This window comes from Diadema antillarum, unplaced genomic scaffold (genome assembly GCF_040938485.1).
Source record: "Diadema antillarum isolate AM-2024a unplaced genomic scaffold, OU_Dant_1.0 seq00000565_RagTag, whole genome shotgun sequence".
Taxonomy (NCBI): Eukaryota; Metazoa; Echinodermata; class Echinoidea; order Diadematoida; family Diadematidae; genus Diadema; species Diadema antillarum.
This window is the reverse complement of record NW_027271504.1, coordinates 743,168-804,115: the sequence shown is the minus strand read 5'-3', so window position 1 is coordinate 804,115 and position 60,948 is coordinate 743,168. Positions and strand designations below refer to the sequence as shown.

Sequence of the window (60,948 nt, the reverse complement as noted above, 5' to 3'; positions counted from 1 at the left end):
AAACTAACCTTTCCCTGTTGGGAATAAAATGAACAACCCATGTCATTCTCCAAGTTTGGAGCCCCTAGACATTACACTCGAGTATTTATTATGCACGGGTATGACGTAAGGAAAAGATTGATTTTTTTTTTCTAGTCATTGATTAACTGATTTCCCCTCATAGTCTGGATATTTCAAATCATAATCTGCAATCATATAGGGTCCTATAATATATTGTGCGTGTGTTTAGGAGTGGTATGTGGGACAGATCATTATACATAGTATGATATTCTCTTTTTGTTTTGGTTGTGAGATATATGATGATATCAAGTATTACCTTCAACTGGCCTAGTCCACACAAAAGGCTATGCATTTTCTGCATGTTTGCAGTAGAGTGTTCATCCAGATGTTTCCCTGTGATTACTCTGAGCGGCTTTGGCCTCCAGAAATTTATCTGGTTAGCCTGCCTACGAGGTGGCCTGCGTACTTTGCCTGCCTTGCTCGCTGCCATGCCTACCCATCATCTCGCTAATGGCAAGCCTGGAGGCAGGGCCCAGTTCCGACAGTCTGTCATTAGGGGGGAGCGCCGCATATTTCTGATGAGGCCCGTAATTACTTTCACGTATGTTAGTTTGTCGCCTTGCCCCTGGATGACCTCCCCCTTCCCCTACCTTCACGCAAGTTCAATCATCTTGTGCAGACAGCATCTTTGATTGCAGTGCTGTAGACATAAAGCCAGGGCTGTTTTCAAGTATAAGCACATCCCGAAACCATCAAAGTGTCAATGAAAAATAAAGTTAAAGCTTAGAATACTAGTATAGAGAGATCTGACATACAACTGTACATTTTATAAACATAAGAAGCCACTCTTATCTTCTGTCCGAATGGAGGAAATGCCTATAGATGCTTTGTATTGTTTTGTGCTACTCGTGATAACAAAATTCTCACTATCATGAACATTCTGTTGCTATGAAGACATCTTATTTGTAATAGCTTCTACATTGTCTTCAAATACTGCTATGTAGGTATTTGATAGTTTGCTTTGTGGAGTTTTCTGTTTTATATACAATTGAAATATGCTCTTTTGCATAGATTTTCTTTATTGATATCATGTTCTTTTTCGTCATCTTCGCTACATGCCAGGATTCTTGGAGTAAAATTGCTTCAAAATATGAAATAGTTTTAGTGATTGAAAAGTAAAATATGTATTGGTGACATAAATGTGTGTGCTGTGTGCACAATGTCTTGTCCTAGGTCCTCTTTTCAGAAGTTTAATGCACATTGTATTTCATTATACTGAAAATTCACGCTGAGGATGTACTGTCTTCATCATTTTTTCCTTGTCTCCCTCTTGTCTGATTTTCTACAGGCTCAAAAGCAGCTTAGAGAGCACACAGATCACCTCAAAGACCTGGGCACCATGTGGGTAAGCTATACTCCACTTCTGATGTGGCTCGCAATAATTGTATACCATCACTATTGAAAGAACACAAGTGCAGATTACAAGTCATAATGATAGTGTACACATAATCTCCATATCTAGGGTGTGTGCAAGCTACATGCTGTATATATATATATATATATATATATATATATATATATATATGCAATATGTTTTGCAGTGTTTGTAATGTTGACAAATAGACTGGTATTTGCCAGTTGGCAACTTGTGAAAATATGGACTTCCATGTTAAAAACAATGAGCTGTCTTTCTTCTCCAGGCTGGTTACTCTTGAAGCGGGAGAATATTTGTTCTATCACTAGCTTCAGTCTTTGATTACAAATTCAGGCAGTTGTGACATTGTCTTTCAAGTCACAATTAGCAAGCTATGGTACTCACAAATATGGTGGGTACAGCATTTCAAGAGTTAATTGGAAAGGTTCCCCTCATTTGAAGTAGATTTGTATTGAACCCCAGCAAAGGTTTCTCATTCAATGTATTTTAAGCGAGGGCTGTTTAAATAAAGAAGACGCTGTCGAAGTGTGTCTGCCAAAAGTCTGAACGGCTGAATTTATCACCCCGCTTTAGATACTATGCATGAATAGTGCGGATGAATCTGACGGACTTGTGGTAGTGTATGTGGGTGTTGCAAAGATGTAGAAATGGCCTTATACAGGAAAAGCTTGGTATGCAGACCGTGGAAAATGAGCCACTGATTGTATTCACGCTCACTGCCCTTCAGTTTCTGTATATGGTCACTGACTGTAAAGTGAAATAGCACAGGAAACAATGGAGAACCGAATGCGAGTGTTCTTCCCACATACTGTAGAGTGAGATTAAGGCACAGGTTAAAAAGGATGCCCACTGAACAAGGAGGTCACATATAATATACCAGGTAGTGCTCAGTTCCGAATCCTACTCCCAGGGTAGTACCAGTGAACTGCAGTGACATTCCATGAGATGTGTACACTGTTGTATGTGTGTATGTATGTTGTGTAAAGTCAAGTTCATTGATTTTTTTTTTCTTCTTGAGTAAACTTGAACATGTGTGTTATCTTTAAACATTGTACTTTGTGATTACAACTGTAAAAATGATGTCTGGTGAGGCAAAAATACAGTGCTGTTTATTTTTCCAGTAATAATATGCTGGGACCAAGCAAGTTCTTATTTTAAACGAGTGACTACATACTGTAGTGACATGACTGGCTTGAATTTTTCTGTGATTATATAGCAGTTCATGTAGACTTCTTGTTTAGAATTCATAAAAGCATTTTATGGCTCATTGCACTGATTCAGGTCAAAAGTTCAGTTGGTTTGCCAGACAGATGTTGCACACATTGTGTTTCCTCTTGTACAATTGTATACATTCTGTTTGTGTGGACTCCCCCCCCCCCCCCCCCCCCCGCTCCACATATCACTCGCTACTCAGATTGTCTTCATGTGCCAGAGGAATATACAAGTGTAGATGGAAATGTTATGTTGCCGTAAAATTTCTACACATGTACATGTACCTTTAGAAGTATTGCAAACTTTTACTATCAAAGTTATGCGAACCCATTATTTTCAACCTTTAACACAGTCTCTTTTATCCCTGACATTTGGCGACAGGACATTGAACCATGAATGCCTATTAGGGGAGTAACCTATGGCTATGCACACAATATATTCCATCAATAGTGTATATCATCACTCAGGAATGAGATCTCTGTTCAGATTATCATGGGGTTATCATGGAGATTTTAAGTAACTTTTCAAACAACTGTGTGTGTGCCATCAGACCACAACCTTCCTTTTAGTCAGTTGTGCTGCAAAGTGGGTGTTGCATTCTGAAACATGTTATCTTTTTTTTTTTTCATCTCTTTCTTTTTAATCTCTCCTCCCTCAATTCCAGGGTCACTTCCATGAGGGTTACGGCAAGTTGAACTCCGCCTACTGTGCCCTCCTCAACACAAAGTTGGAATTCCACAGAAAGGTGTGTATGTGTGTGTGTGTGTGTGTGTGTGTGTGTGTGTGTGTGTGTGTGTGTGTGTGTATGCGTCATGTGTTCTGATATTTCTTTTTTGTATGTGTGTGTGTTTCTTTTTTGTTTGCCAAACAAATAGTCAATTGACAATGAAGGGGTGTAATACAATCAGGCCAGGATGGGTTAGCTGATCAGAGGTCAGTCTTTTTTTCCCTTCAAATATTCTTTCCCTCTCTGCTAGTGGAAGTTTGTTTAGCCCAGAGGGGAACAATTACCACATGGGCCTATCTCTATTATTATGAACAACGTTTTTGGCCTTCAATTGTAATTGCTCAGGCCCCTATTGGCACAACCTTCGTTCTGTTTGTCCCAAAGCTGCTTTCTCTCTGACATCAATGTTCTCAGAGCCTCACCCATACATACCCATTAAACATACTATATTCTTGCAGCTACAAGTGTATGTAAACATCCTGTGTTGATTCATGCCGTGTATGCTTGTCTGTTATTACATGAAGGATGTAGCCATATATTTCAGTAGCTGTACATTTTGACATACCAGGTACATATAAAATGGGATGTGATATTGCATGCACTTATATTCCCAACAAATCATGAGTAATACGCAATTTCTAAGCCCACGTGCAGTTTCTTTTAGAAAATCTGAAGGCAGAGTTGAAGGTGATTTACATCAAGACTGATTGTGGTGTGTCTGGAATGCATGCATATTTATGAAGTCTGAATTTGGTACGATAGAGTGTAAATATAAATAACATTGAAAAATGTGGTTGTTACAGTATTTTCATGTGTAGGCCTACATGTAGATTTATATATTTTGTTGTTGTTGAACAGAAGTTTCTCCGTGAAGAAATCTATTGTTCATACAGGTAGCACATAGATGTGCAGTATAACAAGAACGGTAAATATTATGTGGTGCCGTAAATCATCTTATGAGTGTACTACAGTGTGTATTCGCTTTGTAGATTACAGTTGTATGACACACTTTATATTGTCCAATATCTCATGTTGCTTCGGTATTACACAAGCAGTATTTTTGGATCACCTGAAATCAGCAAAAAGTACACAGGCTTTAAAACTTTCTGTGTACAGTGTACACAAGAATATTGATAAAACAGGAATGGTTATCATAGAGAAGATCTCCTTTGTACATTGTACACTCCGTTTTTGTTGCCAGTTTGTCATGTACAAATATTGGTATATTTCATTCATGTAAATTGTAGAAAACATAGTGTGATAAGGATTTATAGTTTACAGTATACTTTTGAGGAATTACTTTTCATGTCATGTGATAACAAATAAGGGACAACTCTGCACATAATTTATGTTTTGTAGGTCTCTATATATCCTACTTTTCACAAACAGTGTGGGATGGATCGTATTATCCAATCTAGGGGAGTTTCAAATCCAGCCAAGTTTCTTGAGCCTCATATCACGCCCCTCCCCTTTGCCCAAATCAAACTGGGCTTCTTACATAAACAAAGCAATGCTTGGGGTAGTCAAGTCCGTCCGTCTGTTGTTGATTCTGTACAATGCCAGTCATTTAATCTGCTTATCCTGCCAAATATGTGGACAGACACTCCTCTAGGGAGTGTAGAAAGAAATTAAAGACAGATGACTTCACACATGCTCTGTGCACACTTTTCATGCAGCATACTTTCAAGACATAATATGATGTATGAAAGTCATGGGATGATTCAAACTCATTGAGTATTTCATTGTAAAACTTCTGAACGTACTAGAAAGAGACATCATATGTGGCTTTAATATTGCAGAGGTCCCACCACACATTCTTCATAAAAAGCAAGACAGAGTAGCAATGCATAGCCGTAGCTCTGTCCTGTCTGACACCGCCATCAGTCGTGTCTGTCCTGCAGATCTAGAGACTGATGCTAGCATTCATTCCCCATGTGTGTGTAATAAGGCTTCATATTACCATGGTAGTCTTGCGTTTGTATGTGTTTGAGTGTCATGTAAACATCGGTATAAGTACCGTTCAGTTTTCATCTGTCACTTTTCCCAGGAGAAACACTGCCAGTCATTACTCAAAGGAAAACATTTGATGTTTATCCAACTTTTTAATGATATTACCCATCTGTAGCAACAGTAGTGTAGTATGCGCAAATGCCATCCAGAAATTGCTACCCTCATGCTAGTGTGAGAATAGTGTAAAGAATTCCAGCTGAAGAAAGCTCTTGTGCAGTCACATATTTGTATGACAGACAGAGCTCTGTGTGCTACAGGAATAAACATGCACTTGAAAACTGTGGAAGTAGTCTTTAACAGCTGAGTTGTTAAAAATTGCAGCTCATTTAATAGAATAACATATTTATGTATCTACAGTGATGTCTTTCTTTTTTCTCTCTCTGACATCATTTTTCTTCACATAATGCAGAACCCTAACTTGCCGGGCAACCTTGTGCTTCAAGACCCTGAAAAGGAGCTGGAGAAAATTTGTGAGAATGACATCAACAACTAGTAAGTGACTCAGCTGGTTTGTGTGAGGTTGAAGTCACCTTATCAATTTGGGTAGTTTTCTGTAATTGGGAGGGGAAGGAGCAGACAGAGTATCAAATGAACTGCTTTGCTATCAGTGGCCTTCCGTATTTATTTCTCTTTTATTTTCCGTTTCTTTACTTTTTAATATAGTCCCCAAAAGTTTACCATGATATAAGACTTAATTTGTTACCAAATTTCATTGGCATTTAAATAAGCGCACTGTTCATTCAAAGAAGTAATGTGGTGGTTTCTTTGTGAATGAAAATTAATCCCAATAGAGTTGGTGGTGTAAGTACGACAATTATGTTTGAATATGCTCTGTGTGTTTAAAGAAATTATTTTTCTCTTTGTTTGTTAAATGAAATATTTCAATTCTTGTAATGTGCAAAATGATAACTTTTTTTTTTGTTTGCAATTTTACCGAGCATACAAAATTAAACCAGAAATTTCCTTTGTGAATTCAAGGACATACAAAGTTCTGTACATATGGGGAAAAGAGAAGGGTTGACCGTGACAGAAATGAAGGACTTCTTCTCTTTTTTCTTTCTTTCTGCGAGAAAGGAAAAAATAATTTAGTAGCTATGATTTTGAGATATACATCATAATATAATCTGTATTTTTTGCTTCTCATCCCTCACTTTCTCTGCTATTCTTGGCTCTCTCGCTCTATTTGCAGCTTCCAACTCTCTGTAGAAATATTCGACTATCTGGATGGCCTGATCACCTTGGAAACAGGAAGTAAGTGTCTGATGCCAAGTGCTATTTTTGCATACAGTTTTATATCGTGGCTGTCCTTGGGGTTATGATAGTGGGGTGTGACTCAGCATTATTGTAAAACTTCATGCAATGTAATGTGCTGGTTTATAGATGTAATTACATTTTAGGGTACTTTATTTCTCCTTCAGCAACCTAATAGGTCATTGGAGGTTGCCCCAAACCACTCCAAATTCTGTAGAACCACTTTAGGATTTCACACCCATATGGGAGATTGTTAGAACCAGTCAAGACTAATCAGATCCACTCCAGGTTCCTCAGAACCACTCCATATTTTATTCATCACAAAGAGCAGGGTGCTAACCCAGTGAAGTGGTCCCCCTACCCACTCACACAAGAAAGTGGGTGAACGATGCCGACCCTCGTGGTTCACCCCAGGTGACTGGCAACATTCAGCAAGCGGTATCAACCAGGTACATTGTGCCATCTGCTTGAATGAATGAATGAAACCCACTTGGGGTTTCCTCACAAGCACTCCAGGTTCTCAGACCCACCCAGGAGAGATCCTCAGAAGCACATATTTTATTGCTACTCAAGGGTTCCTAAGAACCATTTCAGGCCCTTCAAACCCATCCCCAAGTTCCTTGGATCCTCTCCCGGTTTCTCAGACATACTGTGGGTTTCTCAGACACACTGTTGGTTCCTAGGACCCATTCCAGGTTCCTTCTAAGTAAACTCTAGGTTTCTCAGACATACTGTAGGTTTCTCAGACACACTTTAGGTTCTTAGGACCCTACCAGGTTCCTTAGACCATCTGAAGGTTCCTCAGACATGCTGTATGTTTAGGTCCCTCAGGCCCACCAAAACTGCTCTTGGTTTTATGAACCCAACTCTAGGTTCTCTCTACCTCAGAACTACTCTTGGTATGCTCTGTTTCTGAAACCAACATGTTTTATGACTATTTTTCCTCAGTTTTCAGATCATTTGATCTGTCCAAGGCAATGTCAGGCACCTCGTCGGGCCAGTGCCGTCTCTCTCCCCTCATTCCAGTCATCCTTGATTCCAGTCAACTCTACGACTTCAGCGTCAGGCTACTCTACAAACTTCATGCTTGTAAGTTGGACTCTCATCTTCATTCCTCCTCCCTTAAACAGACCTGCATTTTGCTTGGAAAGGATCCTATTGACCTCTCTGTGTTTTTTTTTGTCTTTTTGTTTTCCCAAGATAAAATTGAATTTGCTAATTGTCATATTAGGAATCAGATATAGAAAGAGTGTATGGATATTTACTGCTGTATTTCAATTTGAAAATGGGAATCAGTACAGTCTCACTGTTACTTTCTCGTAAAACTTTCTTGCTTCTTATGACTTACTGTGTGAGAGAAACCAACTGACAGTGCAAGTATAAAGTGCACCAAGCAATGCCATGCCATGCTGTGCTTGGGATTCTCTTGAGTGTCTCTTTGTTTAATTTACTTTGAGTGGACATCATTTTTGTTCATAGAAGAAGCATGACTGTGTCTATGTTTGGTTTCTTTAAAACTAAAATCAGCAGCATTTGAAGTTGGCGGTTGAACATGATGGCCATCATATGATCTAGAACAGTTGTATTGAAAAGTTTATGGAGGGGGAATCTATTCTACATTGTACTTAAATGCAATTATAGACTGTATATTTCCTGGATCTTTTTCCCAGAACACTCTCATTGGCACACTATGAAGTTTATGCATACTTCCCAGAGCATGTGATGCTCCATATTTCTGTATTACTGGCTCAGTATGTACATTATTCTCTGTACAACGACTGAAGAGTCTAATACATAACTTTTGCATTTTATTTATATTGTGAATCAGTGATTCCATCTAGGTTTTATGATGACATGTTCCCTATGGGGAATTACAGAGAAGGAAATTTTCCGCAGAGTGAGTCTCAGTGTATGAAAGACAAGTAAACTTTGTATATTATGTTTTATAGAAAGTCATCATACATACTGTACACCACAAAATGTATCAAAACACAATATATTTCACTGTATTGTTCTAGTTTCCAGGGTTAGTCATACAAAGTTGTTGTGTGTGTTCTTTGTTCTTGTTATCTAACTCATGGAATGTAGGGCTACATGTATCTTCATTTAGCTGATTCATTATATTAAGTGATAACCAGTGCTTCTGTGTAAGAGATTAATCAATTGTTCACATCTGGAACTCTTGATGTGTGATGACCCCATTTCTACAAGAGATATGCAGTAGTTTCAGGATGTTCATGTTTAGTATATTTACATATCAAAGCATCTAGTGTTCTGAGTGTCATAACGGTGTTGTTACAAGCGGCATTCAGCTTTGTCACACTAGCCAATTGATTGTTGTTTTACTCATCTGTCACTACAGAGTGTATCTCCTTTCATTCAGATTATTTTTAAATGTAAAATTGTTCACACCCTGTGACAATATTATAGTTTGTTCTTTTGCACAGTCATGTTGAAACATACCTTACTCCATAAAATCCTAGTTTCTATGAACAATACTAGGATAGTCAATGTTGCAGCAAGTCAAGTTTAATATCTAAGTGGACTAGGATTCATCTTTCAAGAGGACTTTCTGTGGCACTGTCAATGGAGTAAGATATCCTGAACCTGAATATTCCACCGGTCCTTCCGATTTTGCAATATCTAAAGTGAAGTTGTTTTGGTGACTCAAAATCATATATCTTCCATTTGTAGAGCTCTTGTAAGACATATCAGAAAGTGAAGACTAATTATTTAGCGCATATTAACTTCTTATTAAAGGAAACCAAAACCCAAAGAGAAATGTGGATTGAGTGAAAGCAGCAACATTAGGAGAACACATCAGTGAAAGTTTGAGGAAAATCAGACAATCGATGCAAGAGTTATGAATTTTTAAAGTTTTGGTGTTGGAACTGCTGGATGAAGAGACTACTTCATAGAGTTTATGACATCATGTGTGGACAACAATTACAAAGAAAATATAAAGAAAATCTAAACATGCTTTCACTTTTCTAGCATAATGAAAGAGCACTTGACTAACCGCTTTCAGAAAGTAAGGGGAATAATTACTACCCTTAACTTATGTCAGTATCATGTTGATGGAATGTGTAATTTTCACGAAAAATTAATTTTTGTGGAATTCCCTTTATATTTCTTTATATTGTTGCCCACACCTGACATTATAACCTCTAGTAGTCTCTTCATCCAGCATTTCCAACACCAAAACTTTTAAAATTCGTATCGATTTTCCTCAAACGTTCACTGATGTGTTCTACTAATGCTGCTACTTTCACTCAATCCACATTTCTCTTTGGGTTTTGGTTTCCTCTAAACCTAAGGCTAATCACACATATTGACTCCACAACCTACATATAAATCATGGCAACTAGTTGTGGAACATCCCTGTGCCATTATACAGGATTGATAGAAGGTCAAATACTACTGTAGAAAAAAAATGCAAGTAAAACAACAAGTCTCACATGATTTGTTCTCAATCACATTTTACCCCATACAGCTTGGTTGTGATATTTGTTTGTTCTTGAAACAGCATAAAGCTCCTGTTTTTACCAAGTGCCTAATAGACTATTGAAGAAGCCACTCATGTGGTAGTAATGTACTAGCTACAAGTTCAGTGGTCCTTTTGTAGAGCAGAGAAAGAATGGCAATTTTCATATGTTTTCTCTCTTTTTCACTCCACTGTCCAGGCTTGCCATCAGACACTTTAGATGGTCATAGGTCACGGTTCCTGAAGCAGTTCCACGCTCTGAAGGAATTCTACTCCAGGTCCAGCAGCCTCATGTACTTCAGACGTCTCATTCAAGTGCCTACGCTCCCTGCAGTGAGTTATTCTCAAGGAGACTAATGTAGGGAAAATAGCAACTAAAAAGAAATAAAGTCCACTGTGATTTACAGTTGAGCAAACAAAATGAATTGCATATTGTCACAAACATCTGTTTTTGTCTCTCACAAGTGTTTACTCCTTTTGCCAGAGCTGATTCCACAGAGGGGTACAGAACAAACCAAAATCAACTTGAGCGATAGGAATAAAGAAACAACAACAAAAAGCACTTTAGCTGCTTATATGGACATAATGTGTTTTTTTTTTCCCCTGTCTCTCTCTACTGTGTAATATTCCATCATGAATTCATTCTCACTAACAAACCAGACCACCAATGGCAAAATATAAAACTATCTAACAAAACCACTTCAATTTGTGTCATATCCTGTCTTTTCTCTCAAGAGTAATATTTTTGTCTTTGGCTTTTTTTTTTACAGAAAACATGACAAAAATTGCTTAAATTGCTGATGTTGAAACTGTTGGGGTGCTTACAACTGCCTTTTCTTCTTGCACTTTGCTGTTCTTTTGGTGCAAACATAGTTATATTATGCTGTATTCCGTAGGTTTATTTATAAGCAGCCATATATCATGGACTAAATGGTGCAAATGAAATAACATTACCTAACAGATGCAGGGATCTGATACAGAAGTCGAAGAATGCAAGTATGCCATAGCTTATTTGAGTAAAACCTTGTCAGTCAACACTCAAAAAGGAAGAGAAAAAAAAAAATCCTCTCATCTGTCTCTTTTCCCCTCGATGTATACTAGGAGCCTCCAAACTTCTTTGTGATGGCGCTCAACCAAGACACATACATCAGTCCTGCAGTGATGCTAGCCATCAACGAATCCATGAATGATTCAAGTGGAGGGAGAGACAGTCCTCCGGTGAGTGTTGTCCATGTTTTGTCGTGAACCTCTGTGTCTGACTACATCCTTGAACTAGGAAAGCACTCTTGAGAGCGCAGTCCTCTGCCAAGCAGCTAATTTCCACCCATACACGCATGCTGAAAGTTGTTTAGTTTCCCAATATAGTAGCCTTCTGTTTATGTTATCTGTATCCAGCTTTGCGGCGCCTTGCTCGAGCAGAGTATAAGCTTTAGAGCATGTATGCACACCTCAAAATATGCACAGCTTGAACTACCAAGTTCATTGCCCCTATCTGCAAAAAGATGAAAAAATTTTTTCAAACATCTATCAAAATTCCCGGATCACTACCAAAATTCAATCATCCATTCCTTGTGTTATTATCAACGTTTCCCACAATTTTTATCCAAATCCAACCACAACTTTTTGAGTTATTTTGCACACAGACAAACGAACAAACAAACAAACCAATGCCAATGAAAATATAACTTCTTTCCTTGGTGAAGTAAATGGGTGTTGTTCTCTAACATGTTCCTCTAGACCAAACTTGATGCATGGAACATGACTGCCATGTCCCCCTAACTCTGCAGGATGTTCCCTCAAAAAATTAAATGATCTCTGATATCTTGACAAGAGTATGTGAAAGCTCCTCCAGATTTGGAAGTTACATTTGCTAATTGAGATGCATGCGACACACAAGTATTTCCATGACTGGTCTGTGGAATCTCGCTGCTTCTGCTATGCTAATATCAGCAGCCATGAACTGGGAAGAGCAGAACTTTGACCCAGTAGTTATCATATAGGCCGTATGTACATGTATATACTGCAAGCATAATATTTTGCAAATCAGGACTTGTAGGACACTGTCACAAAGTGATGTAATGTGAAGTAAGAATTGTCTCTCTTTTTTAACCCTTTGAGGGTGGACTGATTTTGCTTACAACACACATTTCCCATAGACACCTGCCCGAGTATACTCGGGACTCGTCCTCAATGGGTTAAGAATTAAAGGTACATGTAGTGACTTACAAGTTAGACATGATATTCATTAAATTCATGTCATAGGAAGCAGTGTTTTAGCATGATGCTAGTTGCACACACATTAGCTACCTTGCAAAATATATGACACATACACTACCTTCTTTCATGACCAAAGTCAACAGCTTCCTGGTTCTCGGTGTTGGCTGATGAACTGTTGATCTCACAACATACAATTTGGACAGCGTTGATGTGTGTGTATGTTTGTAACAGCAGTGTCACAAAAAGGCTCATGGAGATTGCATGAAATTCAAACTGGATGTTACCCACTGACACAATAAAAGAAGAGAATAAAAAGACAAATTGATGAAGAGTATCTTGAGAATATATGATTCACAGTTCCATCAAGTCGCACTGATTGTCAGACATTGCTATCAAGTCCATCATTGTGTGACCACTATCGACCTTGACCCCTTCAGCCTCCGAGTGAAGCGTCCATTGAAGAGCCCATTGTGGAGCGTCTGGAGGAGTCCTTCCTAAACAGTGCCCTGTTGGTGGACCTGGCCGCCGCTCCCCAACAGAACGGCCAGCAGCAGGTGCAGCAGAGTGGGCCAGATGAGAGGTGTGTTCCCCTTTCTCAGTCTCTTATTGGCATTTTGCTCATATGAAAGTAGAAGTCCTCTCATATCACTGGATTCAAATGCCTTTATGTTTTTGCTGTGGTTTGTCAGAATAAAAGAAAGACTACATGCTGGGATAATGGGGTATCAATGGAATGATTATAAACTTTGGAGATGTAGATTTTAAAATGGTTTCTGTGTGTGTATTTGTGTGTGTGTATATGCGTGCCATTGTACGCATATATGTGTACTGACCACAATAGTCTACGAGGGAACTACATGTATCATCAAACAATCTCAGTTTCAGGTGTACATCAGTATATGGTTACAAGGGGATGAAAGGTACCCTAGGGGAATCAGTCCATGATGCCAATGGAACACGAGACATCAGACAATTCACCTTTGAGTGAGTCCATGTAACGCATTTACTTGTGTTTTTTTCTTCAGGGACTGGATCATAGAACAGCTGAGGCAGGAGGTGGAGCAGCTGAAGTTTGAGCTGGAGCGGACCAAGCGGGAGGACCAGCGCATCATCGAGGAGCTCAAGAGGCGGCTGATGGAGATGGAGCAGGAGATGAACGAGCACCGGACGGTGGTGGAGACACAGTGTGAGGTGAGGGGCTTGACCTCCGGGAGGTCTCATCCTGTGTCTAAAGGCCACCGCACACTACACGATCAGACTGGTCTTAGAGTCTTAAGCCAAGCTGGGTCTTTAGACCAGTCGTACGACCGGACACCGCACACTATACGACCCGACTGTAAAGCGCGCGCAGTGCGCACTGCGTGCGCTTGCATTTTACTGCATTGTGAATGGCTGGAAGCTCCCGACTGGTCGTAGAAATTCAACATGTCAAATCTCTACGACTGGCGCTAAGACCCAGTCGTACGACTAGAAAATGGCAAGACTGTGACGTCACACTTCTAGTCTTAAGGTCTTAAGACCGGTGAATCGGGACAAAATCGTGTAGTGTGCGGCGGGCTTTAGGGAGGGTCTGTGCCTTGAGAAGGTTTTGTACCTTAAAGGGATGGTACCGTTTTGGTTGAGATGGTGCTCCACGTTTCCAACATTTTTTGATGATCCTTATTAGAGATAATGAGAAACCTCGTATGAAATATGAAGGAGCATGTAATTCTGAGAGGAATTCAAAGTTTATTTGATAAAAATTGGTTCTGAAATCGCTGAACATCAAATGAACTTCGAATTCCTCTTAGAATCGTATGCTCTTTAACATTTTATAAAAAGTGGTTTCTAAGTATCTTGCAAAAAGTTGAAGGCTGAATCCTTGCCTTAACCAATACTATACCATCCCTTTAAGGACAGTCTGTGTCCTCCAGGAGGGTTTGTACCTCCTGGAAGGTTCATGACCCCTTGGAGTATCCATGCCCACTGTGAGGGATTGTAACTCCCAGATTTATGATTTACATGCCTCCATCCCTGAGGGGTGCTGGATGCATTTTGTGTTGTCTGTCACTCCCGTCCTTTTCAGTTTGGGGTATCATAGTAAAAAAGAGGAAGAATCAAACAAGCAAACAAAATCCCTCTTTGATGGATTTCATGAAACTTGATGTTTATTTGGTTAGCATACAAGCCTTGCTTCAATCTCTGTGTGACAGTCACTTTAAATAATTGTTTCTTATCCTACATTGTCTCATTTATTACATGTGTGTTTTATTTGCAGGAGAATGAGACACTAAGAGACAGGGTGAGAGAAATGGAGGCTGTTGCCTTAATGGTTTCAGAGGACAAGCTGGTAGATGCAGAGAGTAAGTTGGAAGTGAAAACCACTAATGTAAATTTTACTGCAACGACCCAATAGTATAGGGATTCATGGGTGGGAAACATTCACTGCCCATCAGGGTACATTAAAAACACCATGAATAGCACCGGTCAGCAAGCATATCCATCGAAGCATATAGTCCATGGGCCAGGCCAGATATAGGTACCACCTGAGGTGGCAAAACCTTTTTGGTGTCATTTTGTTTGTCGGGCATAGATATGCTTATCAAGCTATGATAGCATTTCCAAATGAGTAGCTTAGTCATAATAAATGAATTTTTAACCAATTTGGTCTCGTTGTTATATCCCTATACTTCTGAATCGAAACTAACCGCTATACAAAGAAGAGCACTGTCTTCTGTATGTTCACAGGTGTTCTGTTGTAAACGCGGTGCGCTTAGTCTTTATTCAAGGCAGCGAAGGGAATATCCAAAGATTATGATGTCCACAGCGCTTAGTCTTTATTCAAGATGGCGAAGGGAATAGCCAAAGCTTATGATACAGTGTATATCCTTTTATCTAAAAATAACAACAACAACAAAAGCAATTCCTCGTGAATTTTACCGTATTTTTCAATTATTTATCATTTTCCGGTGAAAACGCTTCGGTGGAAACGCTAACACCCCGCCAATATTGCTTTATTTCCATCCGACAATAAAAGATAATGCAAAAACAATGTACCGTACACTACAATACATTATAATGAATAATACTGTAAATGAACAGGGTGATTTTTGTTTAAAACTGATGTATCTGTTGAGAGGGTAGTATAAAAACAGTATAGATAATCCCTTTATGAGGAACTTTAGGTATGATAACGGTACATTGGTCTAGATAAAGACTAAGCGCACCGCGTGACAGCTGTGGACATCATAACCCTTTGGATATTTCCTTCGTTGCCTTCAATAAAGACTAAGCGCACCGCATTTACAACAGAACACCTGTGAACATACAGAAGACAGTGCTCTTCTTTGTATAGCGGATAGTTTCGATTCAGTAGTATAGGGGTGTAAAAACGAGACCAAATTGGTCAAAAAATCATTTATTATGACTAAGCTACTCATTTGCAAATGCTATCATAGCTTGATAAGCATATCTATGCCCGACAAACAAAATGACACCAAAAAGGTTTTGCCACCTCAGGTGGTACCAACAACCCATTTTTCGAGCCTTGGCCCATGGACTAATACGCTTGTTGGTGGTTGTCGACTCCATTTGTGGTTCTTTGGCTTTGTGTGTACTTACATGGAGATTAGTAAAACGGTATGCAATTTGTTAAGAGGATTTTCAATTATCCGAGCCAAGTCACTCTTCCCATTATATCCCCAAGATTTTGGGTCTTTAATACACAATTGACTTTTATCCCTGGATTTAATTCGTGTTCTGATATACATGTAGATCTGGGATGTAGTGTTTTCAGTGCAAAGTCTGCCTGCTCACTTTCCTTCTGATCTTTTGTGATGCTGATCAAACAAGGCATGCTATGTTTGTTTCTGTGCTGAACCAAGCCATTTAAGAATGTCTTTTGTCAAGGGAATAGGGACTCATATTTCAAAATATCTGGGTCAGATTATGAGAGTATATGATGTCATAATATGTTCTCTCAAATGTGAATTACGTGCCCCCCCCCCCCCCCCCCCCCATCCCCCTGTATAGCTGTCTTTGGCATTACTCTACAGTCCTGTAAATTTGTACTCTTGAACATAGAAAATCACCTTTGAAGTCAAATGCTGAGTTCCATTTGTTCACATTAGTCACTTTGATACCATCAAGACCTGTTGTTCATTCCTTTAATATTTTTTTTTTGTATATTCTATTTATGAAATGGATACAAGCAGTGTCATGCATAGAAAAGACTACCCACAAAAAGCAACAAATTTAGGGCAATTGGAATAAATAGACAATATTTAAGTAGTCCCCTCATGCATATTTCTATCATGTATGTAATTTGCTAAATACCTTACATTTTGTTTTCATCTTCTAACAAAAAGAGAGGGCAAGAGTGAATGAGGAGAGATTCAAGAAGATGAAAGATGTGTACAACAAACTCCGAGAGGAACATGTTACACTTCTGAGAGAGGTCAGTATTATTTGATTTCCTCTTACAACACTATAAAGTACAATGATCTTGTTAATCCCATAGATGGTCACTAACTGGAGCGGATACTTTGACATTGACTTAATGGTGTCCTGTATTGTTGTGTACAATCTGTGTTGTTTCAATGCAGTTGGTGCTGCATATTACATTGTTATTGGTAGTGTCAAAATTTCTTTGATTTTTTTTGGAGAAGATGTTATGATCAGTGATTCAAGAATAGTAGGAAGAGATATGCGAGTAGCTGCTTTGCAAGAGAATGGACTTTAGTAGAATATTGTTAGGATTTTTCCAAGAACAGTTTGTTCTCAAGACTGCTAATGTGTAGCAGAGTTGCGTTTGATTTGTTACATCAAGTTTATAAAGTCAGAAGAAATGATCTAGTGACCACACAGACCCCCACTTAGATTTAGTTGAAATTTGCTACCAGCCTGAATTTCCAAGGTCAAGGCTACATTCAGCATATAGTGATTTTAGGTGCCTACAGAAATATTAAGTGTAAGGATAGTCTGATTAACTGTTGCAGAAATCAAATCTATCTCCTTTCAGTAAGATATTGAAAAGATAAGCATAAAGAGCAGACTTAAAACTAACAATGAGATGAAAGAGATCCTCCAACTACTCCCAACAATCACCACTTTCAAGCTAACCTATCATGTTCTCAAAACTGTTCTTGTGTGAATGCCCCCTCCCCCAATGAAAACTTGAAATCCTGCCTCCCTCCATCCATCCACAGAATGCGGAATCCAAGAGGCAGCTGACCACTGTCTCAAGGAGCTCGGAGGAGGTGAGGCAGGCCCAGCAGGTCGCCCAGCTGACCGTGGAGAAGCTCCAGATGTCGGTGGCCGAGACGGCGAGCCGCGAGGCGCAGCTCCGACGGCAGATGGAGGAACAGAGGAGGGCGCTTTTAGGTGAGGAATGTATAGCCCCCCTCCCCACTGGGAGTTGGTGGTGGTGTTTCAGTGTGATCATTGCTTTTTCTCTGCATTTTCAAAAGTGCAGTGTGAGCCATGTGGTGCCTCTCTTGGCAACCCTCCAAGAGATTGCATTGTTATGAAGGTGAATGTGCTGTTTTTACACAGGAAAAGAAATAATCACTGACTGCAGATAATGTAAGGGTTGTCACACTGTAGAAATTGACCTTTTAAGCTTTGATTTTAAGTTGTTGTTGTTTTTTTTTTTGCTCGTAGTTGATGATTCTGTATGTGAACAAAAAAACTGCCTTTGTGTTTACACTTGCAAGTGAGTTCTTTGAAGACTATGCAATGTTTGCATGCATTGTATCAGTATTATTCTTGCAGTCCTTTCTTGGATCTGTTATACTGGTTTTCAAGCTTGATAAAGGTCACTCATGTAGGTACTGAACATAGGGATAGCATACTATTTAAGCCATCTTCAGTTGTAAATGTCAACAAGGTAACTGATCACAACTGCTTACTCCAGTCATGTGGTATCTAAGGAATGAAAGTGATGACATATAGTTTGTGTTTGATTCCGTACAGCAAGGGCAGTGGAGGGCGCTGAGGACACGTTACGACTCATCCTTCAACAGATGGATGATCCTCAGTTTGCAACAGCCACGTGTACACCAGGTGAGCAAAGTCATTGTTTCTGAGTTCTTTCACTCTTTCAGCTCTCTGATTGGGGCATTTTATGATTTATTGCTGCTGTGTTTCTGTACAGACATGCCATAAAAAGTGCAGCAATTGCTTTCTTCACATGGAAAATTCAGTTGGAACTTACAGTTAGTCTTGATTTTTTTTGAATGTTGGTTTGTGTGGGACCATGTCATGAACCACTGTAAGAAGATTCACTCTAGTTTTATGCGTTTTGCTGATGTGAATCCGGATAGCATATCAGTATAGTTTTCATGGTTAAGATTTATTTGTAGGCAGCTCTAAGGCAAGAGAAAAACATAACACATAAACAAAACTGATTGTTCTCCAAAACAAGGCTCATAGACTAAATGGATAAATGAATGTATGAATGAATGGGAAGGATATTCAAAAAGTACCGGATTGTAACTAACTACTAGTCTATGAATCTGTAGTTTATATCATAATAGATAAACACTCATATAGCATCATTATGCAAGTGCTTACGTTGGTCATCAGTTGCCTCGTCCTATTTTCCTGATTTTTATACCCCCGCCAAACGAAGTTTGAAGGGGGTATATAGGAATCAGCGGACGGTCGGGCGGTCGGGCGGTCGGGCGGTCGGGCGGTCGGTCGGGCGGTCGGGCGGTTGGGCGGTCGGTCCGTTGCAAATCTTGCGTCGCGAACTACTTCCTCAGTTTTCAACCGATTCCCATAAAACTTGACACAGATGTGTGCCTTGGGTTGTAGATGTGCAAGACGTATTTTTTGACAGTACCCAAAAGTACGTTGCCATGGTAACGGCATATTATGGGCAAAAATGGGTACAAATCTTGCGTCGCGAACTCCTCCCACAGTTTTTGATCAATTTTTATGAAATTAGGTACAGATGTTCATCTGAATATGTTAATGTGCAAGACACATATTTCCGCAGTGGCAAAAAGTGCGTTGCCATGGTAACGGCATGTTATTGGTAAAATATAGGGCAAAATGCTTCATGGCAAAACTGCTTCATCAGTGTTCTTCCAATTCTCATGGAATTCATATTGAATGTTTGTCTTAGGATATAGGTCAGCATGACACATTTCTTGACAGTGACAAAAAGTATGTTGCCATGGTAACAGCTCACATATTATGAGCCAAAATGATGGAAAATTTTGTGTTGCAAACTACTTCCTCAGTTTTTGCCCAATTTCCATGAAACTTGGTACAGATGTGTGCCTTTGGTTGTAGATGTGCAAGACGCATTTTTTTACAGTACCCGAAAGTACGTTGCCATGGTAACGGCATATTAATGGCAGAAGATCAAGGAAAGATCTTGCGGATTTAACTACTTCCTCAGTTTTTTGACCAAAGCTTATGAAATGTGGCACACACCTTGATCTTGGTGGGAAGATGTGGAAGACATATTTTTCGGACGTGTCGGAAGCTGCGTTGCCATGGTAACGGCATATAAATGGCAGAAGATCAAGGAAAGATCTTGCGGATTGAACTACTTCCTCTATTCGACTGAAGCTCATGAAATGTGGCACACACATTGGTCTTGGTGGGAAGATGTGCAAGACATATTTTTTGGACATGTGGGAAGCTGCGTTGCCATGGTAACGGCATATTAATGGTGGAAGATCAAGGAAAGATCTTGTGGATTGAACTACTTCCTCAGTTTTTGACAAAAGCTTATGAAATGTGGCACACACAATAGTCTTGGTGGGAAGATGTGCAAGACATATTTTTCGGACGTGTCGGAAGCTGCGTTGCCATGGTAACGGCATTTAAATGGCAGAAGATCAAGGAAAGATCATTCCTTGGTAAGACTGTCGTCACGGGGCGGGGGTATTAATCACCTTAAGTGATATTTCTAGTTAAAGATATGTTCTTTTTTTCTTCTATTTCTTTTTCTTTCAGAGTATCTGCTAAGTCGAACACCTATTGCCAATGAATGTGTGCAGAACCTGGACAGATATTTCATGTCCTACCAACAGAATGGCACAGGTCAGTCACAACCCCAGCCAAATGCCTAGCATTCTAGCCTCTCCTCAGGAGGAATGTGCCACTGGATTTTTATATTCATTTATATAGCAATTTTATTATCTCATCAGAAGCAGTTTTGTGTCAAATTCAACCTGACTCTACTTTCTTTCCCGTCAAAGAAGCAATCGAACCATGTGTGAGATGTCTGTTGCTCCTTCTCTAAACCTGGCAAGTTTTAGTATCCAGAAATCTTAATCTGACCCCTTAACTCCAATTGCAATTGTGCAGCAAAGTTTAGCAGAAGTTAGTTCTACTGGGGTTAAAACTGAGTGGCCAGTTACCTGCTGTATCGAGAGTGTGAGCACTTGCTGTGTAGAACTTTATCTGTAAAGTTTCTTGAATAGTTCAAATTGTAATGTGAAGGAAATGCTCAGATCTGTTTTTAGTTTACACCCCATATTGCTGCAAGGATGTGTATTTGAGCACCAGTCCTGTAGATACCATTGGATATCACAGAAAAGCCATTGCAGATTATGTGCTTGGTAGACTCTGGGTTAATAAAGGATTGTAAATTGAAACTAGAGAGAAGTATCCTGTTTTGTTTTTGTTTTGTTTTTGTCTTTAATCAACCATTTCCACTAGCTTATTGAAGGTATAGCGAAATAAATGCATGACTGTGATAAATTGTACTAGTACTGAACTTCCATTGCCTTGGCCATGTTTCAATAGCTGTATGCAGTTCTGTGTGCTACTGTAAACTATGTATGACCTTGTACCACTTGTGGTGATACTATTTTGTGTGTATTCATGTGCATGCACAATTATGCGCAGTGTTGGGTGTTATTACACTGGATAGAAACAAGTAATTGGTTTTCTACCGTTTCAGACTTTGGTGAGCTGGTTGGAGCGCTAGCGGCATACTCTCACTCTCTCGGCGAGTATCTTCTGCAGGGGAAAGCCACTTCTAATCTTGCCCCAGTGGATGTAGGGGAGAGTAAGTAGTTATTGAAAGATGAAATATGTAGATCCTCTCAGCGAAGTCCTGCCAAACATCCAATTCATGCCATTGAAACCTATTGTCATATATATTAGCTTTATTGGGAGTAGAATTTGAGTAGATTGTTGCCATACTTGTCAGTCTGTGACTACTTGAGTCCAATATGCTGTATACCGGTAGTCATTTCCTCCAGACAATTGGTTTTAAGCAGTCATAATGATATGGTACAATTGTAATGCCGTGACCGGTTCCATGACATTTGCTCCTGCGATATTTGCTCCCATGAAATACCTACACACTAATCCAAACACATATTCTACCAACAAACATAACCCTATAGAACCCCAATCCTAATCCTCGCATCAAACTGAACCTAAAACTCTATCACAGACTTAACCTATCCCTAAGTCCTTGGAGAAAATAGGAATGGAGCAATTGTCGCAGAAGAAAATGTCGTGTGACCGCAGTGACAACTTTGTTTCATAGTTCTGGCGTAGGAAGTATTAACAGTGAAAAAAAAAAGTCACTATTGTCGCCATCAGCATCATCAAATCAGCAAATCAAAAATATGGTAATAATTGATTAATAGATACGAGGTCTGGAGACATGCATGTAGACACAAATGTATGTGGAACTCATATTACGTAAATGAACTATGTCAGGCAAGTTCAAAGAAGTTAGGAGATTGTAATGAGATGATACTAGAAGCACTTATCGAACACTTCAACTGATTTAGATTTGCTGCTGATCTTTTAACTACATGTAGATCTATTTACCAAATGCCAGGCTTCTGGGAAATCTTTTTAATATTGGAATCATGTAAGATGGTAGGATATTGCCTTTTGATATTCATATGATATGTTTGAGCTCTGAATTTGAATCCATGGTCACTGCTGACGTCATTGTCCCCGTCCGTGCAGGACTATCATCCCACTGCCACGACACCTGTCACAGTGCCTTGACTGTCCTGGGGTCACTAAGGGACGGCAATGTGGACATCTTCTGTCGGGACAGGGATGACCTCAAGGACAAACTGAAGTTGATCTCTGATACCACACAGGTGAGGATGGTGTGAATGGTGGCATCAAGTTATGCGAACCATAAAAGTAGTTTTACAAATTGATATGTTCACCCGAGTGTTGTTCCTGTGCAGTCTGATTTGCTCATGTCCTAGACAAAGTAGGCAGTCACTCAGATATCCTCCTATGTTATATCCATATTTGTGTTCATTCATTTCCACTATAGTATTGTTGCAGGTGTATTGCATCTTTGGTTGAGGTACCAGATGAGATGATAATCATACAAATGATACTAATGACTTTTTGGTTGAGGGCTAGAAATAAAAATAAAGTGACCTCTGTGGTTTGCTCTTGAAACAGGAGTTGATGTCGGAAGAAACGACAGGCAAGGAGGAGATCGGTGACCTGGTGGAAACAGAGATGCAAATGACGACGGACATCATTGACCAGGCGGCCAGTCGAATTGAGGTAATGCAATAGTTATTTAGTTTTTGTCTTACTGTGTCTATATACAAAGCACCAATGAGTAGATGGCAAGTCGAATCGAGGTAGTGTAATAGTTATCTGATTTCTGTCTTTCTGAGCTTACATTCATAGCACCTATGTGCGCTTTTTGTCTGTATCTGTCAAAATCACATATCTGTCACACCAGTTTTATGCTAATATTTATAAGCATATCTTGTTAATGATGCTGATTAAAAGGAAATACAAATAACTCTGTTATGAAGGGAAATATTGTCTATACCCATCATGTCTAAATTTGGGTTCAAATAGAAAAATGTGGCAATGTCTTTTATCAAATAAAGAGGGCATGCAGATAATGAGCAATACCTCAATAGATAATAAAGCTATGGAGTAAATCATCTTTTTTTTTTCCTGCATATTTTGGAAGATATTGAAGGAGTTAGCAAAGGCTGATATGGCATTGACAAAAATAGTGTGCATTCTGTCACCATCAAAATGGATAGAGAAAGAGAAAGTGATACAGAGAAATGGGATAGATGATGAAAATGATCCACTCTGTCTGCCGTTGTACGTCTACAGGAGATGTTGAAGAGGTCGCGGGAGGCTGACACAGGGGTCAAACTTGAGGTGAATGAGAGGATTCTGGACTCCTGCACACAACTCATGGTCTCCATCAAGGAACTCATCACAAAGTCCAAGACCCTTCAGAAGGAGATCGTCGCAAGTGGCCGGGTGAGGGCGGGAGATACAAATTTACGCTAGAGCCGTATATAGAGAGTGTACTAGCTGACCACAGTAATAGGCACCATGTTGTTATCTGGCACACAGGTTGTTACCCAGCAAAAGTGTGTTGATGCATGTTCGTTCAGGCATTTGCATTCATGCATATGTGCTCGGTGTTTTTGTTTGCTAACAGTAGCCACTGCGTGGTGCACATGGTCTTGGTAATGACATGGTCCCTGGTAATTGCAGGACCAGTTATTGACCAATCACAGCTCATAAGACACAAACTGGGTTGGCCAGACTGTCTCTATATACATGTATGTTACTGACCTGTGCATTACTGTCCTCAGTCATGTATTGTATAGTCATTGATACCATAGAACTAAGTCAGTATGTATAATATATTTCATAACTGCTGCTGTTGTTTCAGTCGTGTTATGTGTGACATCTTGAAGACAACATCATTTGTTAACACTGGTGGTTCAATAGACACTTGAAACTACATTGTTTAAAAAGTTCTTGACGTACAATTGATCTGAGCTTTTGAAGAGTCAGATGCCGATTGAACTGGTACAGTAGACTGCTCCACAGATATCGTGTCGCTGCCTTCGGAAATCTTTTCAGAAATCTTGGAAAAATATGATATGCTGATTGTGTCGCTGCCTGCGGAAATCTTTTCAGAAATCTTGGAAGAATATGATATGCTGACAGTGATAAACATTTGTGTTCCATGTTTCAGGGCACTGCTTCAGCAAAGGACTTTTACAAGAGGCACCACAGGTGGACAGAGGGTCTTCTCTCTGCTGCAAAGCTGGTTGGAGTCGGTGCTTCTCATCTTGTGTAAGAGTTATATTTATATCTGTGAGACTGGAATTACAGAAAAACTACCCTGTCATAAGGTATTGTGTTGGCATTGTGTTTGGGCATGTAGTGTTTATGGATTTTGATACGACACAACATCCATATCTGCCAATAAATGAAAATTAGAATAAAAATTGAAATAAAAATGAAATAGATTCTGAAGTTTTCAAAATTGAACCTGTTGTATGAGGATGGGCTGATTTTGCTACAACACGCATTTCCCATGGACACTTGTATACTTGTGTACTTGGGACTCGCCCTCAACAGGTAAATGTTACTTTGCTTACTATATTTCAGGCTCATACGGTTATGTTAGAGTGAAATATTATGTCTGCTGATAAAACGAATCTGGCTGTGTATGAGCTCAAAAAATAGAAAAAGAGGAGGAATATTACCTATCATGTGGTTTGTGTTTCCACTCACAGTGACAGTTCAGACAAGGTAATGAAGGGCACAGGGAAGTTTGAGGAGCTCATCGTCTGCTCCCACGAGATTGCGGCCAGCACGGCCCAGCTTGTGGCGGCCAGCAGGGTCAAGGCAGACAAGGAGAGCACCAACCTGAAGGGCCTGCAGACCGCATCCAGGAACGTTGCCACGGCGACTGCGGGCGTGGTGGCCTCTGCCAAGACGGGGGCACAGATGATCGACGAAGGGGGTAAGGATAACGATAGTCACTGCATCTAAGTAAGTAGAGCATATGAATATCCCCTTACCCCAAAAACCTAGAGGCATTTCATTAGTACTTCAGTGCCCCCCCCCCAAAGCTTGACAGTAACATAAGCTACCCATTCTGATAGAATAATGCCACACTTCCAAATAGAGACTGTCATGATACAGTAGGGACAAAGTAATCCCCATATTGCTGCTTTAGTAAGATTATGAAATGACAAGGAGTTTAGCTGGTGTGAGTGGTTGATTGATGACCATCTTCCCCCGCTCGCCAACAGAATCTCCAGACTTCACCAAGCTCAGCCTGACGCAAACCAAGCGTATGGAGATGGAGGCCCAAGTGAGGGTCCTGGAGCTGGAGAGTAAGCTGGAGAAGGAACGCGTCGCACTGGCCGAGCTCCGGAAGCAGCACTACCAGCTGGCTGGAGCATCCGAAGGCTGGGGTGATGAGGTGAGTGCCCCCTCTCTCTCTCTCTCTCACACCTGCAAATACTTATCTAACACCTGTTTTATCAGTGACCAAATTTTTGTAGTGGTATGCACTACACACATTCCTTGCATGTGTTGCCATTTTTGCCTTCCGACTCGGAGATTGTAAATTCCATCTCTGCATTATTGATATGGTTTGTTCGTCACATATCTCTGGGAGTGACACTTTACGAGTATAGTGTGTGAAGGCAGTATACCTTTGGAGACTAGCAAAGGCTGTAGCGACCCTTGAACTACTAGTAACATGTAGCCTTTGTTCCATCCAGTCTTGTTTGATGAGTTGAAATGATGTGTTGCACATAGATACCGAGCAAATACACTCAATTTGTGAACAGCTTATGTTCGTAAGCACTGTTCCATGTAGTGTATTTTCACCTCTTTTCTACAGCACCTAACAAAAACAGCTGTATACTGACAATTACCGGGCAGCAGATACTGAGATTCGATGGGCCCTTGATTGTCATTTTCAGAGCTGGTATGCATTCATTAGTATGTGCATGAAGGAACTGCTGCCTGTGACATATATGGACTTATGACCTGGAAATTTGACATGCATACTGTTATGACACATCTTTTTTTTTTTTTTGGGGGGGGGGGTGGTCTCAACAAAATGATTGTCTAGAGTCCATAGGATGAAAATATTGCTCGAGTATATTTAGGGGCTACATGAACAAATTCAAAGTGGAAACAGTTACAGGAACTTACAAGCAATATGTGCCTTTTGTGCAATGTGTAAGTCTGTTGAAAGTACTACAGAGAAAAATGGGGTCAGAGAGAAAAAGAGAGGAAAATTGTGGTCATGCAAAACTCAAAGGGCAAAGTGACAGAAGTGATAGAATTTTTGGAAGTAATTGCAATTAACATCAAATCCATGATATCTCACTTTTGATAGAGTGAACATGATTTATTTACGATACACTCAATCACATTGTTATTATCTCCAACTCAATAACTGTCATATGCAAAGCCCTTTGACTATTTCCTGCTATATGAGGTAAGTGGACAGGTAATGTTAAAGCTGCTAATGACTAAAGCAAACAAAAATAAAAAAAGAAAATGATATGAAGTTTTCTGCCAAAATTTGTAAATCTGCAGCAGAAATTTAAAGTTGATGTGCCAGGCAGACACCAGACAGCATGTATAAAGTAAATGCAAGAATACAAGTTGGCTTGCTGCAGAGTACAAATATCTGGTAAAACTTTCTGTTGGAATTTTTTTTTCTGCAAAGTGTGATACTTTAGGTCAGATAAGTGTTTGTGTTGAGAAAAAAAAAATGGTAGAAGAAATAATAAAGTAAATGGAGGAAAATTCTGCCTGAGGAACAGTTTTTTTTCTAATCTTGGATACTACTTCAAGTATTATTGTGCCTGAAAAAAAAATCTGAACAAGTGTTTTCAAAATGTTCCTAAAAATTTGAGTTTCTTTTATTTTTATTTTCATTTTCATGATTAAGTTGACATTAGTTAAATTTAATCTTTCATCTCTTATTGTTATGTTTTAAATCGAAGCATGCTGCTTGCAAAATAGTGGAATAGATATGTACTGCTAAGTGGGCAGTTATTGACGGGAGGCTGGGATGAAGTTTGGGAATATATTTCATATGCACTTGTTTATATGCATGATGGATGCATTATGATTGCAGGGATTATGATTGGATGTAATGCCATGTTGTATCCCTCTATATTGCAGATACTGAACTGTATGATTATCAGTGGCCCACTTTCATGATTTGAAAGGGATGCTCATTTTAGTGTGTGTGGTACAGTAGAGCTGAATAATATCTCTACACAGCCAGCAAAGGTGTCTAGCCATTGCTATTTACTCCACTCAGATTTATCTCAAACTGGTGAAGTCGCTCCATGTTATTTTATCCGTCGGTTAATTCTGTTCAAATCATTGTTGCAGGGACATGTATTGCTTTTGTACAATATGTATGATATTGACCTACATGTAATAATGTCTCTGATTGATGAAAACAAGTCAGTTTTGGGTATGTATTATGGGGTTTGTTAGAATTTTGTTTCAGAGAGTGCATACCGGTATGTGTAAGCACGACTTTGACTGCATGCAGTTTTTTGCTCTTTCATGGTGTGGAATCTACAATACTTGTGCCTGTGCATTGAAATCCACACATGCAATGTACAGTTAATACAAGTTTATGGCTAACTCCTGCAAAATGTTTTCTCTTGTGTTTTGTGCATGACGCTTGTGTTGTTGGCAGGATGGTAAATAACTCACAGGTATGTGGTGCCTTATGTGGTTTCCCCGCCATTCTATCATCCTATTACCCAATGAATAATTTTCCCCCTCATTTACTCTCCAACCCTTTTCCCCCACATTTAAACAATATACAGCACCATTTTCCCCTTAATGATTTATCAGCCTTCACTGATTTGTTGAAATCCTTCCCAAAGAGTCAATGACACTTGTCATAGCACAAAATATTGATGTTTGCAATTTACAATTCATTAATCTCCTTACAACACTCCCATTCACAAGCCTCAGTGGTGAGTTCACGAGTGTAGAAGTGTTGTGTGTGTGTGAATGCATTCGTCTGAGTGTAGTGTATACTGCACTACCCTTAGTGGTGAGTTCACATGGGTGTGAAAGCGTTTGTGTGTGTGAATGCATTCATCTAAGTGTTGTGTGAACTGCACTTCTTTTTCCATCACACTGAGAAACAGGCATCCATCCACATCTGTGTGGGGAGAGCACAGCCGATCACAGATAAAATGCTTCAGTCATGAGTGTAGTATTATCATGCTTTTTCAATGTTTTCATCCTGTGTAGTGTGAATGGAACCCCTAAATCAGAGTGATTGCACAGTATCACGTTCACATTCAGACAAGATTGACTTGAGGTAGAAGTAGGTGCCTGAGAACTCTTGTGTGCATGATGTGTTGCCAAAAGATGATATGAGAAGATATCTGGAACTTTGATAAACTTGTGCCCATGAAAGGTGTGTGCAGGTCTTTTTTGTTCTTGTGAGATTGCAGTATATAACCAACCATCACACTACCACTGAAATAATTTTCCTACTTCTATTATTTGTTTCTCAATTGTTTTGTATCAGCTTTGAAAATTGATGTTTTTCTTCTGTTGGTTGTCAGATCTGAAAAAAAAATTGATGTATACATAAAAATCATGGTTTATTAAGAAACAGCATTCAACTACCAAAGTGATGTTCCTGCATCTATTATTTTATTTGTTTGTTGGCTGTCAGCTTTAAATTGTATATCACCTACTAAGATTTGAGCCATCTATTCACTCAGTACTAGATAATGAAAGTCCCACCTCAAGGGAGTTCAGCTGACATGAAATACAAAGAAAGTTGCATTCATACAATGAATTGTAGACTTGCCTTTCATAAAACAGGAATTGATACTGCATGGCAACAAGTATTTAAACTCTCAACTGAATGAGCTGAAAGCTGCCATGCAAATCATGTTGCATGCTCTCCTCTCTCTTCTCAAAACTTCTTGTAGTAAGTTTGTACCGTGCCCTTCAGAGCCAGTTTGACCCAAGCAATAAGGACTCTTCGAGTTTTGCTCATCAAACACTGCTCCAGAAAACTGTCTTGAAGTGTTTTCTTGTTTTGAGTTGAGGTTTCCAATGTGCAGATGAAGTAGAATGGGATAAAATGTTCTGAAAGTAAAAGAGAGATAACACTCAAAAAGAAAGAAGAAAAGCAAATCGAACCTGGAATTAGCTCTTCATATCCAGATGTAATGTCTTGTCTAATTTTCTTAGTATCCCTCTTCTGTCCTGTGGTTTTGTGGCGAGTGATCACTTGTGAAATTCTAGCTACTGGTGAAAGTTGTGGGGAAAAAAAAAAACCCTGATGAGATGAAAGCACTTCAGCTTACTTGAATTCATCCAATGCTCTGCATGCTTTTCACCATTAGAGTCGCAATTTCAGACTACATTAATCATGCTTCTAGTCTGTGTTCATTGGAGTACTTGCACCGTCATCTCACTTTTGCCAAGTTTTATTCAGCTTTATGTTCACAAATTGCTTTTTACAGATTTAATTACTGTTGTTTTCTTTAGAGTAGTCAGTTTTAGGATTGGGAATGTTCATAGTATCTGAAAGCATTCTTGTTTCCTTTATTTTTTATTTTTTTATTTTTTTATTTTTTTTATTCATTTTTTTAAATTTTTATTTATTTATTTATTTATTTATTTATTCATTTATTATTTTTTTTGGGGGGGATTTGTTACTTTTTCATTTCCTCTTGATGAATCTTGTTGTCTGTTCCCCTTGTAATAAGGGGTGTAAATCTAAGGTCTTTATTTGTAGATATCAGCCTTGCTTTTCCCGAAGTTAAAATTCTGTATAAGATTTGGAATGATCCTTTTTGTTTCAATTCACTCTTTTTGATGGAATCATATTACGTTTCCAATTTTTTTTTTCAAATCCTTTTTTTCCAATCCTTGTGGCAAAACTTGTAGATAGCAACCATCATTTTTCCTGAACTTAAAGTACTCAGTCAAAATAAGATAAAATACAGTATGTGTGATTAACTCAGTGACTCGTGCTAAAAACCCATTATGTTAGTGTACCAATGAATAGATTTTTGTCACTGCTTCTAACAGCTTCTTTCGCAGCACTGATTAGCACAAACTGTCTTGTGTGCACCTTGGTATATTGAGCCCTTCAGAGGCAAAAGAGTGTAGCAGTTTCCACAAAATTAACAGATATAAACAGCATGATATGCTATGTGCTAAATAACCCAATGTCATAATAATTCCCTTCCCTTATACCCTGTGTAACAAGTGACAGCTGATAACAAACACTGTGTTGTTTGCTCTTAATTTCTTTTTTTTTTCTTCAGAAAATGTCATCTCAAATTCACAATGTTGTAGTAGGATTATGATGAGAAATGGATTTACACCTTGCACCAATATGTCATTTAATGATAATGCACAGCTCAGTGGAATTTTTGTTTAGTAGTCCAGATACTACTTGTGTGTGTGTGTGTTGTTAATCACAATGTATTCATACATAATAACTGAAGTATAATGCTATGGGTCAAAACAACTTAATTGCAAGTTCAACACCTGGGTGGGTAGTATGATATGTTTACATGTTAGGATGCACAATGAAACTAGACTTTTTTATTTCTGTGGGATAGCTAGGGAATTATCTAGTATTAATAGGTATAGGCCATGAGGGTGTAGATAAGGGTTTGAAATATATGATGTTGAATATTGATATACGTGCAGACTAATGTTGTTGATCTGAATTGTCTAGTACATTATGATTATTATTGATATTGATATTGATATTGGTTTTACTATTATCATTTCTTCTTTTTTTTTCTCAGTAGGCAATGCAAAAGTCAGTCTACATGCCAGCAAATCATATTTTAAGATATACTGTCTGAGAGCATTTTGAATCAGTGAATTAATCAGACAGCAGTGATTTAAGTGCTAAGGAATTGCAAGTCTTCTTTTGTTCATGTATTTCTGCATCATTTGCTTTGTTATTGACTCTTCAAAGCTACCACAGGTATGAAATGTAAAACGAGCCTGTCAATGAGTTGATTCATTTTAATGTCCTTCATTGCCCTGCTTTTTTGCTTTCTTGCAATTATCTATATTGCCTATAGTCAAATTTTAATCACATACAATTATATGTTAATATTTGCACCCTGCATTTGCCAGCAGGTGCTTTGCTATACAGTGTATCTATGTGATAATAAGTACTGGGGATACAATTACATTACAACATCCCTGTCACGAGAGCATTTTTAACTCTTCTTCATTGGCCCTTCGTTTGATGTAGTTTCTTTGTCCTTACCTTGTGATGGTCCCAATTGAGATAAAAAGAAAAAAAAAATCTTTAAAATTCTGAGAGTTGGGTCGCCAAAATATTTTGTACCACTGCATTGCTACACTCATGGAATAACAATGTACTGTAAAACACGATACATTTGCGGCACAAAATTTCTGAGAATTGGAGCCAATGGCCTTTTTTTGTGGCATGAAATTTGCGACTTGCCACTGGCATCCAATGCATAATGTTATTATCGTAGTATAGGCAAAAACTTTCACATGCATTTTAATTTTGCAAGTCTTGGCTCTCATGAAATTCACGAAATTAAAATGCATGTGAACATTCCTAATTTTACAGTACCAGAAAAGTGTAAATTCATGATATGTGTCCAAATGATAAATACTTTATGTGATTCCGCTAACTCTGAGTATTTGGCTTCTCCCTCCCCTCTCATTTGTTTTGGTTGGCCATCTAGGAAAATGGCGACTTTGGTGGACAGGGAGATTTTGCCGATTTGGTGTGAGGTGAGCGATCTGCCGAGCCTTGGCGGCAGGCAAGAGAATTGAGGGCCTGGCACTGAAGAATGAAACAAGACTACATCTAGGAGACTCGATGATTACTACTTTCTTTGACTGGCAAGATTCCAGCAGACTTTAGCCCTGGAAGAGAAAGTGATAAATGCTCCGGTGATACAAATGGAGACAAAGCAACTCTGATCTTCAGCTGTTCTCGTCATTCATGAAGTTTCCAGGCTGTCACGAAATAGCATCAGTCTTATTTTGTTATCCTCATTCACAAACACCCTCACTTTGTGTGAAACAGCAATGAAGTGAGTTGACAGGAAGTATAATACATGTATATTTGTGTGTACCACCTGTACATGGAGATGTTGCTTTATTAAACCAAACTTTCAACATTGCACGCCACATCGTGTCCTAGAGTATTTACTGGTAGCTATTAAAGTTTAGCCTTTTCCCACTGAAATAGTTCATTTTCAGCCGCTGTCATTACCAGCATATAAACCTCTTTTGTTGAACCACTTCTGAGCTCTTTCTGTTGCTTTTTTTTTTTCACGACATGCCGTACGTTTGCCATGGTTGGACTATGATACTGATTGAATTCTGCGAGATGTGGAATAAAACAATGCTTAATATTGTACAATGTAGAATCTCAAAACTTGCATATGGACAGGGTTTACACAAACACTGGCCCTCTTCCACTATTCACTTGATGGTTGTATTGAGTCGGTTGTGGTTATGTTTCTGCTTCACCTGTGGACTGATTTTGTACAATCTTTCAGAAAGCATTACACTAGGTTTTGTGAGCAGAATTAACTCTGTGGAGGGATAAGACAGCAAAACCAAATGTGATATCACTTGATGCACTTTATTCATTCTCCAAAAAAATCATACAAAAAGAGTAATGATAACAAAATAATAATCATCTCGAGTCTTGTCTCTCCCTATGTATTGAGCAAAAGAAAAATGAGATTATCCTGGACATTGTATTGTATGCTGATTTTTTTTTTTTTTTTGAGGGGGGGGGGGCACTTCTTTTTTTGCATACTTTGTGAAGCGAAGCTTCCATATATTTTGTCGCTATACCTATTCTCTCAAGTTTAGCTGCCCGTGTAGATTTTCATATGGAGTATACACCTAAGTTTCAGATAAAACAGGTGGACTGTACTGTGCAGAGTTGATCCAGTTATATGTTATTGTTTGTGTCAAGAGTTATAAACAGAGGCCAGTGGGAATGACAAAATTGTGCCATTACGTATTCGTGATGCAAAATAGATATGAGCAGCCCCCAAATTTTAAGTTTCATAATGTTTTTATTTTTTTTTATTTTTATGAGCAATATGATTTTGGAGACATGATTCTGTACTCTCATAAGTTGTGTTGAAAAGAAGAAAAGGAGAAAGTAAAATGTACAATGTGCATGCTGAATCAAACCACTGCCATTATGTCAATGTTCTGTTTTTAGCAAGTGTTTTCCATTCCATGTGCGTATGTGTTGGTAGCACACAGCTAGGTGTGAGATATTTTAGTCAGCATATATGTATATGTTGATTATGTTATGTTAGTATGCATTAAATTGGCAACACACTGACTTGGGCATGTTCAGTCACGACATCATTGATACATCACCTCTTGTATTAGCATCCAGTCATAACTTCATGGTTTATTCATATGAGCTATTTATTTTCAATGGTGCTGCAGTATTACTATGTGTTTTGTATTGTTCAGCCATTTCTGTTTTCATGTGTCCGTACCTTTTCTCAGCAACAACTACGCATTTATAATGCCATCACTGCTTCACAACGTATGGAATCCCAGACCACTTTTTGGTGTACTGTCATTTACTCTGACATTGTGCAAGTTTTATGTATATATAGCCTACCTGAAAAGAGTTCTTTTGGTCTCAGGTCAATATGAGCATCAGAGAGAATGAAAATCACACCATGACTATCCATACAGTGGACTCCCGTTATAACGAAGTCCTCTGGACCGGCAGTTTTCATTCGTTATATCGAAATTTCATTATAAACCAACAAATAAACAATAAAAATGCACAGAGTGGATAACGTTGCAGCCCAAATTTTTACTTCGTTGTGACAGGAATTTCGTTATAACTGTGTTCGTTATAACGGGAGTACACTGTACTACTACCGTTGGTTACCATTTCAAGCTGACTTACGTTGACTTCATGTGTGGAACAGCTGTGGTTGTCGTTAATTAAATGGGAGAATTTCTGCAGATACTGCTGTGTGTGAATAATTGTTACTGGTGAGTGAATAATTGTTACTGGTGAGTGAAAGAGATAGTGAAGAATGTTCTTTTGTAGCAACTATTGTTGTCTTTGTGCATTGGATCAAAAAGGGCAGGTTAACCTTGTAGGTGTGTTGATCTAAACTTTAGAATGAGTTTGTCTGCGTGTCTGTCTGACTATTCCAGCACATGTTGCACCCTAGAAAAAGGGAAGTAAGTAACAACTTCCCAATTTCCCATGCTGTTCTTCTGTAAATTCTCATATAGAGATATTCTTCCACTTGTTACATGTAAGGAGCCTGCAGAGCCTTAACACTGTTTGCTGCCTCTTTCATATTTAGTGTTACATGTATTTCTGCACGTAGTATTACATGCAGTGAGTTCCATGGCGGGAGGTTGTGTAGTCCTTGATATTGCCATCAGTTTCTGTACTCGTGCGGTATAAAGATGTTCCTAACCCAATCCCCCACCAGTGGGTAAAAATATGGCAGGTGGAAGTTTTGTACTTTGTAAAGCTAGGGAGTTGGTATCTCAAGTCACCACTAGGAAATTCTGTAAGTTAGATACGAGGTGTAATGTAATTCCTAGCTGTGAGATTGTTCCCAAGTTATCTGAAGTCTGTGAGGGTTGACTGGGAGCCTCTTGATTTTTTGTTGTTTTTTGCCCAATTGCAGTAAAGTGTGTAGCAAGCTGCAGACATGCAGAGCAAGCCTTCCGCTTTGAATAAAAAATAAACAAAATTAACATGCCTTTCTATACAGATGTTATCATCTCTCATGCAAGTCTTCAAACCCAAGTGTAATCACGATTCCTTAGTGGCTGCCTGTAGACTTCGTCAAACAGCAAAGCAATAACAGTGAGTGCATTCTTGTCTCCCTGGCAATTTTTTGTTTTCTTGCACACTCGTACTGTGTACACCTTGTACGTTGCACGAACATAGCATCGACATGATATGTGTTCCAAATCCCACCAAGTGTTGGTCCCTGAAAGCCAGGCCACGTTGTAGTCTAGATTTTGTTATTTATGAATATTCATTGATCTCTGTTTGACTGATGCCTAGTTCATCCAATTCTGTGTGATATAATGTACATTATGGCCTATCCTTGTGCATATCGAATATATCATACTCGTCTTTGTATTTATCACAAATTTTTATTCTATTTTTCTATTGAAAAAACAGAAAGAAGAAAAAGCCAAAATGCAAAGTCTGTTTTTTTTTGTTTTTTTTGATAGCAGAAAAAGCATATATGCTTGAGAAAGTATTAAAAATGTAAATAAATTGATAGTAAAAGAAAGTATAAAGATTGAAATGTGAGTGTACTGATGTTTTACCATCTCGAATGTACATTGTACATGTACATGTGTTTACAATTTATTTCTACAAAATGTACTATTTATCTGTTTGTTTGTTGTTTTTTTTTCAATTGAGAACTGTAATGCTAAAATATGATTTCTTCAAGCATATTTTAAATAAGAGTTACTGATTGTGGACGTCATTTCTCAAGCACACAACCTAAATTTCTCCAAGCACACCACATGTCAAATAATCTACTGGACACACATGAAAAAAAGAAAGAAAAGAAGGAGAATAAAGTTAAATTGACAAATGCTTCCGTGATATACATGTTGAGAGTTGCCAGGATGTGTTTGTACTAGAAAAGAAAAAAAAATTATTGTACATTTGTATATCATTTTAATTTGAATGCTGAATATAGCAATTTCGGTTTTTTTTTTTTTTATTGTACCAATCATATAAGAAAATTCAATACTACAAATGTTTCAACTGTGTTAATAGATAGTTTTTATTGTGTTTTTAGTGTATTACCCTACTATGGGACCTCTGAAATGAAGTCAGAAAGTCAGCTCGTCTCTGGACACAGTCGCTTGAAATATCTGTTTTTCTTTTTCAAATAAAGGGCCAGAAGTAACTTCAGTGCTGTTATTGTTATTTGGTCAGAAGTTCCACAAGACATTTTCGTTTCTTTCTCTATATAGTATATTATTATGTATATAGTGTGTTGTATTATTGCTTACTGGTAACTTCTTTATACATGTATTGAGCTGAAGATCCGGAGGTGTTCAGGCTGCGGACTTGCTGTGACTTAGACTAAGCCAATCATGCACATATTAAAAGAATCTGGCATATAAATTTTACTGCGTGAGCAATCCTGAGAAGTGTGTTTGCCTCTCTGTCAAAGCTATTAAACACTAACAAGTGAGCTTTTCCAACGCAAGCTTGGTGATCAAGACTTGGTTTGCTAAGTTATGACATGCTACCTTCAAACAATAAATATCATATTATGCTAATTGTACACGCTCATTTGCCTCCAAAGTTTCTTATTGTCATCCCAACTGGAATGAGTCTAATGTGTGCAACTTGATGCAAAGCAGTAAATACAATAATTTTGTGAACTTCGAAAAATTCACTTGAAGTATTATACTATATTATAGTATATAGTATTATAGTTATAATAACTCTCTAGAAGTAAGGACCTCTCACTTTGAACATATTCCTGTGACACATAAAATTGATATGGAATGAAATACAAAGGAGTTTGATGCCACGTCACTTTTATTAAAATATATATATATATATATATTTATATAAATATATATAGTGAAAACTTTGAGCAAAGAAAATGGGTTTTCATCGGGATTCGAACCCAAGACCTCCGGATTACTAGACCGGTGCTCTACCGACTGAGCTATTGAAAGCCCTAGATCGGTGTTCGTCCCAAACCCTTAACTCTCTTTGCTCGGGTTGTCAGAAGCTATTATATAGTGTGTGTATGTGTGCCACACACACACACACACATTAACCTGACATAAACCCATAGGATGTGAATCAACTTTGGAATAAATGCGAGGGATCGCCGAAGCGATGCAGCTTTTTTTAAAATATATATTGAAACAAGAAAGGGAAAACTGACCAGAAACAAATAATGACTAGTGAAAACTTTGAGCAAAGAAAATGAATGGGTTTTCATCGGGATTCGAACCCAAGACCTCTGGATAGTATCCCTTTCTTGTTTCAATATATATTACAAAAAAAGCTGCATCGCTTCGGCGATCCCTTGCATTTATTCCAAAGTTGATTCACATCCCTTGGGTTTATGTCAGGTAAACGTGTGTGTGTGTGTGTGTGGCACACATACACACACTATAGCTTCTGACCACGCGAGCAAAGAGAGTTAAGGGTTTGGGACGAAAACCGATCTAGAATCCTGATGAAAACCCATTTTCTTTGCTCAAAGTTTTCATTATTCATTATTTGTTTCAGGTCAGTTTTCCCTGTCTTGTTTCAATATTTCAGTGTGTACTTCCTTCCCAAAGGATTGCTACACTATTACTTCCTTGTCAACTATCACTGTACACGTGAGAATATAGTTGAAGTCCTCGATTTCCCATCCCCCCTTTGCTAAAAAGTTTGGGTAAATAAACAGAGAGGCAGTTCAAAAACATCACCAGCTCATACAAATCAAAGGCAGTGGATCAACACAAATTTCATTGTTAAAACCTAGCTGAACCTGTTATTGTTTTGGAATCAGATCTAATTTCTGCATATTCAAAGTGGATGCTGTTACACAAAATCATTAATTCAGAGATACAGTGTATGACAATGATACGTATTAGACTGCTCCAAAATTCAACTTTACCTCAGCTTTACATCAAGTACAGTACATGTATTTATAAAATACAAGTATATATTCTTACAGATGGTATCTACTGTTGATTCAGAAAGACTGACCTGCTTGTGCAGTTTTTTGTACATTGTATTTTTATGCATTCCAGATTATTTAGACGAGCAAACAATATGCAAATTACACTTCACAAATTTCTAGGTTTCATGGATTTCTTTTTCATTTACTGAAACCTTGCCTGCACACAAATGTTCATCATTTCTTCATCATTGTATGAGATACATACAATTATGGTTTCTCCTCTTCACTTGTGATTTCAAAACTCTGAACAATCCTAAAAAGAAAAATGAATACTGTGAACATGTATCCAAGTGTATAAGTGATGAGAAATACATTGTATATCTCTCCTGTTCAGAAAATACATGTACATTTGTAAATGTATTGCTTTGTATCTATTATAGCATCAACATTAGCACCTCATGATAAAGTTCTATTTTTTTAAACATAACCGAAGGAAAACAAATCATACAACACATCCCTTTTTTAGAAGGATTACATATTGGACATTATCATTAAGCTGAAAAAAAAGAAGAAGTTAAGATTACATAATGAAGTGACAACTTTACGAAACATTAATTCAGATACTGAGTGTGAATACTGTGGACATGTATCCAAGTGTGTAAGGGATGAGAAATACATTGTATCTGTCCTGTTCAGAAAATACATGTAAATGTATTGCTTTGTATCTACTATAGCATTAACACTAGCACCTCATGATAGAGTTTTTTTTTTTTTTTTTTTTTACATAACTTATATGGAAAACAAATCATACAACAAATCCTTTTTTAGAAGGATTGCAAATTGGACATCAAACTGAGAAAAAGAAAAGAAAGAAGTTTAAGAGTACATAATGAACTGAACTTGATGAAACATCAACTCAGATTTACCAGGTACTGGTACTTGTACTTTTTACATCAGACTAAAAATGAACAGAGCATAATTATACAGAGTAAATGCCTCTTTTACAGCTTTCTTTATGGAAGTCAAAAACATGACTAAAATAAAAAATGAAGGGTACCTCACAAGTCCCCTTCTATGAACAAGACAAGCTTGACAGAAGCATAATACTGTATGCCATATACATGTGCAAGCTGTAGGCCTACCAGGTACATATTTAGCGAGTCCAACTTTTGGCAAATTGTGACTTCCTGACAATTTCGCAAGTGGTTAAATTTGCGTTTGTGGAGTACAGTACTGAACTTAAAAATCTATACGTGCATGATTGTCATATTCATGTCAGGAACAGAGGGAATATTTACCTCCGCCAAGGGAGGAGGTTATGTTTTCGTTACCGTTGGTTTGTTAGTTTGTTTGTTTGTTCCTTAGTTTAATAGTTAGTTAGTTTGTCCGTGTGCAAAATAACTCAAAAAGTAGTTAACGGACTTGGATGAAACTTGCAAGAAAGGTTTAGAATGACACAAGTAATACACGATTAACTTTCGGTAGTGATCCAAAAATTTTGGGGGAATTTATGAAGGATTTTTGATATTTTGGCAGGTACTCGGTCAATGAACTTGGGTGTTCAGGTTGCACGTATTTGAGGTTTGCATGCGCGCACTAAAGTACGTGCTCTAGTTTCTGCTAGGGTGAAGCGCACCATGCAGCTGAGGGTTTATGACGTAACAAAGGCTTCTATATTGGGAAATCGGGCGACTTTCAGCACACAAGGGGTGGAAATCACCGATATCTCTGTGGAAGAACAAGATCAGTGGTGGAAATGAGCTGCATGCTTGGCGGAGGTCAGAGTGCTTTTCTAGTTTCGTTTGTTTTTAAATCCTCAAATAGCACCTGACTTGAGAAATAAAATCCTTGCAAAATATATGGCATATACAGTAAAGTGCTTAGAAGAAATAACTGACACTTTATGTGTGCACACATAGGCCTACATGTTTTACGAATGCTCAAGTACGTACACATACATTACCCTGACTATACACACACACACACATACATTGTATATATATATATAATATAATCATTAAAACAACTCCTTGGAGCAGAAAAATGATGCAGAAATATGGAGCAGAAATATGTTGGCTATATAAAAAGGTATGCTGTACTTACAAGTTTACCTGTGCATACAATCGCACTACACACATGTATGTATGTGTGTGGACATGTATGATGTATCAATTCATTATCTTTGGTCCCCGAGGATGGTTAACATCAGGTAGTATTCCTAAATTTTATATACATGTACGTATACTGTAAAAGTGGAAATTTTCGTGTATTTTGTGCAACCAGAAACTAGCGCGAAAATTAAAGCACGTGAATATTTTTGCTTGCCGTATGTTCCTGTGCGTACTGTCTCGATTCTGCGGAATTATAAACACGTCAAACTCTTCTTACCCGGCCAAGCGCAAAAAATTAGTTAGGCGAAAATATCCACTTTTACAGTATGTCACAGGTTCAAGACTGTTTAGGCTAACTTTTAAGCAGAAAGATACTAGACTCTCTCCTTTGTTTTCACACATCTTAACTTCATTAGTTAAAGGACAAGTTCACCTTCATAGACATGTGGGTTGAGTGAATGCAGCAATATTAGTAGAACACATAAATGAGAGTCAGAGGAAAATCAGACAATCGGTTCAAAAGTTATGAATTTTTGAAGTTTCTGCTCAGTCATGGCTGGACGAGAAGATTAGTGCTGTCACATGTGTACAACGATATAAAGAAATGAATAAAGAAAATTCAACATATTTTCACTTTTCTCGCATAACAACAGAACATTTGACTTCTCTTTTTCAGAAGGCAGGGGAAATAATTACCCTTAACATACATCTCATCCAGCAGTGACTGCACAGATACTCTAAAAATTCATAACTTTGGAACGGATTGTTGGACTTTCCCCAAACTTTCACTGATGTGTTCTGCTAATATTGTTGCATTTACTCAATCCACATGTATATGAAGGTGGACTTGTCCTTTAAGAGCACTTTACAAAATGTCAGTGATATTTTCAAAATTACAGTGCACCCTCTCAGCAATTTTGCATACAAGACAGCTGTATCAAGAAATGAAATAGATGAAAGTTTGAATGTTCATACAGACTACGTACACTTGTATATGCAGTATAACCTTGTAGAATATTGTATATGAACATGAAACCCATAAAGCCTACTTCAATGTTTAATCTCACTATATACTCCTATATGAAAGATTCTTTTACACACTTGCACATACATCTACCATAGCTAACCATTGTCCATCTCCAAAAGTCTCTCCCCAATCTTTCAGGAATTTATACTTAAATACATTTAAATCAAAAGCATATGCCCATGAGAGTATCATTCACAATTTGACCTGTCCTAACACTTTATGCAGTACAAAGCTTAAAATGTCAACAGTCACAAGCGAGAAAGTGCTCACGGTATTGTCACTGAGTTGAATACTTACTCACGAGTACTGGACGACAAGCAGTTAAAATGACAGTGAGAAAATCAAGTCTAGAGTAATCACTTTTGCTCCCCTATGCCCCTCTTAACCACCCCCCCCCCCCCATTAAAAAAAAAATCTATTTGGAAGGCAACAATTGCCTACAATCAAGAGGAAAACTGTGCGGCTGCATGGTCGTATAGGATATCTTCCATGAAATTACACTCAAATGTTTCCTTGATAATTATCAAATGTTTTTTTCATTCATCAGCATTCTTCTCTGCACTGATGTCTTGCAGATGAGAATGTCCTTCCCCATACTCCACTGCATCATCACTTTCTCTCCCCGCTCTCGGAGTACTCGGAATACTTCTTGCTTGACCCCCTGACCCTCTCCGCTGGGTACTTCTGCTCATTGAGGGCCATCTTTTCCTTGGCAGCGAGAGGCAAGTCCACGTGGCACTTCTGGGCGAGGCGGACCAGGTAGATGAGTACATCGCTCAGCTCCTGGGCTACATGAGTTTTGTCTTTTTCTGAAAAATCTGCAGAAATAGATTGAAAAGGACACATTAACAATGGGGTAGCACATATACTCTTTTAAAACTGTTTATTCATTCTTTTTTAAACAGAATCAAATTGATGCCATCACCATATAAAGGTGTATGCTTAAAATAAAATTTTTACTCTATGTTGTGAAGGGGGACATTTTCCCACTCACACAGGCAAAATGATGAAACAGCGAAAGTTTGAAGAACATTGGATGATCTGTATAGAAGGTACAACTTTTTGAAAGTTTTGTTTAATTTCATGTATATAATATATATATATATATATATATATATATATATATATATATATATATACATACATATATGACAGAATCAAAATTTCTCAAAAAATCTTTTCCCTTGGACAATGAAAGAAGACTTGACCTTGCTCCTCCATGGGGCATGAAAAATGTAATTTGTCCTACAGATCTTGGGGACGGGTCAAGGGAATATATATCATGCACTTTATGTGAATAGATTTGGTGCTGTGGAGTAGGATGTTAACTTACTTGGGAGACCTTCTTTCACTTCTCCTCGCCACTGGCTACAGAAAGGGATTAAAATAGAGAGAACTTTCAAAACAGTAGGAAAACAAAATTAAAACAACATAATAAAACTTACAATATTTTGGGCACAGCTACAGTAGTGGTAACATTTGCTTTTTAGTGCATGTGCTTCATTATGAAACTTTGGCCATTTGTTCATATTTCTAGCATTGCACCATTTCAAATCTTTTCAAATCTCATTCGAAAGTACGTAGCACATGTTTTATTAACTTGTTTGCTCCAACACATTTACATATGACAATTTGCATGCCAGCTATTCAATGGCACATTTTAAGATGACGCTACAGAGTACCAGTCAAACTGAATTTACAGAGGTTTTCCTAATCAAACATGTATTAAACTTGTATTAAAAGCCCTGTGTCATCTGTCTTTAGATCAAATAGAATAAAACAAATAGAAACATTCACATATTTGAAGGGTTTGAATGCAAAAAAAAAAAAAAAAAAAACCTCCACCATTTCATTTTTTTAAAGGTCAGTCATCATCAAACAGAGAAAAACAAAAACTTTAAATGGTACTGCATTCATCACATGACATAAAATACTTTAGAAGATATTATGAAAATGATCGCATATATTTTAATCATTTGTCTTTGTTTTTCAGGAGATTAAATCTCACTATCTCAAATTTATAACAAATGATACATCTGTTTCTGCATTTAAAGTCTTCATTTCCTGATGTACTTGTTAAATACAATATACCACAAAAATGTAAATCTCAAGAATGGGCAAGCACATGCACACAGGACAAGTGGAACAAAGTGCATACATCTGAGGGATAATGGTGTATTATCATCTTACTTACAAAATTTCGGCCAGCTCTCCAACTTCACCAACCTAAGGGCAACAAATCAACATTTTAAAGAAAAGTTTACATGTCTGCCCAATGCAAAATTATTTCACAGAGATGACAACAATCAAAAACACCATATTCATGTGTGAAGTATATGCAGAACTGAAAAAGACAACTTTAATTAGGTGTATATATTGAGCATTTCCTAGGTACATGCATGACAAAAATGGTGTAATTTCAGCTCTAAATAGTGTCATTTTAGCATTTTGAGATCTTTGACCTCTTGCCCTAAAACTTCCCAAGAAAACTATTGTCGGGCAATACATGCAAGGCTAGGTTTCATGAAGATACCTTGAGCCATTTGGATAAAAAAGAAAGAAATTCTTAGTAATTTCACTATGATAGATATTACTAACAGAGCATAAATTAACATTTGGTTTGCTATCAATATAATTAGTATTAATTATCATTCTCTTACAGACATTAATCATACAAGGTCACAAAATGTAAGATATCATAGTTCAAATTATAAAGAGATCCTTGTGATGCTTATGTTGCACACTACATGCCAGTGAGGAAGGAATGTATTAGATCAAACTTCAAGTACCATTGCTAACAGCAGATTTCTTGGTGAGTGATACTGGTTCCAGTCCCTGTCTTCCACAAATTTGTCTGCCATTTGTCTCCTGACAACACAACAAAACAAAAACAGAAATGAAACAAAAGTCAATTCACACCAGAAACACACATTATCAAAATTACATACGGATAGCTGATTGGCAGGTAAAAAATCAGTTGAGCGCCGCATCAAGTTTAAAGTCTCAAACTAAGAATATGATTTGAATTTTACCCATCTCTCTATTCCAAATAAAATTACGCAACAGCCATACTTATCTATCAAGAATTATAAATCAATAAAGCTCTAAAAGGGCAGCCTTATACTGTAGATCTAACACAAAATTGACGATTGAACTGTCATAAAATGCTTCTTACCTACTATAGAGCTACCATAGAGTTGAAGCTTTCATGATACCATCACTTCATAGACAAATAGAAATATTTAAGAAATGAAAATTAAGACAGCCCAATTTATCATGTTCAAGGTTCAGATAAAATGCTATGTAAAATTGATGTTGAATTGAATTGAATATGACATCTGTATCATTTGAAAGAGAGGGCCTAGAGAAACGAAGAATTGCTGCAAACATTGCCATTAACCCACTATGCCACACCCAAGATACCCGGCAACACACGGCATCATCACCTTAACAACCTACAGATGATTCCTCCTCGCACCAAACTGTACCAGCACTCAGTCACTTTTCTAGAACAATAACACTCTGGAGTGGGCTCCCGACCAACAACCCTTGATCGCTGCTGTCTCACCAGTATGGGCCCTCACGAGAGCTTTACCACCAAGCTGCTGCAGCATCTAAACTGAGGGATGGATTTTTACTTGCATCTTAATATGCACACCAATGCAATAGAAATTAATCGCCACAAATTACAATGCACCTACAGTGCAAGTTTAAAAACCTCAGCTCAGCATTTACATTCTGACTTACGGATCCGATCGATCCTTCTATGCCTCCTTAGCATGCGGAGTTTTCTCGCAGAAGTAGCTATGAAACTAGAAAAACAACTCTCCACATTTCGTTTCATGGGCACCATTTAATATTCACATTAACTACACACATCCCTGTCGCTGTATGTTGTAGTAAGTCGCGGTTTCGCACGGCGTCTGGTTGCGTCGCGGGCGGGCAAGGGCACCATCAAATCAACTGACATCACTATAGGCGCACGGGACTAACACCAATTGGTAGGCCTACGTCACTTACAACTCCTCAAACGTTGTTTCTGCGCTGAACTTGAAATTGGGATTTTCTTGAGCAACCTCGTTTGATCCATTAGACGAATTCATTTTTCATGTGTACAAAGATGGCTTATTTTAAGGCTGACAAACAAAGTGTAAGTGGTTGGGATCAACAACGTGACGGATAATCCTTCAGAAAGTCGCTCATCAGATGGAGGAAGTTGAAACATGTGCGGTTGTTTATTTACTGGCTCTTCGTCAACGTAGATGGCGTTATCAATCTGTCGGCATCTAGATCTTAGGATGAGCAGAGGTGGGGTACAATATACTGTTTAATCTAGCAAGGGTGCACTTACGCGGATGCGACCGATTGATATACTAGTTATTTTTAGTAGGCCTAATGGCGTTGAAAACTGACTTGTGGAATTTGTGAATTCCCCCAGTGCATGAAATTCATTGATTACATACAGACGAACAGTCATCATCCTCATCGATCTGATGATAGATTTCAGTTTGTTATATTGGAATGGAACCGATCAAGATAATACACTGGCACACAAATACACACATACATGCAAGGGGGAGAGGAATGTTTAGTGCGCATGTGTGTTTGTGGCGGGGGGGGGGGGGGGTTAAAGGGTCAGTAAGAATTCCCCTACCCCGTTTTCATGGAGCAGAATTTTCAAGCCGTGAACTCTCGGAAAGTCATGCGTTGCTTTGATTTTTGGTTGCATATGATTTTTCTGAACCTTATTTTCCAAGTATTATTATCATTTTTTTTTAAAATGAAGAACAAAAAGTGGATGTGTGTGTGTCTGTGTGTGTGTGTGGGGGGGATACACCCCTATTCATGCGTACACTATTTTAGTATGTTATAATGAAAGTATTAGCATGATCACATACAAATCATCCTGTTCATTTAGATAAAAGACTATTAAAACGAGGCTTAATGCTGATCGAATCGATTTCCATACTTTAAAAATGAGAAAAAGAAGAAGAAGACGGAGAAGAAAAAGAAACAGAATTCCTGCCCATACAGGCTATATTGATAGTTACTAAAAACTTTTATAACTGTATATTGGTAGGCCCTATCATTTATCCTTTCTTCGTTCTCTCATAATTTCATAAATAGGCCTACAGTTGCAGATCTAGCTTACACGTTCTAAAAATTTCCTGTCAGCGCAGAGACAGTAAGGAAATAAATGACCCAAACTCGAATGCTCAACGGGCAAGAATGACTTAGGCGCACATTAGGAACAATCTATCAAATCTTTCCCATTATGTATCTGCAGTTTCTATTACTAGTTAAATGTGGTCTGCATGTAAAAGATTGAAATCTATGCTAGAATTTACGAAAGGATAGAGGGCATTTTCATTCCAGTTACACATGCTTATGATTCCAGTGCACTAATTGGGTGCGGATAATAATTGATTGTGTTCTTTCCGAGCTTTCCCTCATTGGTGTCATGACAGCATGGTTGATTGAAAACAGTAACAAAAGTGGGCGGGGAAGGGAGGGTGTGGTATATATTGTATTTACTCTATGGTATCTACATTTTTTCTCAAAAAAAATGTAGCTGTACTAATGGTATTTTACATGTCATGTTGAAAAAAAAATAATACATAACAAAAATTTTCATCTTTGTTGTCACTTTACTCAAGGAATATTATTCTGTTATGTTGTACAGTAATTCCAAAATAATTGATGTTTCTGGTATTATTTGAATGGAAGGAAATAATTATCATTTGAAAAGGTAATGGTTAATTGGGAAGAGATAATATACTGCAATTGTTAGCATACTCTCTCTTCCCAACTTAGAGAGAGTAAACTGTCAATGCCATGGCCCAAGTCAAACCATCGTGTTCCAATGAATGGGGTGTTTTGATGTGGCGGTAGCTTGATTGGCGCCCTCCGCGTTGATTGTCGCAGCAATGAAGCGATTACCAACATCTTCACGAAAAAGCAGCAGAACTGCCAGAAGATAAATCGCAGATATTTACAATTTATGCAACAATGGGAAAACGGAGAGACCAAGCTATAGCTGAAGATGGTGAGTGCAATCTTTTTTTGATGGTAAATTGTAGTGGGAACACGTATTTTCTTGGGATATTTTGATAATTTGGTACGCGAGCCGCAAGCTCATTAATCAACAACAGCGTTTTAAGTATGTGGGCACACGTATAAATCATGACAAACGTCTGTGATCCGACCGTTTACCGATACTCTGCATCACAGCCACAGCGCACAGCCACAGACAGGTTTGTTCAATCAGGGAGGTCGAGGTACGAGGTGATACCTCCCCGGGTCAATCGACGGATCGACAGTAGTGTTGATGTGTCTAGCAGTAGCAGTAACACTTTATAGCATTACAGCCAGGTAATCATGTAGGAATGCACACCTACCGTACGTACGTACGCTTCGCTGTCTGTAAATTAAATTTTGTGCAACTGCTGGAATGTAAAACTAAATAATGAATTACAAAGATGTAAATTTAACATTAAATGATAGCAACCTGTCCTTTATTCAACCAATGGCGTCCAAAATTTGACCACTGGGATATGTATGAAACGGATGCGGGTGTATATTTATATAAGGCTAGAGTTGTCTAGAGTAAAATATCCCGTTTGCGGCAGTTTAAGCATTGTTGAGGGTTTTTCCAACTTGTAAACAAATCAGGCAAATTATTTTCAACCACTTCATAGAGTAACTGCGTCAGTAAGCGGCCGTGCAGCCGTTCGCGGCAGGTACAACATACACGGTAATATACAGGTAAACACAGCATTGCACTGTTACATGCACACTACACATATACTAACACACTAGCAATCAACAAAAACCAACCGATAAAATGGGCACGATCTCTGACGAAAGTGAAATTTTCTCACCTAAATGACAACATATCGCATCCAAAATGAAATTTTCGGTACTTCTTAACATAACAGTTAAGAAACAATGGTCCAAGAAACTGGATTTTTTGTCGTTTTCTCGATGTTCCTGGATTTTGAAAACATATCCTCACGTAAAATAGAATTTTCGCGAGCCGATGTGGGCCGCCATTTTTTTCGGAAAGTGGATGTTACCATCGAAAAAAAATGAGAAAAACACGAGAAAGACATCAACAACACCGCCAGAATTGCGATCTTGTTTGTGGCCAATGCATGTGCGCACGCTATTTTCACGTGCTTTCGCAATGGGAATTGGCGCTTACGCAATGTTCGCGAGACATGTGAAGGCGTTCAGCCAAAGATCGCGGGGCACGCGCGTATTGCATAGGGATTGTACATCGTGCCGCAAGCAGAAATACTACGTCGCATATCGCCTTTATCGGCGAAAATTGTGCCGGGTTTTGCCCTGGTAAATCATGAAAACTGCGTGGGTCAATGGTAAATTTCTTTCATGAAAACAATTGCGTTAATGAATAATCTTGTCTATGATATATGAAATGGTTGAAAATAATTTGCCTGATTTGTTTACAAGTTGGAAAAACTCTTAACAATGCTTAAACTGCCGCAAACGGGATATTTTACTCTATATCATAGACAAGATTATTCATTAATGCAATTGTTTTCATGAAAGAAATTTACCATTGACCAACGCAGTTTTCATGATTTACCAGGGCAAAACCCGGCGCAATTTTCGCTATAAGGGCGATATGCGACGTAGTATTTCTGCTTGCGGCACGATGTACAATCCCTATGCAATACGCGCGTGCTCCGCGATCTTTAGCTGAACGCCTTCACATGTCTCGCGAACATTGCGTAAGCGCCAATTCCCATTGCGAAAGCACGCGAAAATAGCATGCGCACATGCATTGGCTGCAAACAAGATCGCAATTCTGGCGGTGTTGTTGATGTCTTTCTCGTGTTTTTCTCTTTTTTTTCGATGGTAACATCCACTTTCCGAAGAAAATGGCGGCCCACATCGGCTCGCGAAAGTTCTATTTTACGTGAGGATATGTTTTCAAAATCCATGAACATCGAGAAAACGACAAAAAATTCAGTTTCGTGGACCATTGTTTCTTAACTGTTATGTTAAGAAGTACTGAAAATTTCATTTTGGATGCGATATGTTGTCATTTAGGTGAGAAAATTTCACTTTCGTCAGAGATCGTGCCCATTTTATCGGTTGGTTTTTGTTGATTGCTAGTGTGTTAGTATATGTGTAGTGTGCATGTGACAGTGCAATGCTGTGTTTAGCTGTATATTACCGTGTATGTTGTACCTGCCGCGAACGGCTGCACGGCCGCTTACTGACGCAGTTACTCTAGTCTACTCTGGACTAGAGTTCTAATATCGATTCTATTTTGAAATAAAATTGACCTTCAATGATAGCATTATTGGTAACGTTACATCAATGGTGACCAGCACCAGGGATGATGCATGATCATTATGCAGTTGTGAATCTTAAATAACTGGATAGGAACCCTCACTTCTGCTTGTTGCATGTGTCTAACATTAAGCTATTAATAGTGAACATTACACGTCATAAAAGAAAAAAAAAGTGTATTAAATGTAAAGCAAGTGGCCCCTGATTTGACATCTTAAGTTGCGGAATCAAAATAGCGTGCATGATCCATACGCTTGCGCTGCAACCATTGTTCGAACGCCTGTGACCATTGTTCGGCACCGGGTAACTGTGGTTCGACATTCGCGAAGTACGGCCCGTGCGCTCGCCCTGCCTATGTGAATGTATTAGTGCGCGTGCCACGTGCGGGTGAAACTATACATAGTACATCGCACGGTATCGCACTACGAGAGCGCGGTTCTCCATGTACTCCACACGCTGTACGAGAGATTCAACGCCTGAACACGTTGACGAACCATGGTGTTACCGCAAATTCTAGCACGGGTGGAATGCAAAATATAAATATTGCGTATCACGCTCAAGTTATCTCAGAAACGGCTGCCATCATGGCTGTAAGTGTACACGCCCTACAGATTCAATGCAGATAAACGGACTAGTAACTTCAAAACTTGGAATAAAACGAGTCTATATGTGTTGCTATACAACTTTACTTACCCGTTTACTTACCCGTTGAACTGCTTATGTGAGCTGACCCTGGAGGGTCGCGACAATGATTTCGGGGGTCCGGCGACGTGGCCCACTGTTGTGCTCTTCGGAACACATGTGGAGGTAGTTGCATAGTTTGAATTTCGCACTTAATATGCGCCATTTTTTATTTGTAAGAGTGGTCTATTCATGGAACCCTGTTGAATCAAAGGCCACTTGCTTTATGTGCGGAGGAGAATTATGTACAGTCTGGAAACAGGCTTGTTCAGTGATGTTATTATCTAAATATTCTTATTTGAACTTGACATCGATTTATAATCAAGTATCATTCAGGGAATTCTAAGTCTTTATAACAGATTTTAGAAAGCAGATTATATCTGTCATCTGCCTTTTTTTTTTTTAGTTTTGCATAGTTTAAAAGCTGGTATACTACTAACTTACAGATTTTTCAAGGTCATCCTTTGTTTCACATTTCCATCAAATGGCAATAGGGTCACCCATGCCACATCTTCATATTGGTTTACTGAATTGGCTTCTCATGTCTTGACTCAAAAGGTTACACTAGCAGTCCACAGCACCACAAGAAGCACAAGAAACACAAGCACAAGAAGCACAAGCGCCATCGCGAGTTGATGAGTGGCGGCCAAAGTTCAGACACGGGGCAGAGTGAACTAGTTGAAGCCACAGACTCACTAACTGGCAAACCACAGCTCAAGCTCAAGATCAAGATCGGTGGACAAACACTTAGAACCAAGAGGTAAGATTGTTAAATGAGGAGAAGGTATGTAGTCAACCTTGCCTAAATTGAATCTATTTGAAATGAAGAAATGGCTTTGACTTCGAGAAAATGCAACTTCTGAGGGATTTAAGTCAATAGAATGTAAAGAGAAGAGAACTTGAAAAGACCTTTGATTTAGGCGATTATTTGACTCATCCGAGGTTGACTTAAGCATAGTTGACTGTAATTCCATTCCACCGAACAGGAATCCTCAATAATGTTGTTTGTTTGTTGATTTGTTTGCATATTTGTGTTATTTGTGTTATGTATATGCACTATATTTACTTGTACATCACTACTTAAGATTTGGAAATTTTGCAGTGCAGAGTGGTTGCACCTGATATCTTCTGACCAGTCTGGGTGGAAGGAAAGGCAGTTAATGTTGCTAGGTTTATTGAGCAACCCCAAATCCTATCCTACATCTGTTTGACTGCAATACACCCAATTTTCAGCATACAGTTGTATCCCTCCCAAAATGACTGACTGAACTGATATAAACACACATCTGTGTTTTAAAACACCTCTATTGTGGATGAAGCATAATGCAGTATTTATTATTGAATCTTCATTATATTGCTTTTGTTTATACATATGCATTTCACAAGACATCACAGTCATTGCTTCTAGTTTAATTCGTGTTATAATGTCTGTTAACCCGTTCTATATTGAATTCTGAAAGGTTAAGATACTACCAGCATGGCCATCACTTCTGGTCTCAGGGAGGTGCATTTTTCATCTACAGTATCTGATTTTCACTATACAGCTTTGACAAGATCAGCGTGACAGCATCATCCGACGAACCAAGTGATGAGGAAGACATCTTGGGAGAAGACACCAGTAATGACACTTTGCGTGGTAAGAAAAAGAGAAAGGCAGGGTGGTCCATGAGGGGTTTCAGCATGTCGCTGCAACATGCTGAGAAGCCAGCAGCATGGTACATTGTACGCAACATCCTCAAGAATTGGCAACATGCTCAAAATAAAATGTAATCAAACATGTGAAAAGCGTGTGCTAAACATGATAAACATCAAACTACTTAGAACATTTGCCTAAAAAACATAAAACAGAACATCCCATGTAAGCAGCACAATAGGAAATAGGTCACGAAATATTGCACCCACTCTTGACTTGCACTCTGTGCAAAAACAATTTATGCAATATTCTCACAATTCAGAGCCTGCAACATGCTGAAATTTTAAGTTGTGAACCACTGTGAAGAAGACTTTTTTTTTGGTTGAATATCTTATGTGCACAAAGTCATTATTCTTTTCTCTGCAATTTTTAAGTAAACTTTATATGCCTTTATATGTTTCCTGTGTGTCTTCACATACTGATACAAAGTGTATACATGTGCCAAGAAGGTATCCCCAAAGCTATCATCAACATGCATGACAAATTTTAACTATACAAATCAGTGCGTTGTAAGTGCCTTGTGATATGTAGGCAGGTTAGTGCATGAATGAAAGCAAACTTATGATTGATAGTTATTCATTCGATAGTTCATGCCAATCAATCTCCATATCGTTTTATATAAAATGAAAGGCACATCCCCCAGCACGGCATCTCAGGCCAGTGGTCGGTCAGTGTCCAAACTGTCCAAGGAGGAGGCAGAGGAAGAGGCGTGGCTGGACGCCCTAGAGGCGGGAGAGCTGGACGAGTATGGCGAGATACCAAAACCTAAAGATGAGTCCTTGTTGACTGCCAGACAGGTGAGACTTGGAGAACAGGTGGTGGATGATACAGGCAACTTCCATTATAATAAGGTCCTCGGGACCAGCAGTTTCTTTCCATATATTGAAATTTTAATTTTAATTTTGATTTTATAAAAAGGTATGTAGGTGATAATTTTACTCCATTGTAGCGAGAATTTTGTTATAACTGTGTTCGTTATAGCGGGAGTGCACTCTATCTACATAAGTTTGCCACAGAGCTGTCATAGTGCAGGGGAACCTTGTTATAACCAGGACCTTACACAGACATGGACAGTTGACTGTGAATTGATTTAAATGAAGCAACCTGTTGGACTTGAGTATACATAAATGGTGGCATTGGAGTTCCCATAATTAGAGTCACTCTCATCACTGTTTTCATCACAATTCAGACTAGAGATATTAGAAAAAAACAACAACACACAAGCAAACAAATAAACAGAAGAGAGAATGCTAGATAAGTGTACTGCAACCAATTCAAACTTCCGAGGCAAAGAGGATATGTGGAGAGCAATCAGGCAAGATACCTCCAGCCAGCTACATTTTTGTGTTGTTGAGCAAGAGGAGGAAAAAATCCCAACAACATTCATGTTTTTTTTTTTCAGGAGAATTGATATTTTTCACGAGAATTTGATATTTTTCATGGGGAAAAAATTCTATACTTGTTATGCAGTGATTCAAGTATGATGGTTTAAGAAGGATTCGCTATTTGCAAAGGCTAGCTTGCATATTAAAAAAAATGTCTTCTCAACAATTCCCTCATGGATTTTTTAATTTCTCTTAACAGAGATCCCTCCTGAAGCGAGCTACAGCCGAGGATGACGACCCAACAGCTGGCATCTTTGGGGCCCAGGGCAAGGTGCCAGAGATGACGGCCGAGATGCTACAGAAGAAGGCCCAGAAAGCCCAGAGGAGACGTGTACAGGAGAGACGGAAGGTTGAAGAGAACAAGGTAGTACAGGCTCTTTAATTGCCTTGCCACTTATTAGTTTGACATAAAGTCTGATTGATTGTGCAGTATATGTCTTTTGTGGTATCGCTCATTTTCCCTGGACTGGTGATTTGATAAAGGAAAAAACATCCAAAAATGAATGACTTTTTCCCCCTTTAAATTGTGCAATGCTTTGATGGACAGCAAAGTAACCAAAGACAATTGATGAAAGGTTATTTGTTCTGTGATGTAGTTATACAGATTCAAATGTAAGATATGTTTGATAGGTGTATCAACTGCTTTCTATCTTAGTTTTGGTAATGAAATGATTGATGTCATGGTCATTAATTTATGTAGGGTCATGATGTCAATATTTGCTTGTTTCATTATGCAGAAGTGTAAGATTGATATCTGAAGTCTTATATATAAATGCCATAATTCACTGAACAGTTGCAGATTTGAAACAGTATTTCATCAGTCTTTGAATCCGTATCTCAAACTTCTGAATGTTTCCTTCGTTGCAGAAACAAACCATAGAAAAACTCCTAAAGAAGCAAGATGCCAAAACCAAAGCTGCAAAGGTAAGTTTGCTTCTGAAATATTGGTTAGCAATCATCGACAACTTTCCACAAATCTATAACAACGAAAGACAAGAATCGCTTTGATTTTGCAGTCATTATGTTGTTATGATCAGATTGAAAGTACAGCTGTAGTGGGTACTGTATCACAATATACAGTCATTGCATCCACAGAGTAGTTTTGCCTTTTCCGCTAAACAAAAATTACCTTTCCTTAAACTTTTGTCCTAACGACACAAAGTAGTTAAAGAGGGTTAATTGATTAAAAAAAGGCAAAAAGATGAAAAAGAGTATGAGATGGAGAAATTGGTAATTACTTCTACTGTCGGAATTTGCATTGGCTGTTTATGAGCCAAGACCATGGAAGGTAACCCTAATGGAATGGAGCACTATTAAAAACAATTGAACTCGCCACTGTTGAGGTGCTTTCACATGGCTCTCATAGACACTACCAGCTAGTCTTCCTTCTATGCTTGATCTAACATGTTCTGGGAAATGTTTCTAATTGAACCCTGCATTTGTATATCAATCTGATGTATTATGAAGTGTTTTGGTTTTGTTTCTTTGTTATGTAACAGGCTAAACAGAAGAGAAGTCTTGAGGTGCCCCACATTAGGTACATCAATGGTATCAGTGGAATCTCATTGTCCTACCCAGCTGGCCATGTCTTCCCAATAGAGAAAATGTCAGCTCCGTAAGTCTTAACTCAGCATTCTTGTGTTATTTTGAGGTAAAATGTGCCGAGATCAAAGAGATGTTGCCATTATCATTATATGGGCCCTTCTTATATACCTCACTAATTTTGTGCCACTGCTCTTGAGTCATCTTGGTCATTTTTTGTTTTGGGTCATTTTTTGAAGGAATTGTTATTTGTATTAAACGCATGCACTTATTTTTTGTTCTGCACATACCAATGTTCTATTGGTGTGCACCTCAGATGATAATGAATGAAATGAAAATTTCTTTGCTTGTTCTGAGAGACTTGGTGCATTACTCTGTGTCATTCTGCAGTGCCAAGCACCTCATCAGTTTCATGCACATTCCCAGATTGTTTTCTCACTCCTCGTGTCATCCGAAGTCTCTCAAGTGTTGTGATCTGCACAATGTGCATTTTTAAAAAGCATGTAAGATCGAAATTCTCCCAAACTTTGGGAAGGACAGTTCAAAATCAAGAGCAGAATGAAGGGAATGGAGTGACAAATCTTTGATGGATTGTGAATCTTGTCTATTCATAAGTATCCTAGCCAACACAATAATGAATGTTAATGTATGGTTAACAAAATGCTATAAATTCCATTTTAATGTAACTCTGAAAGAGAATGTAGCTTGTCCATACCATCTTCATAGCACAAATTTTGGGAAATGATATTTGCAAAAGATGTTAAAGACTTATGAGATACTCCTATTACCTATAACCTCTGTATTCCATTATATCTTACTTCATTTCATCAGGCCCATCAAACCTGTCATCACATGTGGAATCGCTGGCTGTCGGAATGCCAAGAGGTACTCATGTTCAAAGACTGGTGTTCCCCTTTGCAGCTTGGAGTGCTACAGGAAGAATCAGAGCCTTATATGCGCAACGTGATGCTGCACCATCCAGTGTGACCTCATAATGGATCGACTTGCCATGCTCCCGGTCTTGTAACTGTGATCACGGGACTGATGAATGAATTTCTGCAGCGTTCACTTTGCTGACAAGGGCGCTTGTTCAAGTCCAACTAGAAGACCTTCAGTTATTCAGTCTGGTGAAACAAGCAGGGGGACTTCACTTCTGTCTCAGATAACGTCAGGACGCCTCAAGTAGCTTCTCATGTGTAGCAGCTCATCAAAGTGAGCTAATGCTATGTTGTGGTTTTGGCTACCTGTTGCCTGTTAGCCGTCCATGCCTTCATGATATTCCTTCCTCGTCATCATTTGGTAAACTTTTAATTCTATTAGTTACCTCTGATTGATGGTAATTGACAGGATTCTAAAGAAATGGAATTGGCTGCTCTTTGTAATTTTGTGAAATTTCTATTGGGTGCCCTGTGGCAAATGTTTCCCAAACTATATTTTGCGACTTGGAACTTGTAGGACATTTCACCAGTGGTTGAATGCACAATGTGGAACTATCTATGAAATATATTGTGTATGCAGTATAGCTGTATCTATTTTCAATGAATTTGTTCTGAGATTCCTCAATTATTATTCCTCATCGTGATTTTTATTCTTCTGTTTTTCAACTCAATTTAATGACCAATGATGCTGGTCTTTGGACGATATCGGTGATATAGGACTATGGCATCCAAATCATGAACATGACACTAAGCAGCACACAATGTTTTGTAGCACCCTTAGGGCCCCAGAAACCTTGGGGCATGTGGGACTTTTTATCAGTACTTTCCCTTAGGGAGTCTAGGGGATATTTTGATGTAGATATTATGATTTTGTCATCACATTCGAAACTCTGAAATTTACTGTTTATTTTGTATTAGAAAAGACTTGATGAGACTGGTTACATTGATTAAATCAGCACAAAATAAGAACAAAAATCAACAACAAAACATTGCCAATTTAAGAGAGAAATTAAAACTTTGTTTTGCTTGCAGAATTACCCAAAGCCTCTAAATGCCTGCATATGTAATGAGCCTTATATTACTAGCACATTTTCAGACACTAAAGTTTGTCTACAGTGCACTCCCGTTATAACGAACACGGTTATAATGAAATTCCGGTTACAATGAAGTAAAAATTCAGGCCGCAACATTATCCATTCTATGTATATTTATTGTTTATTCTTTCAGTTATAATGAAATTTTGATATAACGAAAGGAAACTGCCGGACCCAAACTTTGTTATAACAGGAGTCCACTGTATTATGCAGTCTGACATTTCATTAAGTGTGTTATGAAAGTGTTTCTTGATGAAAGAAGAAATAGGTACCCTTTGTGCATTGAATTTCTGCACTGCTCCCCAAGTTTCTCAGTGTTTGTTCTCTTGAATGAAATTCAGCATCCGTCGTTGAAGTAAACACATCCCCATGCTGTATCAAATTACATGCCAGAGCAGCACCATCTAGAGGAATACTTTCATCTAGTGGTAAAAGTTTTTACTCAAAGTGCTTGTCACGTGACACACAGAAGGTTACTTATTCACGCTAGCATGCCTTCTATTGGCAGCAGATGCTATCGTGGTACTCCACAACAAGAAAGACTGTGTCAAGTCTCAATGTGTTTACTTCATTGTGAAATAAATCATGATATTTTGTAGTAAATGAGAAAAATACTGTCAATTTAATTTTGTGATGTATGTGTCGTACATACACATGTAGATTAAAGAAAATGAGCCAAACAGGACTCTAAGAGTGTGTACGTTATGTACCTCATGTATGTGTTTGATTTTGTGTGTGTGAAATAGAGCAATATTGAGACATGTGATAAAACTAGCACATAATGGCATGACAAGAAAACTTCACTTTGATGATCCGTGGATTGATGTTACGAGAGGCTAATGTATTTCACCAAAAATGATTCAAATATGAAGTCAGGACTTACAAGGGAATTATTACCCCAAACATGCGTAGAATCAGTCAATGCATAAATGGTATAAGAACACACTTAGTGACGTTTGAGGAAAATCGGGCAATCCATTCAATAGTCGTGAAATTAAAATTTTGGTTAATCCTTGTGCCATCATTGCTGGATAAGAAGACTTACTACAAAAGTTCATGATGTAAGATGTAGGGCAATGCTATAAAGATGAGAGATAATTCAATACATGTGCTGTATACATAGTACAGTAGACCTCGCCTAAGTCGACATCGCATAAGTCGACAACTCGCTTAAGTCGACACAATAAAAAAGTCCCGATTTTTGCCTTTGTTATTCCTTGAAAATTTCCTCGTCTTAGTCGACATTTATAAGTCGACAACTCGCGTAAGTCGACCTGATTTTTCAGTGCCAACTGAGCTGAAATACGTGTTAATTCCCTCGTCTAAGTCGACATAATTTTTCGCTCAAAGTCTTATCGCCATTCTCTGAAAAAGAATTGTTTTCCCGCTCCGATTCGCTGCATTTCTACTAGGTAATTCGCTAGCGTACGGCGCGGTAGCGTTCGCGCCATGCGTCTATTGTCTTGTATGCCAGAATAGAAAGGGCATACACTCATTTACACTGGAGTATTACATGTAGTACCCAAGGCAGTTCACTTACCCCTTTTTTCCCTCTCGTTTTTCTCAAAACGCAAAAATTTTGTACACTTAACTATGTCCCAGGAGGTATTCATTATCCGAACATGAAATGTTTTTGTAAGTCTGAATATTCTGACGTTAATTATGCCGAAGCGGTATTAAAACCTGGGCCCTTTCTAGAAAATTAATAATGCAACTAAAAAAGATCAAATGCAGATGTATCAAATCACACGCAACTTTTGCATTTAAGCGCAAGTGCGTTGCTGAAAAGACTTGCGTCTGATAATCATAATATGAAACTAGAAAATAATTGTACGAACCTGAAACTCAATTGCGTTTAAACGCAACTCTAAAAATCAAATGCTAAAAAGCAAGAGCGTTGCAGAAAAGACTTGCAGGTTTTGTCCGAAACCAGAAACTGCGTTTAAGCGCATAAACATTTACGGAAGTGCGTTATAGAAAAGGCTTGCATTATTTTTTATTTCGTAACGGAACTTTCGCCGTGACCGAACTTAGTCTGCACTTGCAGGAGAAAGACATCGCAACATTCACACTTTTCAACTGCCGAAACGCATGCTGCTTCACAAAATGTCAATGAAAAAATGACAACGAATTATTGGTAAAGTTTACCATGCCGAAGGTTTAAATCTCAGTCCAAAGTTAAATTAGTCCGACAATGGAAAGAGGTTTCTTTTTACGAAGGTTATAATAGTAGTCCGAAAGATGTCGTCTTCAAACAAACTTTTCTTCTTCTTTTTATTTCAGACGGGCCCGCGCCGTACAGAGCGGTAATGTTGCAAATCGGAGCGCGAGAATAACTCATTTTCAGAGTATGGGAATGCAAATTTAAACAGAACAAATATGGCGACACATATTTCAACTCAGTCGGCACTGAAAAAGTATCTCGACAGAATCATGCGAAATCACACGCACATCTTCGGAGCAACGCACTTGAATTTAAATCGCAACGTTAAATGCAATATTGGGGAATTTGCGTTTGATATTTCAAATCAAGTTTAAAACGTAAAGTGTCTAGAAACGGGCCTGCATGGGTTTCCGATCCCGTTCTCTCAAAATCTCTCTAGAGATTTGGGAATTGTGCGTTGTCGTTACTAACCCGCGCGAGATTTATGCATGAACTAAAACATTATTGTTGCTGATGTCAATAGGCATGTTTTGGCGGCAAAAGGAGTAAGATTTGGGTAGCGATCCGCATCGTGATCCAAATCTTACTCTGTACAGGGGAAATTAGTTTTCATTTATAAGTCGACAAAATGTCGACTTACGCGTAAGTCGACATTCGCGTAAGTCGACGTGTTTTGCTCAGTCCCGATTATGTCGACTTACGCGAGGTTGACTGTATTTTAATTTTTCTGGCGTAATGAAAGAGCACTTGACTTGCCTCTTCTGAATGCAGGGGGAATACTGTTGCCCTTAACATAAGGTTATGGCAGTAATGAGTCAGAGGAACATGTACTTTTAGGGCAATAAGGAAGAAGTTTTATAAAATTTCTTTTCATATTCAATGTATCTCCCCCCTTTTACTGCCCTATTTTGACATCACAAACTGTTGTAGTTTTCTCATCCCACTATAAGGGCATATGGAGGTAACCACAACTTTAAAAATTCATTTTTAAATGGATTGTCAGATTTTCTCAAACTCCCTTGATGTGCACTGAATCCATATATATACATACATATATATATATATATATATATGAGGCAAATTTCTCTTTAAGTGGAGCTGTAAATTTGCCTAGAACTCTGTGTTTGAAGCAAAGAACCTGGCACTGATATGCAGATACTCAACTGAAAGCAAATAAGCAGTGAAACATCACAGATACTTTACAACATTTAATATTCTATAATCTAATAAAAAATGATATCTATTCAAAGAAATAGATACACGAATATTTACAATAGCATATCAGAATTTACAATATGAGAAGTATTTACATAAAGTGATACACTGTACTGCCCATGAGCTCATTTACCACTGTACAATCTATTTCACAATGCATTTACTACAGAGTGATAGACCTCGAAAATCAAATTCAGACTTTTTGTATGAATGAGTAAGTCAACACTCTACACGTACATATTTAGAAAGGCCATAAAAGAAATGTCTAACCCATGCGATCAGTGCCTCCGATGACTTCAGGCAATCAAATGCAGCAGACTAGTGAAGAATTTGAGTAACAGTGATTAAATGCATGTTATTGGGCCATTTCCACATTAGTGAGCTTTCAAATTCGATGACCTCCATAGGAAAGTCTTGGCAGCTTCATTGTGACATCACTTGGAACAGTCCTCCAATTCTTAATGATAAGATTAACTTAAACTCTGTTGTACATGTCAACGGAATGCAACTGGTGTAATGATAAAAAAGTGTAAAAGGGGACAATTTTATTGGATTGATTTTCTTGCTTGGCAATGTCCCTGAAATTTTCTGCTTGTAATTTAAAAATCATGTGGAATTGATGAGTAAATACAGTACATGCATTCACATGTTCTTGATTTTGCACTAGTTTAGCAGAGTGTGAATTCTGGGAAAGTTTACTCCACTGAAGACTGTCCTTTAGAATTTCTGAAATTCCAGTTAATTATGTGGCAATTGTCTATCTCATGCAATCTTAACGTTCATTTTGTTTAATCAGGGGATACATTTGTGAAATACATATGAAGGGCAGAGATTTTTGCTGTTCAGTAAACAGTACTGAGCTGCCAACCGAGCTACACATAGGTTGAACAGTGAAAGTTTCCAGGATGTATTCTTAAACTAGAAATGTCGCTTTGGCGACTGGTATGCCTCCGCCATAATGCATGATTTTCCCAATAGGTCTAGATAGTACA

The 60,948-nt window shown here is 38.3% G+C and overlaps 3 protein-coding genes across 3 annotated transcripts; 2 read left to right on the top strand and 1 right to left on the bottom strand.

The window, feature by feature from the left end:
* Nucleotides 1–488: 488 nt before the first annotated feature.
* Nucleotides 489–32,416, top strand: LOC139735203 (huntingtin-interacting protein 1-like). Its single transcript, XM_071645962.1, has 24 exons — nucleotides 489–587; nucleotides 1,349–1,405; nucleotides 3,312–3,392; nucleotides 5,794–5,876; nucleotides 6,574–6,635; nucleotides 7,584–7,724; nucleotides 10,319–10,452; nucleotides 11,221–11,337; nucleotides 12,774–12,916; nucleotides 13,362–13,527; nucleotides 14,594–14,678; nucleotides 16,683–16,771; nucleotides 17,523–17,697; nucleotides 18,289–18,378; nucleotides 20,287–20,373; nucleotides 21,239–21,346; nucleotides 22,270–22,409; nucleotides 22,729–22,836; nucleotides 23,413–23,565; nucleotides 24,296–24,396; nucleotides 24,843–25,072; nucleotides 25,365–25,537; nucleotides 27,797–27,815; nucleotides 31,830–32,416. Exons 1-23 carry the CDS (start codon nucleotides 489–491, stop codon nucleotides 27,806–27,808), a joined length of 2,634 nt encoding a protein of 877 aa, XP_071502063.1. The 3' UTR covers nucleotides 27,809–27,815; nucleotides 31,830–32,416.
* A 9,115-nt stretch (nucleotides 32,417–41,531) lies between these two features.
* Nucleotides 41,532–45,081, bottom strand: LOC139735202 (dCTP pyrophosphatase 1-like). The gene is made up of 5 exons (XM_071645961.1): nucleotides 44,943–45,081; nucleotides 43,712–43,790; nucleotides 43,117–43,148; nucleotides 42,256–42,290; nucleotides 41,532–41,740 (listed from the first exon to the last, which is right to left on the bottom strand). Exons 1-5 carry the CDS (start codon nucleotides 45,023–45,025, stop codon nucleotides 41,532–41,534), a joined length of 438 nt encoding a protein of 145 aa, XP_071502062.1. The 5' UTR covers nucleotides 45,026–45,081.
* Nucleotides 45,082–46,856: 1,775 nt separating this feature from the next.
* On the top strand, nucleotides 46,857–55,512 carry LOC139735177 (INO80 complex subunit B-like). The gene is made up of 8 exons (XM_071645936.1): nucleotides 46,857–46,968; nucleotides 50,484–50,685; nucleotides 51,470–51,561; nucleotides 52,249–52,415; nucleotides 53,203–53,367; nucleotides 53,871–53,927; nucleotides 54,503–54,618; nucleotides 55,377–55,512. Exons 1-8 carry the CDS (start codon nucleotides 46,932–46,934, stop codon nucleotides 55,510–55,512), a joined length of 972 nt encoding a protein of 323 aa, XP_071502037.1. The 5' UTR covers nucleotides 46,857–46,931.
* The last annotated feature ends 5,436 nt before the right edge of the window (nucleotides 55,513–60,948 follow it).

What these genes read in the sequence shown, in the direction of transcription:
- LOC139735177 (XM_071645936.1), top strand. Translation starts at nt 46,932, where the DNA reads ATGGGAAAACGGAGAGACCAAGCTATAGCTGAAGATG. An exon ending in CAAACACTTAGAACCAAGAG is followed by an intron (nt 50,686 to 51,469) that starts GTAAGATTGTTA and finishes TTCACTATACAG; the next exon opens with CTTTGACAAGATCAGCGTGA. An exon ending in CAGTAATGACACTTTGCGTG is followed by an intron (nt 51,562 to 52,248) that starts GTAAGAAAAAGA and finishes ATAAAATGAAAG; the next exon opens with GCACATCCCCCAGCACGGCA.
- LOC139735202 (XM_071645961.1), bottom strand. Translation starts at nt 45,025, where the DNA reads ATGAATTCGTCTAATGGATCAAACGAGGTTGCTCAAGAAAATCCCAAT. An exon ending in GAAATCTGCTGTTAGCAATG is followed by an intron (nt 43,149 to 43,711) that starts GTACTTGAAGTT and finishes TGTTGCCCTTAG; the next exon opens with GTTGGTGAAGTTGGAGAGCT. An exon ending in GGAGAGCTGGCCGAAATTTT is followed by an intron (nt 42,291 to 43,116) that starts GTAAGTAAGATG and finishes CCCTTTCTGTAG; the next exon opens with CCAGTGGCGAGGAGAAGTGA.
- LOC139735203 (XM_071645962.1), top strand. Translation starts at nt 489, where the DNA reads ATGCCTACCCATCATCTCGCTAATGGCAAGCCTGGAGGCAGGGCCCAG. An exon ending in TGGTGGAGACACAGTGTGAG is followed by an intron (nt 13,528 to 14,593) that starts GTGAGGGGCTTG and finishes TTTTATTTGCAG; the next exon opens with GAGAATGAGACACTAAGAGA. An exon ending in TGATCTCTGATACCACACAG is followed by an intron (nt 22,410 to 22,728) that starts GTGAGGATGGTG and finishes CTCTTGAAACAG; the next exon opens with GAGTTGATGTCGGAAGAAAC.